The sequence below is a fragment of the Cornus florida genome, unplaced genomic scaffold (assembly GCF_030987335.1).
Source record: "Cornus florida cultivar Cherokee Brave unplaced genomic scaffold, ASM3098733v1 CherokeeBrave_3.0.0_Hap2_Chr10, whole genome shotgun sequence".
NCBI classification, from domain to species: domain Eukaryota; kingdom Viridiplantae; phylum Streptophyta; class Magnoliopsida; order Cornales; family Cornaceae; genus Cornus; species Cornus florida.
In genome coordinates, this window is record NW_026775580.1 from 116,232,951 (window position 1) to 116,295,476 (window position 62,526).

The 62,526-nt window shown below is 35.9% G+C and overlaps 4 protein-coding genes across 4 annotated transcripts; 3 read left to right on the top strand and 1 right to left on the bottom strand.

The window, feature by feature from the left end:
* Positions 1-7,615: 7,615 nt before the first annotated feature.
* On the top strand, positions 7,616-11,659 carry LOC132278135 (heptahelical transmembrane protein 3-like). Its single transcript, XM_059779951.1, has 4 exons — positions 7,616-8,291; positions 8,390-8,482; positions 8,655-8,736; positions 10,789-11,659. Exons 1-4 carry the CDS (start codon positions 8,038-8,040, stop codon positions 11,470-11,472), a joined length of 1,113 nt encoding a protein of 370 aa, XP_059635934.1. The 5' UTR covers positions 7,616-8,037; the 3' UTR covers positions 11,473-11,659.
* Positions 11,660-12,281: 622 nt separating this feature from the next.
* On the bottom strand, positions 12,282-29,869 carry LOC132278134 (protein REDUCED CHLOROPLAST COVERAGE 2). Its single transcript, XM_059779950.1, has 23 exons — positions 29,113-29,869; positions 28,784-28,845; positions 28,560-28,652; positions 27,320-27,392; positions 26,128-26,526; positions 25,794-25,858; positions 25,535-25,666; positions 25,344-25,385; positions 24,704-25,228; positions 24,429-24,586; positions 23,708-24,230; positions 23,451-23,513; positions 23,262-23,363; positions 21,921-22,241; positions 21,736-21,828; positions 21,542-21,643; positions 21,343-21,447; positions 20,077-20,210; positions 17,012-17,195; positions 15,967-16,098; positions 15,775-15,887; positions 15,110-15,191; positions 12,282-15,014 (listed from the first exon to the last, which is right to left on the bottom strand). Exons 1-23 carry the CDS (start codon positions 29,180-29,182, stop codon positions 12,774-12,776), a joined length of 5,814 nt encoding a protein of 1,937 aa, XP_059635933.1. The 5' UTR covers positions 29,183-29,869; the 3' UTR covers positions 12,282-12,773.
* A 21,912-nt stretch (positions 29,870-51,781) lies between these two features.
* On the top strand, positions 51,782-56,483 carry LOC132278162 (nuclear pore complex protein NUP43). Its single transcript, XM_059779973.1, has 5 exons — positions 51,782-52,623; positions 54,092-54,158; positions 55,511-55,739; positions 55,944-56,017; positions 56,195-56,483. The coding sequence occupies exons 1-5, from the start codon at positions 51,992-51,994 to the stop codon at positions 56,246-56,248; spliced, it is 1,056 nt and encodes a 351-aa protein (XP_059635956.1). The 5' UTR covers positions 51,782-51,991; the 3' UTR covers positions 56,249-56,483.
* A 731-nt stretch (positions 56,484-57,214) lies between these two features.
* LOC132278163 (large ribosomal subunit protein bL35c) lies at positions 57,215-60,653 on the top strand. The gene is made up of 3 exons (XM_059779974.1): positions 57,215-57,580; positions 57,703-57,819; positions 60,447-60,653. Exons 1-3 carry the CDS (start codon positions 57,317-57,319, stop codon positions 60,519-60,521), a joined length of 456 nt encoding a protein of 151 aa, XP_059635957.1. The 5' UTR covers positions 57,215-57,316; the 3' UTR covers positions 60,522-60,653.
* The last annotated feature ends 1,873 nt before the right edge of the window (positions 60,654-62,526 follow it).

Here is a 62,526-nt window from a genome sequence, read left to right on the forward strand (position 1 = left end):
GTCTATGTCGACCCAGAACCCACCGAAGCGGAGCGCATATTCGATGAGTGCCAGGACATTGCTTCCTCAAGGATCATCACAGCTCCTCCTACCGCTCTGCCTCTGACCGCTCCTCAATCGTCAACTGTGGTACCTTCCATAGCCACTGCTGACACTGAGCCCCAGCCGAACGATTCAGTCATTCATCTTGATTCCCCACCTCGTGAAGGTGAGACGGCTGATGGGGCCGAGGAGGCGGGTCGGCACAACCAGGATGCTGTTGGTACTGAGGCGTCTAGCTAGGGCTCCTTTGGACTCTTCCATTCCATATCTTTTTGTAACGATGGACATCTCACTTTTTGTAAACTCAATGCTTAATATCAATGAAATGACAGAACTCTTTTTCCCTTTGTGTTGTGCTCTGTTCAACCTATTTTCAATACATATATATCTTTTCTCTCTTTTCTTTTATATTAGCTTTGCCGTGTGTTTGTTTATGGCAAGTGCCTGGCGCTCGGCTAGAATGCCACTTGCCACTTGGCTTTAAATTTTTAGCAAGTGTCTGGCGTTCGGCTTATGGTACCAGCTGCCACTTATCTTGCTTAAGTGCCTGGCGCTCGGCTAGAATGCCACTTGTCACTTGGCTTAAAAAATTTTTAGCAAGTGTCTGGCGTTCGGCTTATGGTGCTAGCTGCCACTTATCTTGCTTAAGTGTCTGGCGCTCGGCTAGAATGCCACTTGCCACTTGGCTTAAAAATTTTTAGCAAGTGTCTGACGTTCGGCTTATGGTGCCAGCTGCCACTTATCTTGCTTAAGTGCCTGGCGCTCGGCTAGAATGCCACGTGCCACTTGGCTTTAAATTTTTAGCAAGTGTCTGGCGTTCGGCTTACAGTGCCAACTGCCACTTATCTTGCTTAAGTGCCTGGCGCTCGGCTAGAATGCCACTTGCCACTTGGCTTTAAATTTTTAGCAAGTGTCTGGCGTTCGGCTTATAGTGCCAGCTGCCACTTATCTTGCTTAAGTGCCTGGCGCTCGGCTAGAATGCCACTTGCCACTTGGCTTTAAATTTTTAGCAGGCCGTTGGAAAAAAAAGTTATTTTTTTGTAAATTTCAGTAACTTGCACATTCATACGTATTTGATTGACAACAAACAACATCCAATTAAAGCCGAAACTTAGCTTTTATTGGTAGTACCTCTTCAGAGACGTGGCGTTCCAGGGCTTGCTGACCAACCTTCCCGCCATGGTTTCCAACGTATATGCCCCCTTGCCTATGACTTCTGCAATTCTGTATGGGCCTTCCCAAGGTGGCATCATTTTTTTGACCATCCCCACCTTTCTTTTCAGAACCAGATCGCCAGGGGCAAAATCCCTGTGTTTTACTCTTTTGTTGTGACTATTCGCCAATACTTGCTGATACGATGCTAACCTTATAGCCGCTGTGTCCCTCCTTTCGTCTATCATATCGAGGTTCAATCTTAACATCTTATCGTTCTGATCTCGACTCCATGCTAAACTTCTGATAGTGGGGACCAAATGCTCAACCGGTATAACTGCCTCGGTACCATATGCCATTGCAAACGGGTTCTCCCCAGTCGGCCGCCTTGGGGTGGTTCTGTAAGCCCATAGAACGTTCGGGAGTTCGTCCAACCACTTCCCTTTATGATCTTCCAGCTTCTTCTTAATGCAGGCGAAAATGGTTCTGTTTGTGATTTCTGCTTGTCCGTTGGCCTGAGGATGACTTACTGCAGCCAACTTCTGGTTGATTCCATACTCCTCCAGCAGCTTTCTTACTTGCCTGCTGTCGAGGTTTGTGCCATTGTCCATGACTATTGATCTGGGAACGCCGAAACGGCAGATAATATTGTTCCAAATAAATCGTCTCACATGAGTCTGAGTCACGCTAGGATATGGTTCTGCTTCCACCCATTTAGTGAAGTAATCCGTGGCCAGTAACACATACTTGTTCTGAGCTCTTGCAGTTGGCAGAGGACCGACCACATCCATCCCCCATTGCGCGAAAGGCCATGGCGAGGCCATTACGTGCAATTCCTCAGGTGGTTGGTGGATCAATGGTCCATATCGTTGGCATTTATCGCACCTTCGAGAGAACTCCTCCGCATCTCTTGACATGTTTGGCCAGAAATACCCTTGTGTCATTGATTTATGCGCTAACGAACGCCCCCCAGAGTGATTGCCACACACACCCTCATGAATAGCTCGCAATACCTGCTGCGACTCCGCGGGGGTGACACACTTCAAGTATGGGCCAGAGTAGGACCTTCTGTACAGCTGGTTACGCACGATGGCGTACTTTGCAGCATTCTTTTTGAGTCTCCTAGCTTCATCCCTCTGCATAGGCAAAACGCCATCTCGAATATAGGTAATGATGGGGTCAATCCAACTCGGTTCATACGGTATGACGTTGACTTGCCAAGGGTCAGAGTCCAAGGGTTCTTCGAAAATAGATGGCTGGGTCAGTATTCCTACTGGAATCACCCTCGCCAATGTTTCACCGGAACTCGAAGCACTACATGCTAACCGGTCCGCATCTGCATTCTGTTCCCTCGGTAACTGTATGAATTCAATTTTTGCAAAGTCCTTGGCTTTATGCAGAACGGCAGAACGATATACCCCCATCGTGTCATCCTTGGTCACGTACTCACCATTTACCTGCCGAACAATCAACTGCGAGTCACTATACACAGTCAAACTTTTAATCTGTAGCTCTCTGGCCAACTTTAATCCATTTAGCAACGCCTCGTATTCCGCTTCATTATTGGTGGCTCGGAACTCAAGTCTGAGTGCTTGACTCAAGGAAGTACCCTCTGGGGTTTGCAGTTTGATCCCAATTCCAGCCCCCATCTGGTTAGAGGAGCCATCCACAAAAAGTTTCCAAGAGCCGCATCTAAGGTCTTCTTCCGTATCCTCGGCATCACATTCTAGCAGGAAATCGGCCACCGCTTGCCCTTTAACAGCTGTTCTCGGCTCATACGTTATGTCAAATGAACTCAACTCTATGGCCCACTTTGTCATTCTGCCCGAGAGCTCTGGCTTGTGCATAAGCGTTCTGATTGGAAAAGTTGTTAGAACAGCTATGGGGTGGGATTCGAAATAATGCCTTAACTTTCTTTTTACATTTACAAGTGCAAGTACCACCCGCTCGGCCTTTGAGTATCTTTGTTCTGCCTCTGTCAGTGTTTTGCTTACATAAAATACCGGGTATTGCACCCCTTCCTTGCAACGAATCAGAACGGCACTTGTCGCGACACCAGATACTCCAAGATATAGAAATAACTTTTCTTCCGGATCTGGGGCTGACAGGACTGGTGGATTCTGCATATATTCCTTCAAATGAGTCAATGCTTGTCGTTGCTCATCCCCCCAGACCTGCCTTCCATGGCTCCGAATCGTGTCAAAGAACGGCTTGCAGTGATCTGACAATTTTGAAATAAATCGACTTAATGCAGCTATTCGTCCTGTGAGGGCTTGCACCTCTCTGATCGTCTTTGGCTCGGCATTCTTAATCAGAGCCTCTGCTTGAGCGGGGCTAACTTCAATGCCTCTACGGTTGACCACGTGTCCCAGAAACTGTCCGGAACTCACACCGAACGAGCACTTGGTTGGATTGAGCCTCATCCCATATCGCTTCAGTACATCAAATACATCTTGCAGATGCTTCAGATGATCATCCCTCTTCCTACTCTTTACCACCATATCATCAATATAGGCTTCCACAATCTTTCCCATTTGATTCTTAAAAATCTTGCTAACAAGTCTTTGATAAGTTGCTCCCGCATTCTTTAGTCCGAAAGGCATAACTTTGTAGCAGTATGTTCCTCGCTCGGTGACAAAAGAAGTTTTTTCTTCATCTGCGGGGTCCATAGGGATCTGATTATAGCCTGAATAAGCGTCCAGAAAGGTTAAACGCTCATACCCGGTGGTGGCATCCACCATTTGATCAATCTTAGGCAGCGGGAAGCTGTCCTTCGGACAGGCTTTGTTCAAATTGGTGAAATCAATACATACTCGCCATTTCCCATTCTTCTTCTGCACGACAACGACGTTGGACAACCAATCAGGGTAGTGCGCTTCTCTGATAAATCCCGCATCAAGCAGCCTATCGACTTCTTCCGCTATGATTTGATTACGTTCTGGAGCAAATCTTCGCTGCTTCTGTTTCACTGGTTTGAAATTGGGATTGACATTCAGTGAATGACAGGATACGGAGGGACTAATTCCAGGCATGTCTAGGTGACTCCATGCAAATACGTCGGCATTGTGGGACAAGAAATCCACTAGCTCTTGCTGCTCTTCTCTGGTCAGTCTTATACCTACTCTGGTAGTTCGTTCTGGCCTGGACTGATCGATCTGCACATCCAGAAGGGGCTCCCCGGTCAAGTCGACTGAATCCTCTACCCTGTTCTGCTCGGGCGGAGGTTCCTGTAATTGCTATCTGGGGCTTGCCGAACGGACGGGCGCCTTCCCTTTCCCAGCATGCTTTAGTGTGACGGAATAACACTCTTTGGCTGCGACCTGATCCCCCCGAATGTCTATCACTTTATCTCCATCGGATCCGAGGCACCTCATGACCTGATGCAGAGTTGAGGATACACCTTGGACTCTGTGAATCCATCCTCTTCCCATCAAGAGATTATACGAGGGGTGAATTTCTACAACCACAAAAGTTTCCATAAGAGCTCGTTCTGCAGCTTGAACTTCCACTTCCACCATCCCGACGGGCTCCACCCTCTTCCCATCGAACCCTAACAAGGGATTTCCAGTGGGCTTGAGCCTCTCTAGTTTAATCTCGAGCCTATCAAATGTGTCCCTCGGCATGACATTCGCACTGCTCCCAGGATTGATCAGAACTCTGCGCACCAAGCAGTCCGCCACTGTTAAACTGACTACCAACGGGTCTTCATGGGGCAGTTGAACACGCTGCAGGTCTGTCCAGTCGAACTTTATCTGCATCGACGGGCTCTGCTGGTGTAGAGTATTCACACTGCCTACCCTTTTCTTCATCTGCGCCTGCCGCAGGCATGCCCGGAGTAGCTCATCTGACTCTTCACTAGGCTCGGGTCGACCATGGATAGCATTGATTATATGAACTGGTTGTGAATTGTGGGAGCTTTGTTTATGACTCCTTTTTATTTGTTCCACCGGTTGATTCTGCTCTATCGCCGAGCCTTGAACATAACTCGCGAACTCCCCTCTAGCTATCAACATCTCCACCTGCCTCCTCAGGTTCCTGCATTCGTTAGTCTGATGACCGAAATCGGAATGGAAAGCACAATGTTTAGTTTGATCCCTCTGTTCGAGGGGTTGCCTAATTGGCAGTGGTGGATGAAACTTATCTTTGTTCTCCTGATACAGCCTCGCCAGAATGACCTTCAGCGGAGTAATCAGCTCTTCCTCCCTGGACCTTTTTTCTGCCTTCCAAGAGGTCTGACGTTGCGGCTGAGCCTGCTTCTGCCTGATCTTTGCCTTGGACTTTTCCTCGGTCGACACGAGCGACGTTGTCCGAGCATTAGCTGCCTCCTCTTCTTCTAGGCGCACAAAGCCATCGGCTCTTTCATTGAGTTCATCCATAGTAGTCGGCGTGTTCACTACCAGACTGGTGTGAAACGGAGTTCCACGTGTCATGGCTAACTTGAAGGCTTGAACTGCTGTAGAAGGGTGGCATTCGATCACCATACTCTTAGTGAGATTAAACCCGGTAAGAAAAGCCTGGAGACGTTCATCTTTGTGCTGCCTCATCGTGAATAGGCTCGAGATGTCCTTCGACGGGCGCTTGTTCCCATAGTACTGGCTTATGAACCGATCGCACAGGTTTCTGAAGCTACCAATGGAGCTCCTAGGCAAGTTTTTGAACCAGCTGAGCGCCGGTCCGGCTAGGCTTGTAGGGAAACATTTGCACATTAAAGAGTCGTTTTCCGTATTCAGGGCCATTTTCAACTGGATATGGTACACATGATCGATCGGATCGGTTGTTCCGTCAAACAGAATAAAGACTGGCATAGCAAACTTCCTTGGATGCGGGGCATTCAAGATCTCGTCGGTGAATGGTGAATCAACCGTCCGAGCTGCGGATCGGAGAGCTTCATTCTCTCTCTGGAGTCCAGCGGTAGCTCTGTGAGTTACGGTTCTGCCCTCCGAACCGCGATGAGTGATAGTAGCCATGGAGGGCCGGTAAGACGGATCGAACGACCGTTCCTCTATGAACTCTCTTTGCCAAGGCGACGCTACTCGACGGCGATCAACCTCTATCACTTCCTCTCGGTCGAACCTTTCCCGATGCGGATCGAAGGTTATGGCTTCATTCCGTCTAATCTGCTCATGTCGCGGATCAACGTGAGTCGATCCTTCGTGATCCTCAACTCGACGAACATTTGGCGGCAAATTGTCCATCATCCTTTCATCACGGTGGTGAGCTGACTGATTGTTCTCGTCCTGTTCGCCTTGACGCGCGATATTAGATTGAACACCTCCTTCACCGACCGGAAGTGGATGCGAAACCGCAGGTATTTGCCGATGTTGCATTCCAGCTTTCAATTCTGCATTCTCTTTTTTGAGAGCTTCAATCAAGTTCATCAACTCCTCAAGCTTTGTTTGCTGGACAGCCTCCATCGGATTGGAGCTTTCACCTATCATTATTCCTGAACGGAGTAAAGGCATTAATCTCAAGTTCGCGAGTAGATCCGAGCTTCGTGAGTGGGAATTTTTTAGATCTGGTTTCGAATTCTCCGAATTATGCTCACCATTTACGAGATCTGAATTGTCTGAACTCTAAATCCGTCAGATCCCGCCACAATCGAACAACTCGTTGTTGCGTAGATCTGAAGCCACTTCTGCCAAAGCTTCAAGAATTGTAATTCCTCCAGAGTAGGTCACAATCGCTCAGATCTGGATCCAAATCCCAAAGATCGAGTCTCGATCAACCAAATTGGTCTGAATCCACTCGATATTCCTCATTGATCAACCAAACTTCCATGCGATTCCCACAGACGGCGCCAATTGAAGATGCAAGAAATTCATACCCACTTTCTCTCTCTAGAATTCTTACACTTCAACCAAAAGATCCTCCTCTTCTTTTCATTCCTTCCCTTATTTATAGATATTTACAAGATATTTACAAATATTGACGGATTGCTGGATCTGGGCCTGTTCCTCCATAAGTCCTGGTCACCTTTGATGGGCTTATTCGCGTTCGGCCCATATGGCAGTGTCTTTTTATAGGCCGACCCAGCTGTACGGACCGGATGTCGTACTTGCAAGTCAGATCCAAGTCAGATCCGGCCCATGTCGTCCTGGACCTCCTCAACTATATACCTAAATTAGACTAAAATTAGATTAGGAAAAACCTCTCTACTCGAAATGAAGGAATTGTAAGAAAATTTTTATTTCACACCCCTTGTCCATTTATGTCTCCACTAACTTTAGTCAACATTAATGTGTCCTTAACACTAGGCCCAGCCCTTAACCTTGCCCGATAAGCTGATGGACTGGCCTGTAGTTAAATGTGGAATCCTGTCCCAGTCTAACATTCTGGGCCCATTAGGAAGATTCTTTAATTTAATTGAGCTCACTTTTAGTCAACCTAACTACATTTTCATACGCATTTTCCCACTAAATTCATCACCTAAATTACGATTATAACCTTCCGCCAAACTTGAATGAAGATCAAACCAATAAAAATTGTATACACTAGTACAATTTATTTATAAAAAAAAAAAACTGAAATTATATGGCAATCCTTTAATGACTTTCCGTAATCAAGTAAAGCATATGTTTCCACGTGCGTGATTCAGGAATACTAACCGTATGAGCACAGCCTTCAGCCTTGTATACAAATTCACGTTATCTTGATGTGTAGCTTTTTCAAATTTGATCATGCTCTGTTCGCTGATTATAAATATACTTCTCATCCAAATTGAACCACCCCACTTTATAAGAGTTCCATATATATATACACACACACACACATAGCCGGAGAGACAAAGAGAGGTCGGAGTAGAGTGGCCGGAACCGGAAGAGAGAGACGGATCTTCCAGCTGAAATGGAACGGAGAGGCGCCAAGAGCGCGAAACTCGGTAATGGAGAAGATAGAAGGGACCGAGTTGACTTGGATCGGACGGTGGTGAAGAAGCAGAAGGAGGGGAGATTTGAGAGGCGATTGGTGAAGTACGAGGAGTTGCCGGAGTACTTGAAAGATAACGAGTTCATATTGGACTATTACAGGTGTGAATGGCCGTTGAAGGATAGTTTGAGTAGCGTCTTCGCTTGGCACAACGAAACCCTAAACATTTGGACGTGAGTCATCAATCAATCTATCTATCATTATTTAACAGACTCGTCTGAATTTCCATCTCAATTTGAGGTTCATTTTTTAAAATTTTAACTTTTTGTAGGCATTTGGGAGGCTTCTTGATATTTTTGGCGTTGACGGTGATTAGCTCAACGGAGTTGGCGACAATCGATGGTTTAATCTTCAGTTTCTTCAGGTTCGTTGACCGGAAAAACTCATCCCAAAGGAGTGGGTAGTTAAAAGAGCTCTCTTGTGCTGTGTGATTAGAATTGAAATAATTTTCAAATTTTTGATAATTTATATGAAGTCTATTTTTTTTAGAGCTAATTTTTTATTAAATAAGAATGTTTGATGTGGGACCGCACTAGACCTGGCGTTCCAAGAGCGTTGATGACGATGACGATGACGATGACGACGAAGGACTCCAACAGCTCAGACGCATTCTTTCCGGTGAGTGTTTCTCTTTCTCTCTGTCACTCTAAAAACGTCGTTTTATGAGAGAGAATAAAGGGCAATGATAAGACACCCACATTATCAGGCAGCGAGTGTAGGTCCCACTTTCCTAGCCCATTACTAATCATTCATCACCAGTACAAATGCTTTAGCTGACAGCTCGTTTCCTTTATCATTGCCCATATTGGTCACGTGACTTAGTACTTTCATGACCCCCCAGCTGTACCAATTAATTAAATGAAATCAATTAAGTTGGACAACTTTGAAAATGTCCGAAGTCCCACACACGTCTTTGAATCCTTTGTTGTTTTTTAACCCGCGTCTTTGAATGAAATGAAATCAATTAAAAGTAATTTCAAAACCGCCCATTTAATTAACCTCCCAACAAATTTGAATTTTAAATTTTTAACGTCAGAGTTGAAGCTATTATTCCCAGAACGGCTTAGCTCATGTCTTAAGTGATACGAGTACCTGTTTTTTCCTAACCAAACGCCAGATTGATTGTTTGAGTGAAGAAGATGACAAATGGGTGCCCACGTGTTATCAAAAATTAAAAATATTACTTCTATAAATTACATTTTCAAGGTGAAATACTTAAAAGTATTAACCAACGTGAATGGAGGACTTGACGACGTAAATATATCTCTTCGTCCTTCACTTGTCAGATTATTTAGTCGGTACAAACTTTGAACTTGTAATCATGTTTGAAAAAAAAAACGGTGTATTTGCTCCTTTTATAGGAACTATCAGCAATTGTATTGAAAATTATAAGCATATAATTAATGCAATTCAAGTAGATGAAGAGTTTTCTGACCGGTAGTTATGATCTCTACTATGTAGAATGTTTGGTGTGTTTCATCTTCCAACCATTTTGGTGAAATTAGTTGGTTTGATTAAATTCATCAATCTATTTTATTGTTTTTATTATTATAATTAAGAAGGAAAATAGAATTGGTTGCCCTACACTAGTGATTTGTGAAAGTAGTTTATCTGCCATGAAATTTCTGCCTTGTAAGGAATAGATGACCTTAGAATGAAGTTTGGTGACCAAACAAGAATTTCAAATTAAGCAATCCTTCAAGGGACTTTCATATCAAAACTGTGATGGTTGAAAGATGAAAATATATGTCTGAAAATGTCTACTGAACAACTTCAACAGGTGCTAACCTCTTAACCATTTTGATCACAATAACTCTCAATTGAAAAGCTGTAAGGATAGGTAAGCCGTGCAGTAGAAAATAGCAAATGCTATACCCTAGACGCCAAAATTTAAGGTGTGGAATTGTTGTGAATTACATTGGGATAGCAAAGGAGTAGGAAGCATAGGCTTGTAGGTTGAGCTTTACGTGTGTAACTCTCTCTAGAAAGATATTTGACATTTTCAGCTTGGTGTCATTAGTTAGACATTAAAATGTAGAAGCTGACAATTATAAGGTTATAAAAGGGGACGTGAGTGGTTCAAGTCTCACATGGAGCATTGTAGTATGTACTTGTGCTACTTACCTACCTGGGAAAAAAAGAAAAAAAAAATTAAGGTTTCTTATGTTGCTTTGGAGTATTAACACATTGATTAATTCATTTATCTGGTTAATTCATCTACGAGCTGCCTCATAGGCCAGTGAGTTTCTTGTTTGGACTTACTAACTTCAAACGGCCATAACTCACTCATTTCAAATCCAAATTAGGTCAAATTTGTGTTCAAATTGAAGGTTTTGAAGTCAAACTTTCCAATGGAATTGGTTTCACCCAAAAATTCAACTTACACAAAGAATTATGGCGGTTTAAGGGAGGCATGGTCACGAAATCTCCCAAACCAAAGCTACCCACTTGTTGGAAACATTACCCCAGCTACCAGAAGCTTAGGAAAGGTGTTAATAACCTAATAATGATCATTCCTCATTAGTTGCACCCTTGGGACATCTCTCCCTGTTTTTAAATTAATAAAGAAGAGCTTGTGTATATGGAGACTTTTTGAATTTAATTAGTATATACAAGTTTGAGTAGTAAATTTTGAATTATATTAGAACTCGTTTTGATGTTTGTTTGCAGGATTCACATCTACCACACATTCCTCAGCCTTCAGTTTTACATGGAAATGCACATGATGTAATTCCTAGGTGGCCTTGGTTTGTATTCTTAGCTGGGGCAATGGGCTGTTTGGTTTGCAGCTCCCTCTCCCACCTACTTGCCAGCCATTCCCGACGCTTTAATTTCTTCTTCTGGCGCCTAGATTATGCCGGCATCACCCTTATGATAGTCTGCTCCTTCTTTGCACCCATCTACTATGCTTTTTCCTGCCACCCATATTCGCGGCTCTTTTATCTTACCTCTATTTCATTGTTTGGTATCCTTGCCATAGCAACCCTCCTTGCGCCTGCTCTCTCCACTCCTCGTTTCCGAACCTTCAGGGCCTCTCTTTTTCTCAGCATGGGTTTCTCAGGAGTGATTCCAGCAGTGCATGCCCTAGTCCTATTTTGGGACCATTCACATATACTTGTTGCCCTTTGCTATGAGCTTGCTATGGCCATTTTATATGCTGTAGGAGCTGGGTTTTATATAAGTAGAGTGCCAGAAAGATGGAAGCCAGGTGCCTTTGACATTGCAGGGCACAGCCATCAGATTTTCCACGTGTTTGTCGTTGCAGGAGCACTTGCCCATTGTGCTGCCACCCTAGTTGTTATGGACTGGCTTCGGGGTAGACCAACCTGTGATGGTACTCTTAGCTGGACATGACAATGGTGAGAGTACTTCTTAGCAGAATCCATATATTGTGTCTACTTTTGTTGGCTTGTACGAACTTATGAAGGAAATTGTCCTGCAATTTTTATGGAAAGAGTAGTTCATTTTGTTGTATTTATGGCATTTTATCACTATTGTAGAAACATACATTCACTCAGTATACTATTAATTCTTGTTTGAACAGACAGTGTCTGCTTGGAGTTGAAATATAGGATGATGTGGTGATTAAGTGCCCATTAGGGAGTTTGAGGTTTTATTACTTTCCTGAATTTTAACGAGTATTAGAAGCATTTACTGTTGATCTTATGACGCATATTATTAGTGTTACCAGAAAAGAATGCTACAAGTCATTCAGAGAACAAGTTGAACAACAAGAATTACAAAATACTGTTTTTTCAAAATAACTAAATAAAGTTGGGCATTTTTTTTTTTAATAGCCTAATGCCTTATTTGTTTATCTCAACAAGGAGAAGAAAGTCATGACTTATTTGATGCTTTTATATTCCTATCTATATCCAAATACAGAATAGTGATTCATTTTTCTTTAAATTTTTTTTTTTTTTTTTTTTTTCCCCAAATAGGGTAACAATATTACAATTCGAATCAAGACCTTTCTTCTCCTTTTTCAAATTCCATTCCCAAAGGATTTGATTCTGACTGAAGTACAAGATGATGCACCTTATCTACTAGTATAACACAACCAGGACAGGAGCAATATGAATTCAAAGACCATCTAATTGGTTGCACTCTTTAACGAATTTATCAGGCTTACTCGTAATAGCCTATTTATTAGATTATCAAAATTGACAAAAATGTAAAATCTGGATATTATTACGTCAACATTATTTGGTTACAAACAAGAAGAAAAAAAAAATGAAAGTCGGGTAGTAGCAGACCTCCAGACCTTCCTATTTCCATTCACAAGCATCATCCAAGAGGTAATGCCTGAAAAGTAAAACCAACAAAACTCAAGCAGAGAGGGTCTAATTTACTAACGAACTACTCAGCAGCATCTTCTACTGTTATGTAGATTTCTTTCTTATACCAGCCTATTATCCTCAAGACTCTCTATGTTAATATTTTACATCCCTTGCTGCATCAAATTCAAACTATATTAGCCAGGATTCCCTACGGTCACTATGATAAACTTTGCAGTGAAAGGAATCCACCCCTCGTTAACTATTTCTCACAAGTTAAGCTTGCAACTTCCTTGTCTTTCTCGGTTAGTCCACAGGGATATAATACAAATCTTGTTTACCTCAAGAAACACAAAAATCTTCCTTCAAAATGTATACTCATTCCTCAACAATTTCAGCTTCACTGTCACTGTAATCTCCCCAACACTTGGTTGGCTTTTCCTCAACTGCTTTGCTGTTGCAGTTTTCACTAGCCACAACAATATCAATAGATGTTGCAACTGCGTCCGTAGGTTTCTCTTCGGTATCAGAATGAGACTTTTCTTTAGTATCAGAATGAGGTTTTTCATTTCCTCCAGTTTGATCTTTTATTGTTTTTTGCTCAATTGGTTCATTTACTTTTCCCACATTGGTTGGGGATTTCTCTGCACTCTCCTCCACCACAATTTCACATTGACCTTCAGGACCAACTTCAACAGTTATACTTGTAGGGGATTCTTCTGAACTGATTGGAGAGAGTGGAAACCCATTTTGAGATGCTGGATTAGCATTAGAGGATTGTTGAAAACCATTCGGTGACACTGGAATACCATTTGAGGTCAATGGATGACCATTTGGGATCACAGGAGGACCATTCAGGGAAGCCATATAACCATTTGGAGACACCGGATAGCCATTAGGAACCCAAGGTTGGCCAGGTACAAATTCAGCTGCATGTGGATTCATTATTCTTGGATTGCTGAACTGATTCCCATCCCCAATATGTTCACCATTGTGGAAAGCAGGCTTGTTACGAGGAACGCGATTTCCAGATCTGTAACCACCTGACAGCCGTGGACCATATGGAATCCTTGCTGTAGCTGAATGATGAGGAGACCTACGAACAGGGTTTACTGTAAGCATTGGCAGAATATTAACGGGTGGTGGTAATATTCCTCCATGCTCCTTAATTCCAGACAATGGAACAGAACCAAAAACTGGAATTATGGATGGATTGAAGGGAGGTGCAGCTGCAGAAAGTTTCTTGGTGTTTTCACTTCCAGTTTCTGCATCACCTTGCTTTTCTGCTTCCGTTGACAAAGGACTAGCACTTCCACTACCTTGTTTTTCAGCTTCAGTCAGCGAAGGACTTGCAATTCCATTACTACTAGGAACATCATGTGAACTTTCATCTTCCTTTGCTTTTTTCTCTTCCAAAATGGAGGCATCTTTTTCCAGCAAGAGAGTTGTATTTTCCATTGGAACAGCAAGAGGTTCCAAATCAGAGGAAGCTGCTGGGCATTTGTCAACTTCTGTTTCCAGAACTGCACTTTTAGAAGCAATAGACTTCAAATCCTTGGAAGAATCAATTTCTGCAACTCCCAAATCAACTACAGCTCCAGAGTTTGCTTCTGTGCCTTCAACAGCAACACTATTTACTTCTGCAACTGTCTCAGCTTCCACTTCTCTATCTTCAGCAGCTGCACTCAGCACTCCCTCTGAGGATTCCGTCAAAACAGACCCCACCACTTCTGTAACTTGTTTCTCATTGACAGTATTTTTCATTTCCTCATCAGAAACCGGAAATTGTTTTTTTTCAATTGATTTATGAAGTTTTTCTTGTTCCGCATCCTTCACTGCTGTCATCTGGTCAACTTGAGTTGCTTCTGCAACTACCTTCACCTTAGTAACCTGAGGACTTTGGTCATTGGGAGGGTTTTCCTTTGGCAACTGTTCCGCTACTGCCTTCACAATGGTACCAGGTGGAGCCAAAGCAACTTCTTTGTAGGAAAAAAGTTTTCCAGCTCCCTGAACGCTTACTGAACTTATAATTGGAGTAGACTTGGCACCTTGATCAGTTGAAGCGGGGCTAGCTGGGGCTGACTTTGGGTTGGCAGATTTCTCTGTCCCAATCGCTGGGCTGGTAGGGTTATTTAATTTTTGACTGAAGCTTGTACTCTTAATAAACTTTTTTGGAACAGGAGCAGACCCAGTTGAAGAAGCAGACTCATTTGAAATTGTTCTTGGGGATGTGAAATTACTGGGCTTACCTCGAGACCTTGATGATTGGGAGATATTCATAAAGTTGGTATTCAGTTTTGCGAGGCTTGGCCTCCTCGAACTAGAAGTCTTACGACCTGTAGGTGAGCGACCTTTGGGGAAAGCTTCTTGCCATCCTTCATTGGAGGTATCATCTCGTGCCAGATCATCATTTTGGTTCAATACCATCGCATCTGCTAGAAGCAAATCAGGTTTCTTTTCCATTGATTCTGCAAACTGTGATCCAGTTTTGTTCTCCAGTTCAGATTTGTTCTCTTTGTCACTAGAGTTTTCTGTAATAGGGTGGCTTGGTGATAGTATTTCATCCTTCTGGAATTCGTCTGTGACCATTTCCCAGCTTTGTCCTGGTTTGCCTTTAACCTATATGATTAGGGAGGAACTTTAATCAGGATATTTTAGTAATAAAATAAAGTGAGATGAGAGAATAAAACTGGGAACAGTCATGATTTTGTGACCTTTGCACGAGCTTGCTTCTTTTGGGCGTCTCTGGTTTTCATATCTGCATCTGGTGTTATGTAATCCAATAGATCTGAAACACTGGTCCAGGAAGGAAAAGAAAGTATTATAATTTATATATGACATGCAATTCAAATGAACTCAAGATAATATGCTATATATTTTTTTAAATATCCAATGTTAGTGGTATGGTAACTGCTGACCAAAATGAGGGGCAAATGTATCAAAACCACTTCAAAGGAAAGTCTATTTAATTTGGTTTTTATAAAGGTTCTTGTAGATATAACTTAGTAATCTACACCATATAATCCAGAATTTAGGGAACAAAATAAAAAATTCTGATATTAAAAGCATAAACATAACAACAAAAAGAAACCCACTAACAAGAAATTTGACATCACAATCATGTATTAAGATTGATTTTGTATCAGCATGCCCGTCATAGAGAAACCATGTACTGATAACTGTACTGGTGAAAGAACAAACTATCTAACTAGTAACTATATTCACTTACTCAAGAATTCAGGAATCCATCAAATAATAGTTTGACTACAAGCTATCTACACAGGACTTTTGGATTAAGTGCAAGCATATGCAAAGTAAGCATTATTTTTTACCAGTAAAAAGGGAAAAGAACACACAAATAACACAACAAATAAATTACCTTAAGTGACCTTTACTGGAGATAGAGGCATCTGGTTTTGGAGCACCATTGCGTGCAGCTTCCTGCTGTTCCAGAGCCTTGGACTCAAAGTACTCAAGCCATGCAGCGGCATCCTGCAAAAGTATACATATAAAGTTGAGGGATAAGGGCCAAATGTGAGGCTCAATTACTAAAGGTGGAACTTTATCTTACCTGTGTACGTAGATCATCTGATCCAAGCTTGGCCTGCAGTATCTGTAGAGTGGTTTGTTCATGCTGAACACTCAAGGAGTATGCTTCCATCAAAGAGAGAGCGATTGCTATAGCATGATAGCTGGCAGCAGTCTGAAGAAACCAGATATACAGGTTAAACATGACCATATGCAGGCTAAAATATACTGCTCCAACAATTTTACACAAGCATTTGGTGAGATTTCATATTCCAAGAGACATGCAAGTGGTAATATTCTCTATTGATCAGTGGGTGATATTGGCCAATTGGAAAGACATTTAAGAGTTAAAATATAGAGCTAGCAATATCTGATTTGAATCTTTAAACTCAACTTGTTTGATCATGTTTGGATTTGGCACCGAGGCCTAATTGAAATTCTTATCGTGGTATTTTAATATAATTTCATATTTAACAAAGGGAGAGCAGATTTCGAGAGTCTGGGAACCATTCAAACCTATGTAATTTGCCCCCATACAACAAACTTGCTTTTGGTCTCTTTGTATAGACTGTCATTCAACACGATGAAAGCAATTTATGTACATCAAAATTAGTTAGATTAGTTAGTATTTACACTCATATGATGAATGGTTTCTGATCAAAACTACGATGTACATTTAAAAACAAGGAAGTAATTCAATTTCCATGAATTATAAATTGACAAAGCATATCATTTAATCAATGTTCTGCTTCAGTCTAGTCAGAACCAGGAACTATTTCAATTTAATCAGGAAATTCAAGATCAAGTTCAAAACAGAAAAGATAAACATCTCATTTTTGCTTTATCCTTTTTGGAGTTTAAACATTTTCATTTTTGCAGCCCATTTTATTGTTAATAGCAACAGCTACAAAATTTACTTCCTTGATTAATAACACAAGCCGTATGTTATATTCCATCTTGTATGTATTATATAAGGTTGCAACCATACGCATCAAAATTACCTTTATTTGTAACATTAATCCTTATTAGATATAGCCTTGCTTGCAATACACGAGAGAGACGGGGGGAGGGGGAGAGAGAGAGATTACTTGTATATGATCAGCACCAAGTAGTCTTTGATTACACTTGAGAGCCTCATGAAGATATCTAAGGGCAACATGGACGTTCCCCAAACCTTCTTCCATCATTGCTACGTTAATATAGGTGGCAGCAGTATTTGGATGAGATGGTCCACATGTTAGGTGCAATAGATACAATGCACGATTTACATACCTGGGATAGAAAGAAACAAGTGTAAGCTATACATCTTTGATATAAGGACTTCACCTTGATGCCTATTGAGTCAAATATGTCAAACATCTTCTGGGCTTTTAGTGCAAAAATGCTAAATTTTCAAGAATAAAAAACCATTAGTTGCTTTCTTTTACCAGTACTGTTTGCTCAAGAGAAGCTTCTGTTTTTAGGAAGTTGTCATGGCACCTTCCTATACTCCACACTGAATAACTCTTTTGAGAATATGACTGCTTTTATTCACCTAGATGGGTAAAGATGAAAAGCCAATCCATCAAGAAATAAGGCTATGAAAGTACCCCAATTATATTGGGTTCTCTTTTGGGGCGCGGGGGGGTGGAGTTCAGCATTTCTTAAGGCCATCCATCTGCAATCACAAGTTAAACCATTTCTTGCCTAGAGCCAGACCATCACTTGACTTAGAAATATTTCAGCTTGAACTATGGCTCCCCTTTTTCACTACCAAAGGATATTTGAATAAACCAAACTCTACAATTGAGAAATTGTCACATTTCAATACCAAAAATGCTGTTAAAGCTAGTTGCTTGGATGAACAGATCCCTTTTCTTGTTTTTCATCTTTGCCCCAGATAGGCAATTGGCAGAAACTTCTCAAACTTAAAAACCTACTCAAAAGTATAATGCTTTACCAATTACCATGCGGTATGCCAAACTGAGAAATTACTCAGCAATTGATCGGCCTAACAGAGCACTCTGTTATTAAAGTTGATATTCTTAGTTAAAACTTTCGTGGTCAAAATAACTTTTAGTTAAACTGGTCGTGAAGAGCCTGCTAACATGAGAGGAGGCAAACTGACATTTTCACAAGGGGGCGCTTAGGAAATTGTGTGATCAAATTTCTAGCTGGTTAGGTATTATTTCATATTAATTTTAAGTTGACATGCTGCATAAATAGTTTTATTTATGTTTTCTTATATTTTAGGACATTACTTCTTTTTATTACAAAATAAACAATATCTATATTATCCTTTCAATATGAATACGACAAAAGGGGTGTTTGGGTAAATTCAAGAAATAAAGGACATGGACTGTACAGGTTTTTGTTTTCGGTAATGCAATCAAGTTAGAATGGTCCCATCTGCCAAACTTCCAGAATTTTCATTTTACAATGCATGTCTGATAGAAGTAGGAGAAATGTAACAGTGTACATGTATCAATGCAATAGAGTTGAATACTAATAATTTGAGAATTTTTTTAAAGGTTTGAGTAATTATGTGACGTAACCTTAACCCTATGAGGTGAGATTCTAGAAGATTCACTTCTCCTTCTGTTTTCTCTACAATTCAATTCACATTTCTTGTTACAAACAGCTCTTTATCTTTTGGTTTTTCATCCCAAAAATCAAATTCTATAATACTAACCTTTCAGATAACCTTTTAGCTTCTATCCAGCACACAGAACCCTAAAATATCTAATCCAAAATCCTAACCACTAATTTTCTAGGAATCCAGCAATGATAAACCTCAAAACCAAGAAAATTTCAATCCTTTGCGATCCACATCGCCTACAACTTTCTCTACCTTCGAAATCACTAAACCAACAAACTTCTAATAACCTCTGCCCAACCATACAATAGGCAGCATTATTCTAAGATTCTTCTAGCATTATTTTCCGTCGGCTGGACTTCTGTTATCTAGTAATAACCCAACTATAATTTTAAAGCCTCACAAATTGAGAGTTCATGCAGAACAGAAAACTTGAAATCATTTTAGTGATACTAAATGGAAAAGGCAAGAAACAGTTTATTAGGGCCCGTTTGGCGTTGTTGTTAGAATGTTAAAAGTGCTCGTCTGTAGAGCTGCCAAAATATTACGATTAGTAAAAAGTATGTTAGGTGTTTGGTGATACATTATATAAAGTACTCTTCACAATTAAATTACTTTTTAATCTGTTTGGTAACAATAATTTTTAAAGCACTTCTATCGCTAATTTTACAATAATGTCCTTAAATAGAATGTTTATTATATGTGATAATAACAACTTTCTAAAAGAAGCCGCACAATTGTCTTTAAAAAAACTAAAAAAGAATAAAATTGTCCAAGGAAAAACAGTTACCTAAAATATAGATACTCTACCCAGAATGCAGTTTTAAAAGCTAGAAATTTTAGCTACATTCAAAAGCTCTACTAAGCTAAAATTGGTAACAAACACATCTAAACGCAATTTCTTAAAATAAAAGCGGTTTTAAGCGGTTGAAAAACAATACCAAACGGGCTCTTAATAAATAGTTATTTGAATCAGTTATTCTTTCAAGTGGTTATGATATTATTTTTCTGACAGACAGTTTTTTTTCGATAATTAACTTACAGACAAACTTGTTTGAACAAATAGATCAATTTCATAATTCACTGTAAAACATCTTTGAATCCCGCATTGCTGTTGAACGAATAGAATTTCAGTGAATACCAAATTTTTATACCACCTCCGCACACGGTTCCAAATTTGTATACTACCTCCGTTGTAATCGGCACTTATAAAATTCCTTTGCTTCCCACTGAGACCTAATAGTAACTTATAAGAATTGATGGAGACTCAGAGTGAATCTAATGTCAGGTTCATATTCCTAAATGTATTGTTTGAGAGATATATGAAGCAAAGACTCACCAGAAGAAAAAAAAAAAAAAAAAGAAGATAAATGAAGCAAGTATAATTTACGCCAAAAAATAAATAAAACATGGATAAGCTTTAACCGCATCACACAAATATAAATATCTGCATGAAAGAAAGCAATGCAATGTGCTAGCCCTTTTTATTATAGAAAGCAATGCCAAACCAAAAGGAAAACAACTACCATGCAAAAGCTGCGGAGAACATTTTTCAATTCAGAATACTAGATAACATACTTCAAGGCCAACTCAGTGTGTTGGAGTCGATAGTAGAAAACAGCTAGATCCCCATAACTTTTCATTGTATCAGGATGATCAAGTCCGAGCTCTCTCTCATTGATATCCAATGCTTTTTGCTGATATATAGTAGCCTGATCAAGTAATTAACAACAGTGTGATCATGCTAAATCACATGTAAAACAGCAATCATCTGGTCACAGATGTCTTATATATTTATTTTTAAGATGACACTTGAAATTGAGTAAAAATGAAGTTGATTTAGAATGAGAATGCTCGATTTTTTAAATAAAAAATAAAAATAAAAAAACACCTTAACGTTAACTCATAATTGTTAATTAAAGATTTAGGCTTCTGACTTTAAATGCTTTAGCCTCTAATGTCTTTGTCCAATTTGTGCACTTCTGATTTATTTGTCTTCCACAAAATATCAAACACAAATTATAAGCATTGCAAATTAGTCTAATTCATATCATACATGTAAATGCATATTAGCACAATATAATACAATAGACAGAAGAAGTGGCCATGGAGGTGCATAAGGAATTCTTTGCATTTCTGAGTGTTCATGTATTTGCAATATGCAATCAGTAAACAAACTCATGTTTACTCACATCCCATGCTTATAAGTGTGGCATGAAAAAACAAGTCAAAAAAATACATATTCTATTCCTCTCATCTACAAAAAAAATATTTTATTCCTCTAATATATAATTAAATTATATGGTTGTTCTTATATTCCAGCCCTAAATTCCTTGTGTTGCTGCTCTAGGTGTGAACTAGGTCACAAACTGGGGAGATGGATCAAGCCAGGCATGGTGGGATAGGCAACGGCATTAGTCAAAGAATCAATTTTTCCAACAACTAACAAGAAATTTTAGTAAGGCAAAAGAAGAAAACAAACTATGTGCTACAATATCTTTTAGAAGTTCTGAACCCTCATATTTTTATAATTATTTTTATTTTTTAACTTATATGATCTTCTAAATGTCAATGACTGTCAACAATCATTTGACTATGCTTATAAAACTAACCAGACACCTTCCAATCTTTATATACACTTGTTCACCTTCAAGACTGCTTTGGCTGCACTGTGGTCAGCCCATCACCATTTGGATGCACATAGCATGAATTAGGAAGTCAAAAATATGACAATTATCAATGGAAAGTACTTGATTTTTTTAGACAAAACCGGCACCACATAGAAGCATAGCACCAGTCCCGTGATATATGAAAAGGAGTATCCAGGTATTATAAAGCACATACCTGATTAAAATCCCCCGTGTGGTAGAGTACTACAGCCAAAAGACTATATGCCCCCGCTGTCATTCGATGATAAGGGCCACAGACTGACACTAGTTTTGAGAGTGCCTTCAAAATTCAATAGGGAATATGGGTCCAAATAATTATTGGATTCATTAGAAAACCATCAAATAACTTCAAAAGAGAAGATACTACTTTCTACCTTAGTGCCATAATTAACAGCATCCTCCAATTTGCCTTTATCCAGGGAAGTCTTCGATGATTCCAGCAATGTACGCCCATCAGCAGATGAACATGCAACATGCTGTATGAAAAATTGAATACGTCAAGGCTATAAAGAAATCCTGATAAACTTTCAACGCACATTTCCTGACATGAATTGTCTGTGTATTTTACCTTATATACAGGGACCATGCTTACAATATCTGACTTCTTGAAAGGATATGCAGAGTCCATATCATAGTCTCTGGGAACAAGCTCTAGTCCAACCTAGCGAAAGATGATTCCTTTTAAAATACTGGCAAAATGAAGAATAGGTGTGAGGTAAGACCTCCAATTAAACCAAGAGCAAATCATTATACCTTGTGGCAAAGCCCGCGGAGAACAGCAAATTTTCTTAGATCCTGGAAGCTTTCGGATTTCCATCGCCACCCAAACCTCTTCAGAAGGAAAGTTTCCACCCACTTCCATTTCAATGTATCATCATTAGTAACGTCTGCATCAGCGTTTTCTGTAGACAGTGTTCCTAGCAATATATTTAAACATGATGCCACAGCCCCGGCCAATTCAGCAACATTATCAACTGCTGCTACAACAGCTTGCAATACATGTTTGTAGGCTCGAACTACCATCTCATGTATACAGAGTGATTGCACATGAGGGAGCTTGTCTGAAAGTTCTACCTGACATGTACAGAGGAAAGCAAGATAAAATAAGCTTCAAAATCACAAGCCATCCAGCCATATATAAGTAGAAGTAGTGTTATTGATAATTTAATTCAGATGTACAAGTAACCAGAAAATGAGAGGGGAAAAAATCACATTGAAAAGCAAATTTATTATAATAAGAAAACTTATTTAGGTAGAGGATGAACTCAATCTAGCTATAGAGCTCAAAAAGGATGAAACCTGAAATCTTGAGTGGTTTGTGATTTCAGGTACCTGCAAGCCAGTACAGTGAGTTCCTGCCAAGTGCCTTCTCTGACACAATTTGTCATTAATTTAAATGGCTTAATAGTGCATTGTGCACCTCAGATTTTAATTAGGCAGATTTAGTCCACCTAGAAGCTTAGTGTTTATTGGTCCATTTCAAAAGTACACAACATCGCACATGGTATCAACATATTAACTTAATAAAGAACTAACACAATTTTTCCCCCAAACTTGAGCTCTTATATTCTCTGTACTCTTTAACCATACATCTCCACTCACTTGAGGGACTCTTTCTTCTATCAAGATCTCCACAACTGTTATAACCAACAAACCCATTTTTAATCTTAACCATTCCAGCAGAAGCAAAGCAATTGTGAGGCGTTCATATGACACATGCCTATATGTTGAATCGCAAATAATAACTCGCATAAAGTTCATCATAATTTTAAATAACATTTCATCCTCAAAACAGTACTACTGTTATGTAGTTGATCACGTTCAAATGGCATTCCTTTCTCCATTAGAAATTAATTCAATTCATGACTAGTGCATTCGACTACCATCTCCTTCATTCAGTTCATAACTGGTGCACTTGACTACCATCTCCATCTAGTTTTTTCCCACTTCTTTCTTTTTCTTTTATTAAAGTATTGAGGAGCATAAACTACTAAAGAAAGGAAAGTACTGAAGACTTAATAATGCAGTGGCAGCAGTAGAAGCACTAAGGAAGCAGAAGAATATGAAATAAAGGGAAAGATATATAGCATTTACCACGCGCCCCAAGGAACACATTTGCAAACCCCTGGTATGCATAAAATCTGTCAATGTCCTTCCATCAACTGGTGAAAGTTCAAGGGACCCAAAATCTGCCACCTAATAAAAGTCGAAGTTGTAGTAATCCAACATAGTCTTAAAAAACCTCAGGGGAAATGAAAATGTTGATACTATTAAGGAACTAACCAGTTTTGGAAGTGCAGTATCAGCATAGTATTTGTGTGCCATCTCGATCAACTCATCAGGCGACTGCCATGGGACCATACTATATATGTATCAAAATTCAAGAAGGCTACATAGGATCAATCAAAAAGAAGTTCATTTTCTATAACCTTGTATAGGTGAGACTACTCAAGACTCAAATGTCAAAATCTACATAGTTCTGAAAAGAAAGCAGAATAATATAGCAAATATATATCCCGTTACAGAAGCAGGTAGCAAACCTTAAGGTGAAGACCAGTTTCTGATTCTTTAAGGCGCAAATATACTGCTTCAGGAAGCAGCGTTCTCCACATTATTTCCTTTTCCTCATCTTGTTTCTCTAATTGTTTCTGATTAATGGTATCTAATTTCTTGTTCATGTCAAGACTGTTACTGACAGTAACTTCCTTTCCCAGCTCTACTTTGCTGCTCCTATCATCTGTTTTCCTCTTTATCTCCTTTAGTAATCCACCTTGCTTTCCAAGACCCTTTACAGCTGGCTCAACCTTAGCTTCTTCAGTTTTCTTAGAATCAGTTTTTCCTGAAGCCTGATTTTGCAAATGTTGCACCCAACATGCTCCCAACTCCCATCTGATAGAACTTGTTTGTGTAGTGGCTTCTTCCTGCAACTTCAGCAAACTTTCCCTCAGGACTTCCCTTACCAAAGACCTAGCAGAACGCATATCTTCAAAATCTGTGCTCTGTATTCTTTGTACTGCACTAGATGATTGAGGCGTGGGTGGCTTGTGCAATAGCATTCTCAAGCTGAAAAGGAATTAGCAAAGTAAGTAATAAACTATAGTTGTTTGATGAAGCAAAACCATTGCATGCCGTCCAAGAAAGTAGCTGTTCAATCAGTAGGCATACACAATACAGCCTTTAGTGGTACAAGATAAATAAAATATATGCACACAATTTAGGTCCATAACAAATAACAAGTCAATCCAATCTTATCGCCCTCACCTATTCACATTCAGTGCATTAGCACCTCCTTCAGGCTGGTCCTCAATGTCAATGTCCTGAGGTATGGAATTGCCCTCCCAATTTACTTCAGCCACAACCTTCACAACAGCTGTATAACCACAGTGTCTAACGACCACAACACCTAAAGTAGATGTATCCTGCAATAGCATGATGTAAACTAAGCATTTTTTATACCCACTTCAAAAAATAATGAAAAAGAATCTATAGCAATGGAATTAAAATCAAGAAAATTTATACATAAATATTTTACTGACATGAACAGTTGCACTCTCGTCTACTGTTATGCCTTTAAGTAAGTTTCTCTTGGCAAGCTCCTCCTTTGACATCCCAAGAACCTGAGTTCCATCATTTTTACCGTCCAACTTAGTGCTTGCATCAGGCGCATCTCTAGTCACCCTGATAAGTAAATCTCCAACTGATTCCTCATGCAAAATTGAAGCAGTGGGAATATTTGGAGGGCATTGATTAGTGTCAATGAGATGTTTAATGGCTGCAACTGCTTTAAATACTGAAACATCGACAAATAGACTGTGCAGTAGAAATGCTTTCCTGTCTCGAATTTGCCTCTCTTCTGCTGTTTTACAAGGCATTGCTGCCAGAATTGAGAACTCTTTTGCCCACTGCCTGTAATCATGTTTACTGTCTCTTCCTTGTCCACCCCCATTTCCTCCCCAGTTTTCATCTTCTACAGGAAGTGGTGGGAAAAGAGATGGGTTGTTAGCCACAACTGGAGGGACAACCCATGTGTTTGCTCGAAAACCATAAGGGAGGTTCCCAAACTGAAAAATAAAAATAATAATAAATAATAAATAATTAAAAAATAAATTAAATTATATGTAACTGCATTCATCTCTGAGAACATTATCTGGGTGGAAGATTGTGAAATTTTCTTACCTTATTGTGCTCAGTGAAAGCTTTCATGAGAGCTTTGTAAGCCTGCATACATAAACCAACTTCAAACAATGATAAATATACATAAACTGCAGCGGGAAAGTGCACAAACATGTGGAAATGCTGCAAGAGAAACAGAGGCACGAAACAAAACAACTTCAATGAAAATACATGGGAAATCAGATTTTACTCACAGAATCAAAGACCCGGCTGATCTCCTGCAGCAGACCAACCAAACAGTGACTCAAAAGAATATGTTTTCCAGCAGGATAGAACCCTTGTCGCGAAACAACAATTGTCATTGGCTTCCCACTGCAAACCCGAACCTGTATATACATTTACACGTTCAACCCAACCCAATTGACATAAGATTTACTTCGAAGATAGGAGGGTTAAACATAATATTTTCATATATATATAGAAACTAAAAAGGATTAAAAAGGGGAAGCATACATCAATTTGAAAAAAATCGTCTTTGGTTTTATCCTCAAGAAATGGACGTGTGGATCTCCTAATGTCTGCAAAACCAAAATACAAGTGAATTACAAGTGAAGTGAACCAACCAAAAAGAACTCTCTGAAATTAAACAATTTAACCGAATTTGGATGTATTAAGTCCCAACCCCTCAAATAAGAAACAAACCACAATCAATAGTGATCACAATTTCACAAATGACAATGAAAACGCGACCATGGCCTTATTTTCCGAACTTTTCAAAGTTTCCTTGACAACGGAATTTTAGTTCTATCTCTACAAAAGCGCACACATTTTAAGTAGTAAAACTTACATTGTATTGGTGGCGTAAGGTGAGAGAACGAGAAGAAATCATAGAACTGCCCGAGCCTCGGGGGAGGACACATTGCCGCCGCCACGTCACCTTTCTCCCCCGACTCGCCGCCAACATCGTTGCCGAAAACCTCCGTCTTCGGCGACTTGACGCCATGTCTCCCTCTCTGGCCCCCACCAGTGGGCGAACTCGGTTTCTTCTCACCTCCTCTCGCCTTCGAAGCGGCTTCACATCCCGCATTGTCTGGACCGGCCTCGCCATCTTTCGGACCGGGTTCTTTGGGGCTCGTTCGACCGGTGCCTTTGGGAGAAGAAGATGAAACGCCAAAGAAGGTGGTGCAGGCGACGATGTCCAGTAGCCGCCTGATGTGTGCGACAGCTAGCTCTTCCCTGTAGTCCTCTGTAATTTCAATTTTTTTTAAATAAATAAAAAATCAGTACATCCAAGTTTATTATAATTGCATAAATTTACCATATTATCTTCAGAAATTTCAAATTTTTTACATATGGATTAAAAAAAGATCAAGTTCTACTTTCCTTGGAAGGAAGTTCCTTTCTTTTTTCTTCTTCTTCTTCTTTTTTTTTTTGGTTGAGAATTTTTTTTATTCAAGTTCCGTTTGTTTCAATATAAAGTATTTTTTTCAGAAAATATTTTTATTATTTAGGTAAAATATTTTTTTTATTTACACTTTTTGAGTTTGGTCTACGTCAAGGTTAAGGTATTCTTCCGACGGAACGTATAAAATAACTTGCAAAAAATTGATAAATAAATTATTTTTGTAAAATTATAATATATTTTTCCTTAAGTAAATATTTTACCACAATCAAACACTAAAAAATTTTTAAAATATATTTTATATCCAAACAAACGAACCTTAAGTCCTGAGTCTTACTCTTTCTAAATATAATAAGAGTTCAACCCTTAAAATGTTGATGCCATGAATGCTTTCACAATTAAGATACTGATTTGTGCTATTTGGCAGCAGCATTAAAGAAGGGTGATAAATTTCCTTTTATTTCCATGGAATTCTGGTGGGTTTTTTCTTTACATCCTATCCAAACATCCAAGAACTTTAAAAATAAAAATAATAAAATAAAATAAAAATCATAGATTAGGACAAAAATAATGCTGATCTAGTGAAAAAAAGTCTTTATATAATAGAAAACATAATTGAAATATTGAATTGTCTCACCTTCCACAATGCTGAGGTGACAAGGTTTGAGAGAGATAATTTCTACTGAATCTTTCAATTTTGATCCTCGCACCTGTTACACCGGTCACAAGTAAGAAAATAGAGTTAAGTTTTATATGATAATTATTGTAATTTTGATGTATCAATTATATATGTAGAATTATTCATCCAAAAAAACAGTATATGTATAATTAACACAAATGAAGTAAAAAAAAAAAAAAGTAAAAGGCAAAATATAAAATACAATTTTTTTTAAAATGTATCCAACTAAAATTTATAATTGTGGGAACTTTGGGCTTGATTGACACCATTTATGATTCCAAGTGCAGAATCATCCGATGCATAGTAGGAGAGGTTCAGAATTGTTATCTTCGCAAAGGGCATATTTATTTTGTCCGTCCGCAACTTTTTATTTTAAAAAAGCAAAAGAATTCCTGAATTAAAATTTTTGATAAAAAAGATATAAATAGTATAAAAAATTATGTGAATACGACGTTGACTCAATTCATATGCGATGATATATCCTCCAAAATAGTGTGAATGGACGCTAATGGTTATCACCATAATTCAGCCAGAGAATTAATAGTGCACCTGTATTATAGCCAGACACTGTGAATGGACACGGGACTTGAACGTCTTCCAATAAATGTAATGTCAATTTAAACCATACATTGCACAGATTCATATAAAATATATATATATTCATAATGAGGTCTGAAAAGGGTATTACAAAACATTATCTACTGGAGCTTGGATGTGGAGGATCCGGTTGTTTTAAAGAATGCCTCAAAAGATAAAGATCCCATTGTTGCTCTTTTCATACAACTCCTATTAAAGATAACATTAATCGAATCATGATGATTATGGACTATGCAATATGAATGAATAAATTTATGCTGGAATAAAATGTAATCGGACACTATTTTTTTCTAAATAATAAGAATCACACTCTCATTAGAACTTAAACCATTCACCCAACAAACATTTGGGGGTAAAGGAGAGTGAAAAGAGTGCCCATTGCCCAAATACCTCGTGGTACAGTTACATGCCATAATAAAAAATGGTCATAATTCTGTAGCTTGAAATAGTAAAATAAAATTTGCAATGGTCAAAATGGCAAATACAACCCCAAAAGAAGGGGACAATCAAGATGGGCCACCAGCGCACATAAGCTAGGCATATAAAAAGTACATTGCAATAAAGCACACTATATATATATATATATATATATATATAGTACCTCGTGTGAGAAGGAGTAGTTGGTCAAGTGACATGTCTCGATATGGACCGCCAAAAGCTTTCTCACATCTAAGATCCTGTCCGTAGATATTCCCTGCAATCAGCCGAAAAACAACAGCGACGAAATGTTACATACACAACACCCCCTTATCGTACGCTCACACACAGCCAAGTACGCACGCACACCAGATACATAGAGCGAGCGTGTCAAAAACTAATGCTAACCTTAAGCGTCACTTGTGACTCATCTGGCGTTTCTACCGTTATTTCCACTACAGTAGGCAAAACTGTACAAAGAGGGTAGAAAAATCAGAATATCAAGTGTATATATAAAATACACAAAGTTACAATAGTAAAATTCTGTTTGGTTACTGAGAAACTAGAGATGTGAAAATTAAGGAGGAAGAAAGAAAGTTGAAGATTTACACATTGATCAGTTGTCTAATAAGAGAAATTAATGAGGCAGCAGTGAAAACATAAAATTTTGGCGGAGAAGCAAACAGAAAATAGAAGAAAAAATGATCAAGTTGACGGGTTGCGTGGAAAATACCGACCTTTCTCTTCCTTTTTCTTCTTGTCTCCTTTGGGTTTGTGAAGTTTCGCCTTTCCTGTTTTAGGAGCCATTTTGCATCTAAACGTACTATTGGATTGAACAAAACTAGCGACTAGCTTCAAACCAAACTTGGACGGCAATAACAATGCTGTGAATAGGATTTATCGAATTCTATACATACAGTCGAACGAATCTCTGTCCCAAACTAAACAATGACTGCCCAATATTCAATCTTTCTATTCAAACTCTCACACTATTAGAATCAATACAAATTAAATAAATAGTATTCCCAAACTAAGACAACTTGTTTACCATTACAAATTGATTAAGCAGAGTAACCGAATTCAACAATGCAAATGCTAACTTCTGATAGATTGGAGGGGGTGGAAATTGAGATGGTATGGAAAAAGATTGAATTAATTCTTTTTTTTCTTCTTCTTTTTTTTTATGGCTGATGCATGTATATAATAATATATAAATACTGTAAGGACAGAGTGGAAAATGCTGAGAGAACTGATGTAGGTGGTCGTCTTCTTCAACTATCTCTAGTTGAGCTTATTAAAGGCGGTGAAGTGGAAGTAGAAGGGGCCAGGCCAGAAGAAGTTGAGAGAGAGAGGGAGAGAGAGACAATGTGTGCGTTTGAGAGGATATAGCTATAGCCAGAGTGGTGTGGATATGGGATAAGGCAACCCGTTCCCTACACGCTGAGGAGAACGTGAGGCTAGCGATTTTGGGCCTCTCATTTTTCTCCCTATTTTCTTAAAAGATCATCTCCCTGTGTATATATATATATATATAACACATAGCAAGGAGTATAATATATGTGTGGGACAGTGTAATTGTAATCTTGTCATTGGGGACTAGAACCAGCTTATTTGGCTACTACTTCTGTGGTTTAGGAAGCACTTGGATAGTATTATGCCACGTCTCAACTTGCACAAGTAGATAGAGTGCTCCTCTTTTATGTTCGCAAAAAAACATACAGTATATTATATAGAACATATATTTGGCCGAGTTTTTAGTTCTGGACTTCTTTTAAACCTTTATACATGTTTCCTGGAAACAAATAATATTTTCTTTTAATTGGTATTTTTAATTAGAAAACAAAAAATAAATAGTAAAAAGTTAGATTGAATTGTTCTCATTAACTTTGTTTTGTAAAAATAATCTTTATAGTTGTTAAACGAAACAACTTTTCAATGTATTTTTTATACGTATTTATGTTTTTATTAACTAAATATATATAACAATTATATTCAACCATCAACATGCTTAGTGCAAATAAATTTCTTATTCACTATATATATATCAAAATTATACCACAACTTTTTCAATCCCAAAATAATTTAAATCACTTTATCCATGTTATGTTACAAAACATAAGGTATATGAAAGATTTTTAATGTACTGAAATATTTTTTAATTGGTATTTTTAATTAGAAAACAAAAATATATAGTAAAAAGTAAGATTAAATTCTTCCCATTAACTTTTGCTTCCCATTAACTTTTCCCATTAGAAAACAAAATTATGTAGTAAAAAGTAAACATTAAATTGTTCTCATTAACTTTTGCTTTGTAAAAAATAATCTTTAAAGTTGTTGAATGAAATGACTTTTCAATGTGTTGACCCTAAAATCGGCTACCTAAAGTCGATTCAGAAATTGTATAATGCGAACGTGCCAGAACCAACAGTGTGGTTCGAGTGTGTGTTGTCAACTATAGTCTTTTTGAGAATATTAACTTTCAGGTAATTGTAGGAGAAAGAGAACGTAGAACTCCTTCGTAGGTTCAAATTGCCTTATTTAAAAGGAATTTAGTAAGGTGAACAAAATAGTAACAGTTGTAATTGTAAGAATAGAAATGGGATGAGAAATAGATATAGAAGTAGATAGAGAGAAAGAGATAAAGAGAAGGAGATTAAGAGATAGAGAGAATGAGGAGATTAAGAGATAGAGAAAAGGAGATTGAGAGAAAGAGATAGACAAATATAGTAATATTGTTATATGAAGGAAGTAGAATTAGACAGGGAGAGCTTGAGAAAACAATAACATTAAAATAAAGATTCTAGAGTGCTAGACCCCTTACAAAACATGCCTCTATAATTATTTATAGAATATTAATACGTAAACCAACTCCTACCCTTAAGCATTCTACTAACATCAAAACTCTATAACACAACTATATGTAAATTCAAATTAAACGATTCTAAAGATATCCATTAGTATTTAACTGAAATCAATTAAAAGATGGGCAAATTTCTCAAAACTCCCACTACTTTCAAAAAATGATCATTAAACTTCAACCTGTTTCCAAAAATCCCAACCCTATTATAAAGTTATCACATTACCCTAATATCCGACCCGTTAACTGGGCTGTGAAATGACAAATTTGACCTTATCATTTAATGTTAAATTAAAAATAGAAAATTATTATTTTTTAAATTACAAAAATACCCTCTTTCTTTTTTATTACTGTGTTTGCAATAACCAGACACTCATTTCTGTATTAGAACTCCACGGCTGTTCATAGAACAATTGCCTACATGTTGGATATGATGAGTGTGACACATGGTCACTATGATTGCATTTAGGTAGGACTCTAGCCTTCTCTCCTTCACCAAATTCTCCAAGGCAAATTGGGCAATATGTTGCCGGAATGTTGACTCCGGAATTATACACCACCACCAGAATCTGACCAACCGCATCCTTCTTCAGCCCCGTCGAGGCTAATCGCGCACCAACCTGATCTGGAGTCTCAAACCCAAACCTTGGGCTACACCGTGGAGCACAACGCACAATTGAGCACAACACACAATTGAGTTCAATTCGGTCACTTTTCCTGGTCGTTGTGGGTCACTTCGGTGGAAATTTTGAGTCACAAACAACGACCCAAGGCTTAAGAGAAAGACGGGGAGTCCCCGCCCATGGAGAATCCAGATCGCTATCGTCGCTACCGGCGACCCGTTTTGGGTCAATTCATGGTTCCTAGTGGTTGATTCATGGTTCAGGGTGGTCAATTCATGGTTCCAGGTCGCTTCCTTATGCAAAAGAATATTTTTTATTCAGTCCGGTGACTTATAATACCCCTAATTCTCAAAAAGATATAACTGGAATTTATTTATTTATTTTATGTGCATTTTAATTGATTAATTGATTATTTGATTTATGTACATTTAAATATGATTATCTTGCTATGTGTTTAATGGTTTTATTTGCTTAATTGATAATTGTGTCTGTTTAAATTAATTGTAATTGTTTTTAATTTAATTATTGGTTAATTAAATTAAAAACAATTACAATAAATTTAAACAGACACAATTACCAATTAAGCAAATAAAATCATTAAACACATTAATTAAATTATTTGATTAGTAGTGACTTAATTGACATGTATTTTTGGTAGCTTATATAATTTATGTGTGTTGTATTTATAGTTTAGATTTAAGGTTTTATTTTCATGTAGTCGCTGACTTAAATTAGATTTTAATTAAACCTTATAAATATACGCACATACTGTGGTCATGTGTATCTAGACCTAGGAACAACACCTCTGTCCAGCTATCCATCTTAGGCAATATACGCACCCTAACCATGGTCCTGAGACTCAAGCTCATACCATGGCACATATAATAAATATATAAAGTCCGTGTCCTCCTATTACAAAATATCAACCATCTGAAAAGTGGTTTGATAAATGTAAAGCAAATCCATCCTGAAACCATATTAAGTCATTCAATTATTTGATTGATATGACACAAGTAGGTGATGGACTTAACTCAAAGGGTTAATCCATACCTTAATCCAAATTAGGTAGGATTTAGTGTTTGACTAATCCATACCTAGTATGTCACCGTCCCATACCGGTACATACAAATTCTCCATATATCATAGTTATTAAAACAACACTATATAATCAACAACCATCCTCCAGTATATGCATTGGTATAAATTCATACATATATCAATATTAGGTATTCACTACAGAACCTAAATATCATGCTCCAATCATTTAAACAGCTAGAATAAGACATAGCATTTGAATCCTCCAAAACAGCCAATAAATTGATACATATTAAACAAGTTAAATGTCAATTTAAATCCAACTAAGTATAGATAAATATAATTAATTTACCATACTTATAACACTGTAACAATATAGGGTTATATATAATTGAATTATATATAAAACTTTGCCAAGTTCCAGTTATATAAACCTAGTAAAAACAGTGCAACGTATAGCCATTATTTGATCTGTTCATTGCTCCTACCCTTAAACCATTATGGTATTAAATGTTTTAAACATTTATTTAAGTCTCTAAAATTTAATTACATCTCACAGTAGCTTTTAAACGGCTTCAGAAAACACTGCACAGCCAAACAACCCCTTAAAACCAAATATGTGCGCAATAAAAGAGAGCAGGCTCAAATTAAACATTGAGCCTGCTCAATTTTCCACTTGGAGCCGGCTCCATTAGCATTGAGCCGGCTCCAAACAAAGATAGAGCCGGCTCCTTTGCCTTTGAGCCGGCTCTAAGGCTTTTTAGAGCCTGCTCAATCCCCTTCAGTAGCCTTTTGCCCATTCTAGCTTCATCTTCTCCAGCTCCGGTGATTACAGAGCCTCTGAGGTGTTTCTAAAACTTTGTTCTAAGTTCAAGCTCAGTCCTAGGCACATATTAAACCACTGATGTTCAACTAAAACATGCATGGAACACAAGCTTTAAAGCTACGATTACAAAACCTCTGTTGTCCAATTTTAAGCAAGTTCCAACAGAAATTTATTTCAGTTTAATTTAGTGCAACTAAATCATGTTCTAAGAATTTGTTCTAGAGTTCAAACTCAGTCCCAGATTAGTTACAAGGCATCAAGTTGCATCCCTAATCTCAACCATCAAAGCTTAATCGTAACCCATAGAAGGAAACAAAAACAGAATAGTAAGATCATGCAAAACAATTAATTCACGAGATTAAACATAAATTCCTATATGCACAAAACATGTTATTATGTTTATTTACAACCGTTTTAGCATTTATTAAATCCCTGGAGTCCAACTAGTCATGCACAGAACACGAATTAACGGGAGAGAGAAGAACAGAACTTGCCTTTGAATTTCAGATTTGAAATTCTAATTTACCGTCTCTGTAAGCTATGTTCATGTCCTATACTGCAAGTCTGCTCCTCCAATGCCTTGGTTCAACCCCAAAAACACCTCTCCTTCCTCCTTCCTCCTTCTTGGTCCAACCTTGGTCTAAACCTCCTCTCTTTTCTCTCTGTATCTCACTATTCTTTGTAGAACTCTGTTACGTAAATAGGTTTTATTGAATTTTCTAAAACCCTAAACCCACATGCGATTATATTTATAGACTTAAACATTTACCCTAATCCATAAATAACTTGGCCCATTGAATATTCTAGGTTTAAAACAGTGTCGGCTAAACTAGAAACATAAAACCCTAAATTCAGATAAATAAAATACAATAATTAAATTAAAGCAAATAAATAATTAAATGCCCTAAAACAATTTAAAACAATTAAACCACACCAAAGAAATAAACAAATGCAATTTAACCAATTGATTACATAAAATACAATTTAAACAATTAATTAAATAAAAATACTATTTAAACAATTTATTAAATTCCAGGACTGTCCCTTTTAAAATTAGGGGTATTACAGTTAGGACTTAAATTGAACCTTAAATATCTTTAACAAAAGTGGGACAGAGGACTGAAACTTTGCCGGAAGCGTAGAAGGCAAACAGAAGAAGCGGAAAAGGAAAAACGGAGGCTGGGTGTGTGGAGGCGGCTCCACCCTTCAATGGAGGCGGCTCCATTGAAGTGGAGCCGACTCCACAAGGTGTTGAGGCGGCTCCAATGTGGGTGGAGCCGGCTCAACTTAAAATTGGATCGGCTCTACTTTTTGTAATTTCCCAGAAATTATTTTCGGGTAATTTTCTGAGTCCAGGGGCTTAAATGGAATTTCTGAAAAATGTTGTGGGGTTTTAAATATTAAAAATTAACTTGTTAAAGCCTTAAAATAGTTGGTTTATATTGGGGTGCTAATCCTAAGGGGCGTCATAAAACATAAACAAATAATAGACATTTTGTCAAAGAAGGAAGAAGGAAGGTGTAAATCGCTAGTTTGTTTTAGTAACTTAAACGGACTGGTGTTAAATTATTTCTGGGATGTTATATAAATGATATATATAATTTAATGAGGGCCAGATAGATTGGTTTAGGATATGGTTATAGACATCATGTGCTTTAGATATTAAGTTACACGTTGTCAGGACTTGAGGAAGTTTTACTCGCTGGTTGTGTTTTAACCAATTTAAATGGATTAGTATGAAACTACTATTGGGAATTCATATAGTGTACTCTGCCTAGTCTTCTGAGTGTCATTATGTCAGGAGTGGGATTTATGCATTGAGAATTAAAGGGACGTCATGGGATTAACTACAAATTTGCATGCCGTCGAGGATTGCGGAGGATTTCATTACTAGTCTTTATTTTAGTGATTTAAATGAACTAGTATGAGAGTATGGTTTGGGATTTCTCATATAATGTGCTCGGTTTATAATTCTGAAAATCATTATATCATGTTTTGGATGTTAATTGCTGAACTAATATAATTCATGTTCTGTCAATTATATGGGGAATGGATAATTTAAATTGTTTATCATTACTATAGCAATTTGAATGAATGTTTCGTGATTTTAATCATGTACTGTATGCATAATAGAATCTTGTTTATATCTGATTACTATTATGTCGGTCTCTGGATGTATTTGATGTTCTAATGAATGTACATCATTTATGAATTATTTGCATTATATGTACCGGTATGGGACAGTAACATATCAGGGATGGAATAGATCAAAAAGTTAAGTCCTACCCCTTCATACATACGGAATGAATTAACTAAAACAGTTAACTCTTACATGGATGCATGTCTTGTCAACTAAAACAGTTGAACGACATAACGGATGGTTGCTTTATTCTGCATTAGGAAGGAATTTATATATATACTTCTGGTACCGTGATACGAGCTTGAGTCTCCTGATCACGGTTAGAGTGCGTATATCGCCTAGGATTGATAACCAGGCCTGATGATGTTTCCCTGGTTGTTCTACTCGGGTTGAGAGGCTGGTGAACGTCCTATAGTGTGTACTTATATCTATATGGACTACTTTAGCTTTTGTTGAGCTATTTAGGATGTATCTGCGTATCGGGTTTATGCATGGATTGTAGTAGTATAAAACTTGCATGTGGGCCTAACCCACCCTTATTTTTTAGGTGTTCGACAATACCAGGCTTAGAGCTTATTCGTGGTGATGCAGATATAGTCACTCACTCTTCCAACTAAATATGATTTTCTTTCTGATTTTAGTTTTGGATTTTAATTCTGTAAAGTTTTATCATTTGAAATTATTAGAGGTCCACTAGATGGATTCCCGAGTTGTATGGATTGGAAGGATTTAAATGATATTTATTTACTATTTAAAGTTTGAGGATTTTTATTTTAGGTTTCTATCAGTGGATTATTATTTTATTCTTAATTCAGTTTTTATTCTTGCTTGTTTACATATTGATTGTTTGGTATCCTTTGGATCTGTTCTCGGACTTGATCACCCGTGGCTCTAGAATCGAGGGGTATCACATGACTCCACGCCGACAACAAGGTTAGGTAAGGAAGAAGAACAGTTGAAAAAAAAAAAAAAAAAGGCATTTTTGTAATTTAAAAAATAACAATTTTTAGTTTTTAATTTAACATTAAATAGTAAGGTCAAATTTGTCATTTCACAGCCCGCTTAATTGGTCGAACTTGGATATTGGGGTAATGTGATAACTTTATAATAGTGTTGGGATTTTTAGAAACAGGTTGGGATTTAATGATCATTTTTTGAAAGTAGTACGAGTTTGGGAAATTTGCCCTTAAAAAATAAATATTAGCACTATGATCCATATTCATCATTTAATTCAAATGCTTCTGTCTCTTCCACCTTTGCACGCATGCAGCCAATTTTAATCAGCGTCAAATATTGCCTTACTGTATTGCCTTACCCGCGATTCACATTATACCCAAATTGGTTGTCACGTCATCAATACCAGATTTGCTAAAATGGGTGTCAATATGAAAGATTTTTAATGTATTTAAATATTTTTTAATTGGTATTTTTAATTAGAAAACAAAAATATATAGTAAAAAGTAAGATTAAATTGTTCCCATTAACTTTTCTCATTAGAAAACAAAAATATATAGTAAAAAGTAAGATTAAATTGTTCCCATCAACTTTTGCTTCATAAAAATAATCTTTAAAGTTGTTAAATGAAATGACTTTTCAAAGTATTTATGTTTTCATTAACTACATATATATATATATATATAACTATCATATTCAACCGTTAACATGTTTTATGTTTAGTGCGAATAAATGTTTTGCTCATCCGTGGATAAGAGTTCAAAAAATAAATAATAAAAAGTAAGATTGAAATGTTCTCATTAATTTTGCTTGGTAAAAATAATTTTAAAGTTGTTAAATGGAACAACTTTTTGATGTATTTATGTTTTTATTAACTAAATATATAACTATTATATCAACCGTCAACATGTTTAGTGCGAATAATTTCTTGCTCATTAATGGATAGGAGTTCATTTATACATATACATACACACACACACACACATATATATATGTATCAAAATTATACCACAACGTTTTCAATTTTAAAATGATGTCGAAAACAAAAAATTCCCAAAATGATTTAAATCAATTATACCACAACGTTTTTAATCTTAAAAGGCAAAAGTGCAAATAAAATAAATAAAAAATAAAAAAAACCCTGAAGTTTCACCAAGCAAACACAATACCCGGCCCCCTGCGATATAAAAATGAGTAACTCAGTCCCTGTAGTTTCAAAAGTGAGCAACTTAGCCCCATTATATTTCACCTCCATCCACTTTCAGTCAATTTTGTGATGCACATTATTGATATTTTTGTATTAATCCTGAAATTACTCTCAAATATAACTATTATACCCCATATTCCTGTGAGTTGCACAACGTGGAATGGTTGTGGAATATAATATAGATTAGCAACCTAAAGGGGGCGAATAGGTTTAACTTGTTCTTTTATCCGATTTTTGTTTAAATTAAATTTACCAAAATAAAAGTAAATTAATTAAATCACAAAACAAAAATAAATGCAAGTAAAGTTAGAGTGACACCGGATTTTAGCGAGGAAACCAATTGAAAAACCTCTAAGTTTTGTGCGCTATCCCAAGCATAAAAATATCCACTATGTATGAAACAAAGTACACCGAACTTTGACTCGGGCTCACACCCATTTACTCTACCAAAACCCAACTTGTTGAACACCCCTGGCTTTGCTTTCGACTTCAGACTTACTCCCTGATCCTTGTAGAAGGATTATTGGTAGATTAACAAAGATTTGCAAAGCACCTTGACCCCTTCAAAGTGTGATCTAAACACCTTTCTTCTTCAAATCTGACTTTGTTAGAGAATGAAAGAATTATGCTTTCTCTGATCAATATTGATGATATCTTCAAACTCGTACTTCGATCATAATAAAAACAACACCTAATCACTCGTATGTATAATGTGTATGCTCTTATTGAAAAATACTGAAAAATCTTACAAAGATGGTTCTCAATTAAATCAGAATTTTGTATGCAAAAAACTATGAAACACTAAGTGAGAAAACATGTTTTTATAAACTTTTGAAAACCTAATTTAACTTGGAAAACAAGTCAATTTCGTGCATAATTAATATAATAAAAGTCTATACAAAACAGGAAGCCAAAACAGATCAGGAAACTAAGTTACCAAAACTGTCTACAGACCTTGAACCGGTTCAGAGTGGTTGAACCAGTTCAAATTGGTTAGTGAGTTTTCGAAAAAAACAATTTTTCACACTTGAACCGGTTCAGGGTGGTTGAACTGGTTCAAATTGGCGAAACTTGAAAAACACCGACTTTGAACCTCCAAAGTGTCCTCACACACTATCTTACCTTTTTAAAACATTGTTCTCATCATCCCGGAGTGTATCGAAGTATGAACACTTGAATTTCTTCAATTCCGCTTCCGATCTTGATTCTTGACAAATCAAACTGAAAATTTACAACTCGATCGAACTCGTTTAGACAACGAAATATGCCAATTATAAATTTATATCTCACATTTCCTATAAAAAGGCTTTTGCATTTCTTTGTTGGGATTTGTATGCCCTGGCATAGCGAATTCCTATTTGGATTATAGTGATATATGCTCCTAACATATCTGAAATATTTATACTTTATACAATTGGTGAATTCAATGTATTATGTTTCGATTCATTATAGAATTGATAATGTCCATTTGATTACAAGAGATATTTATACGTATGTGATAACGATCAATAAATGAACATAAATAGTAATCATAAATGGTTCATAGTCGATAATTATGGATGGACTCTTAATTAACTAAGACTTGAACCGGATCCGCCTTAGGTTGAGACATATTACGAGAGCTGTCGTATGCAATTGCACCCTATCACTGTCATGACATTTGTAACGACCTACTCCATCACATGGTATGATATTATCCGATTTGGGCCTGATCTCGCATGGTTTTACTCTTGGGCTTTACCCCAAAAGGCCTCATACCAATTAGAATGACACACCTACATATAACCATTTCACATTTCCCTTACCCAGACGATGTGGGATTGTGCACCCATGGCTCACCAATGTGGTAACCTGCCAGTATCTCTCACCCGCCCACATCACACCCGCCCACAAAGTCATCACAATCTATCCCCCTTGGAGGCCCAACGTCCCCGTCTGCACACTTCCAGCTGGGTCAGGCTCTGATATCATGTGTAATGGTCCACTCCACCATATGGTATGATATTGTCCGCTTTGGGCCTGAGCCCACACGATTTTACTCTTGGACTTTTACCCCAAAAGGCCCTATACCAATTGGAGTTACACTACCACATATAAGCACTTCACATTTCCCTAATGTAATACCCCGATAATTTTAAAAGATTTATTAATTAGGATTAATTATTTTATTTTATTTTTCAATGATTTATTTTATTTTATTGAGTGCTAGATTAATTATCTTATTTTAATTAAGTTATATTTCGTGATTATGTATGATGATTGATTGTTTGTGTGGTTGATTATTGATTGAATTATTGGTGTGTTGATTTTGTTGATATTATATGACTTAGTTGTAAATTCTTGTTTGTTTATGTGCTTCATGTAATTAGTTATTTTAATTTCTGTATTTAATTAATTATCTTATTTATTTAAATTAATTGGATTGGGCTTAAGGAAAGTTGGACCAAAAGATGTGGTCTTGGGCTTGTATGAAACCTTATTGGGTTAATTAATGAAGGTCCGTGGTTATTTAATTATTTAAATGATCACTTTTGTATCAATTATATTTATATATATATATATATATAATTATATATAAATATAATTAATTAATAATTGTTATGGAAAGATATATATAAGTATATATGATTTAATTAATTAATGAGTTAATTATGGAAGGAATATATATTTATATATAATATATGTTTATAGATATAAATTATTTAAAGGTTATTTCTTTAATTCATAATACTAGTTGGAATAGGATTTATAAGTATATATGATTTAATTAACTAATGAGTTAATTATGGAAGGAATATATATTTATATATAATATATGTTTATAGATATAAATTATTTAAAGGTTATTATTTTAATTCATAATACTAGTTGGAATAGGATTTGGAATTTAAGGTGTATAAAAATACACATAAGGCTTTAGGGTTAAAGGTTTTACACGTTAGAAAAATAAAACAGACAGAGAGAGAGGAAGAAGAAGGGCTGACAAGGAGGAGGTCGGATCTGAAAAGGAGGACGTCGGAATTGGAAGAGATAATTAAAGCTTAAAGTGTCGGTTTCGTTTCGAAACCTTCAGGCGAGTTTTCTCTAACTTTCCTCTCAGAACTCATAAGGATTTCACCTTGAGTATCAAGGCTTTAATTAAATTTATTTGTAAAAATTATGGTTAGATCGGAATAATTAAAAAGTATAAACTATTATATTTGATTTTTAGATTATTGGATTTTAATTGATATATATAGGTGTTATGTATATTTTAAAATCAATCTATAGGTGGATTTGTGACCCAAGAGAGTTAATTATGGTTTCTTTATTTTCTGTAATTTTCTGGAATTTTTCTGATATTTTTAGGAATTTATTAGGATTTATTTTCCTATTATTTGTTAGGAAAATAATTATATATATATATATATATATATATATATATATATATATATATATACTAGGTAACTGATCCAGTGCGGCGCGGTGTAGGATAATAGGGTGTATACGCCAATTAGGGCCATTTGATTAATTAAACTTATGTGAATTGATATGGTGCATCGCGGCGCATAAAACTTTGGTGCGCATGTGAATCTGGACCATGGATTAAGTTTGGTCAACAGAAGATTTATCTGGTGTGGGTGCATACATGTGAGCTCAAGTGAGCTAATCTGGTGTGGGTGCGTTTGTGTGAGCTCAAGTGAGCTAATTAAGTGTGGGCGCGCTCACAGTAGTGTTTGAGCTTAGCCAATTATTTTGTCTGTTTGTGACATAAAATTAAAACGGTCATAACTTAGTCATCTTAAATCGAAATTGGGTCATTCTTGAGCTCAAATTCAAGGATTTTTCGTCCTCTTTCCAATGGTACCAATTTCATTATCAGGTTCTTATCCTAATAAGAGATATTTACGTTTTAGTGAGACGGTGTCGGAAAACTATTTAAACCGGTATGGAGTATTTAAAGGAAACTATTTCTGACATATTTAGTTGCACTAATTTGGGTAAATATAATAAATTAATAATTTGTTATGGAAGGAAGTGTATATATATATATATATATATATATATATATATATATAAAATTATTTATATATGGGTATATATAGTTTAATTTGTCTATGAGTTGTATGGAATGATGAATATATATATATATGTATGTATGTATGTATATTGATTTTAAATAATCAAGGATTATTAAAGAAGGTGTTAAACACATATATACATTAAATAACATATGTGTAGGTATATATATATATAAATCATTTAAGATGATTAATATTATCATTCTTATTTGGCATATCTTAATAGGCTGGTTGTTAAATTAATGATATGCGTATAATATGCATGTGATGGCTATGTATGATTTAGCGTATTGTTAATTTTAAAGTTAATTCATGGTTAAAGTGTGGGCATGGATGAATTGTCAAATGATTAAATATATTATCTAAATATTTGTATGAATAGAATACATATATGGAAAGCATGGATGAATTGCTAATTAAATGTATGAATAAATATACCTGTGGAGGCATGGTTGAATTGCTAATGTATAAATATACATACACGGAGGCATGGTTGAATTGCCAATGTATAAATAAATATACTTATGGAGGCATGGTTGAATTGCCAATATATAAATAAAAATATTTACAATGGCATGGTTGATTTGCCAAAGCATAATTACGTTGTTATGTGTTAGATGATTAAAATATCATCTATGGTTGTTGTATGTATGGATTGGATTAGGGTTAGATATTCTTAAATGAGAATAGTTTAGTACTTACTGGTTAGTGTATTATTTTACATTAATAAAATGATATTGGGGAAGACGTGGATGATTTGCCAAAACTTGGATTTTGGATATGTGATTTAAACAATTAAAATCATTATCGGGTTAGGATTAAATAGAGTATTTCTTTTATTATAATTTGTTGTTTAAATGATTAAACAACTGACTAGGATGTGATTAAGGTCAAAGGAGTTTTTATAAAATGAAATGGTAGATTGGTCTAGGTATGAATATTATTTTAATAATTATTTAATAGGTATGAAAATTTAATAAACCTATTAATGGATGCGATTAGTATAGTATATATAATTATATATAGACATGTATATCGTGCTTTATTAAAGTTAAAACTTTATTAGGTTTGGTTTTGATCAGAGATGATTTGCTTATTGGTTTTCAGAGGCCTGGTAGAGTGAACTTGCTCGTAGGGTTTAACCCACGATTTATTTTTCAGGTTATTAGAGGTTCCAGTCTCGAGGTTGAGGATCCGCAGCTGGGAGACTGTCATTCGTCTATTCATCTTGTGTACTTTTAAATAGTATTGGATTATTGGATAATGTTTTAAGGGGTCCTTGAGTTATGGGATTTCCGAATTGTAATTGTTAGAGAATCATTAAGTAATATTTATTTATTAGTTTTCTTCAGCGGTTTATTTATTCTTTATTATTCATCTTTGTATTCTGTGCTTGTTAAATACTTAAATTGTTTTGATATCCCTTGATTTTGTGCGCGGACTTGATCAACTCGTGTTCCGAAATTAGGGGGTATTACACCTAACCTAGGTAATGTGGGATTATGCACTCGTAGCTCGCTAGTGTGGTAACCTACAAGTGTCTCGCACCCGCCACGCACACTAACCCATAGGGTCATCACAATCCACCCCCTTAGAGACCCGACATCCTTGTCGGCACACTTCCGGTTGGGTCAGGCTCTGATACCATGTGTAATGACCCACTCCACCACATAGTATGATATCGTCTGCTTTAGGCCTGAGTCTGCGTAGTTTTACTCTTGGGCTTTACCCCAAAAGGCCTCATACTAATTGGATTGACAAACCTACATATAAGCACTTCACCTTTCCCTTACCCAGACGATGTGGAATTGTGCACCCATAACTCACCAATATGGTAGTCTGTCAGTGTCTCGCACCCGCCCACGGCACACCTGCCCATAGCACGACGTCCCCGTCGGCACACTTCCGACTGGGTCAAGCTCTGACACCAACTATGATACCCCCTGATTTCGGAATATGGGTTAATCAAATCGGCGCACAAAATCAGGGGATATCAAAATAATTAAGTATTTCAAATAAGCACAGATTAGAAAAAGAAATAAAAGTAATAAATAACTCACTAAAGAATAATCTATTAAATAATACTTTCATTAATACTTCTCCAAAATTACAACTCGAAAATTCCATAATTTAATAGCCCCTAAAAACATTATCCAATAATCCAATCAACAATGAAATAAATGTATCATCTAATAATGAATAAATATCCTATTTTAAATAGAAAGAAAGAATAGATAAGTCCTCCAGCTGCGGATCCTCAATCTTGAGACTTGAACCTTTAATAACCTGAAAGATAAAAATAAGTGGGTCAAACCCACGAGCAAATTCTCTCTACTAGGCATCCAAAAGCCACTAAACAGACCATCTCTGATCAAAACTAAACCTAATAAAGTTTTTTTTATCTTTAATATACAATGATATACATATATATAAATAATTATATATACTAGACTAATCACACCCATTAATAGATTCATTAAATTTCCAAACCCATTAAATAATGAGTAAAATAATAATCATACCGTGACCAATCCACTATTTCTTTTGAAAAGAAACTTCTTTAACCTTAATCTCATCCTAATCATTTATTTAATCATTTAATCCAAAATATAATTAAAATAATATTATATTTACTCCAAAACCCAATAATGATTTTTATTATTTAAATCACATAGCTAATATATAGGCTTTGACAAATCATCCATAACTCCACCAATATTATTTTATTAATATATATAAAATAATACATTAACCTGTCAGTATTATATTATTCTAATTTAAGAATATCAAATCCAAATCCAACCTATACATGCAATAATCACGGATGAAATTTTTATCATCTAACACATATCAATTTAATTATGCATTGGCAATTCAACTATACCATTATAAATATATTTATTTATATATTGACAACTCAACCATGCCTCCTTAAGTATATATTTATACTTTTAAATTAACAACTCATCCATACTTCCTATGTATGTATTTTATTCACACGATTATTTAGGCCATATATTTAATATGTATGTATTTTATTTATACAATTATTTAGGCCATATATTAAGCCTTTGGCAATTCATCCGTGCCTACAATTCAACCATGTACCAAATTTAAACTTGACAATGAGCTAAATCACAAATAGATATCTCATGCATATTATTAGCGTAACATTAATTTAACAACCAGTCCATTATGATTTAATCAATCATACTATCTATCAACCATGATATACCAAAGAAGAATAATATTATTAATTATCTTAAATGATATATACATATACATATATACTATATATCAAATGATATATAGTATATATGTATATACTATATATCATTTGATATATAGTATATATGTATATGTATATATCATTTAAGATAATTAATAATATTATTCTTCTTTGGTATACATATATATATATATATATATATATATATATATATGTATAACACCTTCCATAATAGTCCTTGATTATTTAAATAATATATATATCAATAAATATATATATATACACATCATTCCACACAAATCATAAATTAATTAGCCCATATATACACATATATATATATATAAGTATAGGTATATATACTTCATTCCATAACCAATTGTTAATTAATTATATTTACGCTAATTAAATGCTACTAAATATTATAGTAACATTCCACGGCTCTCAAAATCCTAAGAATACATCTTCTAATGGTTGATTTCAGCCCCAAGAAGCTTAAAATCAAATCTGGGACTTCACTGGACCTCGCACGCATCTCCACGCGTCTTCACACACACCCAAGCCTTCTGTATGCCCAAGCCTTCCATTGGGGTCGTCATTAGTTAGATGATAAGGTGGTATATTCGTTATAGCAAGTATATGCAGCAAAAAAGAGTCTTAGATAATATGAACAATTGAGTCTTTATTCAAATTGTCTCCCATAAGGGGACTAATGACAACCACAATGGAAGGCTTAGGTGTGCAGAAGGCTTGGGCATGTGTGGAGACGCGTGAGGGCGCGTGGAGATGCATGCGAGGTCTAAGAAAGTTCCTGTGGGGTCCGGTGAAGTCCCATATTTGATTTTAAGCTTCTTAGGGTTGAAATCAACTATCAGAAGATGTATTCTTAGAATTTTGAGAGCCGTAGAGTGTTACTATAATATTTAGTAGTATTTAATTAACATAAATATAATTAATTAACAATTGGTTATGGAATGAAGTATATATACCTATATATATGTGTATATGTGTGTGTGTATGGGTTAATTAATTTATGATTTGTGTGGAATGATGTGTATATATATATTTATTGATATATATATTATTTAAATAATTAAGGACTATTATGGAAGATGTTATACATATGTATATATTAAATAACATATATGTATATGTATATATCATTTAAGATAATTAATATTATTATTCTTATTTGGTATATCATAATTGATAGATAGTATGATTGATTAAATCATAATAGGCTAGTTATTAAATTAATGTTACGCTAATAATATGTATGAGATGTCTATGTGTGATTTAGCTCATCATTAAGTTTAAATTTGGGACATGGTTGAATTGTAGGTATGGATGAATTGTCAAAGGCTTAAATATATGGCTTAAATAATTATATGAATAAAATACATACATAGGAAGTATGGATGAGTTGTTAACTTAAAAGTATAAATATATACTTAATGAGGCATGGTTGAGTTGCCAATATATAAATAAATATATTTATAATGGCATGGTTGAATTGCCAATGCATAATTAAATTGCTATGTATTAGATGATTAAAATTTCATCTATGGTTATTGTATGTATAGGTTGGATTAGAATTAGATATTCTTAAATAAGAATAATCTAGTACTTACAAGTTAATGTATTATTTTATATATATTAATAAAATAATGTTGGTAGAGACATGAATGATTTGTCAAAACTTAGATATTGACTGTATGATTTAAATTATAAAAATCATTATTGGGTTTTGGAGTAAATATAATATTCTTTTAATTATATTTTGGATTAAATGATTAAATAAATAATTATGATGAGATTAAGGTTAAATGAGTTTCTTTTCAAAAAAAATAGTGGATTGGTCACGGTATGATTATTATTTTACTTATTATTTAATGGGTTTGAAAAATTAATGAACCTATTAATGGGTGTGATTAGTGTAGTATATATAATTATTTATATATATGTGTATCATTGTATATTAAAGATAAAAAAAACTTTATTAGGTTTAGTTTTGATCAGAGATGATATGTTTATTAGTTTTTAAAGGCCTGGTGGAGAGAACTTGCTCGTGGGTTTGACCCACTTAATTTTATCTTCCAGGTTATTAAATGTTTAAGTCTCAAGATTGAGGATCTACAGCTGGAAGGCTTATCTATTCCTTTTTCTTATTTCAAATAGGATATTTATTCATTGTTAGATGATAGATTTACTTCATTGTTGATTAGATTATTGGATAATATTTTTAGAGGTCGTTGAATTACGGGATTTCCGAGTTGTAATTTTAGAGAAGTATTAATGAAAGTATTATTTAATAGATTCTTCTTCAGCGAATTATTTATTATTTTTATTTCTTTTTGTAATCTGTGTTTGTTTAAAATACTTTAATTGTTTTGATATCCCCTGATTTTGTGCGCGGATTTGATCAACCCGTGTTCCGAAATTATGGGGTATCACAATATTTGACTCTTAAGTATGAGATAAATATAGACTCTTTTATTAATTAGTAATTACTTTAATTTGTTCGACGAATTCTTCGAAACCCAAAGACCGACACTTTTGGCAATTATGTAATTAACAATCAAAGGGTTACATTTTCAATATTTGCATCATTGTTACTTATATTTATTTTGTATTAATTATGATTGATTACAAAATAAATTCAAAGGCCTTCGTGCGTTTTAGACAAAATGATTTTCTATATATTTATTTATTTAAATTATTATTTTTGTTTAACAATTTTTTATTGCGATCAAGTCAGAAATAATCAAATGTACCAAAATAAATATATTATTTTAGTAGTCGGATTGATGGTTTTATTTATCCGATAACTAATTATATATGCATAGAGGAGTCAAAATGCAACATTGACTTAGAAATTATTTATTATTTAATTGGAGTTCAATTAATTTTTTTTAGTGGAGTAGAAATTGATTTATGAATTAATTAAATTGTGTCCATGGTATAATGGACCAGGCCAATTATTAATTCATTGTAGCAAAAAAAAATTATAAGCCCAAATGATTCTCACTCATAACCCAACTTGATATTGGAAGCCTATTAGATTTGAGATATCACATGAATTTTAGAAATTGAGAAAAATATATTGTCATTAATTTATATTTTTATTTTGCCTATATATACATAGGGTCCATTTATATTTGAGGTCACGCCTTTGTGCATTAATTTTGGAAGACAAAAAATATTTTTTCTCTCTATGATTTTAGGGTTAGTGTTCTCATTTAATGGAGGCTCCCACAAGCTTAGCTCCAAGGTCATTCATGGAGGTTTGTTGGTGATTCCTAAAGGCAAGATCACTACCAAGAAGATGACAGACTAAGGAAGAGGCATATAGCTAAGGGATTTACAATAAGTGAGAACATTCATTTTAGAGGAGATATTTAAGATTTACTCAAACTTTAATGTAAGTTTTCTATATCTAATTGAATGGATCATTATATTCTTCATGCATAAAACTTGTCTCTACACATGAATCAAGATCTTTATTTGAAAATTCCTCTACAAGTTTTAAAAACTTCTGTTTCTCAACAATGGTATTAGAGCTTGATTTGATTCATGTTTAGAGATCATAATTTTTTTTTTAAGAAAATCATCATTCATGGATCTAAATTTATATATGCATATGTATATATTAATATATGATGATTATGTATTTATATTTGTGATTTAATAATGCTGATGTATACTTGGCCAATGGATGAAGCTTATAGGTTAATCAAATGTAATTTTATCTTTGGATGAATGTAATTAAGGCTTTGATTTAGCCATTTGAAAGTTCAATGATATACTTTTTTTTTTTTTTTTTTTTTTTTCCATTGTATTTCAATTATAAAATTTATTTAAAACCATGTAATCTTCATCAAGGGATGCTATGAAGCTTCAAGAGGGTTAAATTTGGCTTCAGGAATTTTCTAAAATGTTTAAGATTTTTTTCTGAAATTTTTTGGGCCAAATAAAGGATTTTGGAAATTCCGGCGAGGTTCTAGTGGCCGGAGCGCTATCAGTGGTGAAGGCGGCGCCTGAGGAAGGACGCCAGATCCGGTGTGGCACGATGCACCAGCTTACCGTGTGTTCTGATTAGTGGCCATTGGATCAAGATCAGCGGCTGAGATGATCCGGTGCGGCGCACCTACGGTGCACACCATGCGCACCCAATGAGTTAGGTGCGTGAGGACCACTATTTCGCCCGGCTGATGCAAGCCTGTCAGTCGATCGATGTAGCCCAGTCCTTATAATACTTTTGTAACTCTTTTCATTCAATGATATTACTACGCACTGTAGAACATAAAATGAAGTATAAATTATGTATTGACATTAGAAATGACCTTAATGCCCTTAGATGATATCGGGTTCAGGTAAGGACCCGGATAATGATTCGGACCCCTGGGTTCGGGTCGTTATAGTATTAGAGTTGTATAACAGAATCGGGCTTTTTTCTAAAAACAAAAAGAGAAGTCATTGCCTATTTTCGAGAGACTTCAAGGAATCTCCTGCTCCATGTGTCTATTTTGGGATAAGGATAAAGAAATTTTTAAGGAAAAGAATCGCAATAGACTAAACACGTGGTTGATTGTTTATTATTGGTAGATATAATTTTACAGAAAATATAAAAAACAATGGTTGGAGCTAAAAATAATTGGTCCAATTTTTTTTTGTGTAAATCTACAATATATATATATATATATATATATGTACACACACAACCAAAAGTTCAAAAATTGACATACGGAAATTTAAGTGTTATTTTTGGGAGATTTGATAAAAAAAAAAAAAAAATGTTTTTACAAGTAAAATATTGTTTTGGTATTGATATTCAACTAAACTAAGGGTGCACTTAGGTTGGGCAACCCGAACCAGCCTGAGTCTAACCTGATTTTTTATGGGTTTGAGCAATCATTTTTATAATTAGAGTCAGTCTTGGGTTGAAAATTTTAAACCCGAACTTAATTAGATATAATTTTACACAAAATATAAAAAAACAATGGTTGGAGCTAACAATAATTAGTCCAATTTTTTTTTTTTTTTTTTTTTTTTTGTGTAAATCTACAATATATATATACACACACACACACAACCAAAAGTTCAAAAATTGACATACTCAAATTTCAGTGTTATTTTTGGGAGATTTGATAATAAAAAAAAAAAATTGTTTTTTACAAGTAAAATATTGTTTTGGTATTGATATTCAACTAAACTAGGGGTGCACTTAGGTTGGGTAACCTGAACCAGCTTGAGTCTGGCTTGATTTTTGATGGGTTTGAGCAATCATTTTTATAATTAGAGTCGGTTTTGGGTTGAAAAATTTTAACCCGAACTTAATTAGGGTTGGGCTTGAGCAATCATTTTTATAATTATGATCACCTTTTTGTTTCCAACTTTCTTTATTAAATCTTAATTTATTATATATTAGCATTTAGTATAATTATTTTAATAAGCATTTGTTAGTAATTTATTAAAAAGTTGCAAAAAGTTTTTATTTATTTATTTTTGTTTAAGCTATGTTTGGTTGGAGGGAAGGATTGACGAGGGATGGATAAACCAATTTTTTTGTGTTTGGTTGGAGGGAAGGGTAAAGAAGGAGGGATGAAGCATCCTCATTTCTTTGTATTTTTTTATCCTCCCAAAATTAGAAGGAAGATGAGACAAAAAAAAGTAATAACTAACACAAATATGAAATTTTCATTTATAACCTTCTTAAAATTTTGGGATAAATATAGAATTTTTAAATAATGAGGACATATTAGTAAAAAAAATATAAAAACCATCTTTCTCTTCCTTCCAACCAAATAAGAAAATTTGGGATAGATATAGATTTTTTATTGTATTTTATAAATTTCAGCGAATTTCGTTTTTATGATATAGCGGATTCTACATATATAGATTTGAATGAAGAATGAAAAATAAGGTTATCAATCAGTACAAATTTTACTTTCTTCCAGGTATTGTAGGAAATAGAAAAAACAAAATTTGTTTAAATCACATAATAATCATATATCATATATATATATATACATATATATATATATATATATATATTTTAATATTCATTTCATTCAACTAAATAAAAAGTGAGAGAGACGCATTTTTTTTCCCCTCATCTATCCCTTTCATTTCCATTCCTTCAACCAAACAAGATATAAGAAGAGTAATTTAATTCAATTGCCACTTTTGAATTCAAAATCTCTTTTTTATTATAAGGTAAGAAGGGTTAGAAGTTAGATTAGTAGGTGCAAACAGTCCAGGTACTCCCAAAATTCACCGGAGGCACTATCTACGGGGCTATCAAGGCATCTGCTTGAACTCAAAATCTAATTGAGTTTAAAGGTAAGAGGTAGGATTAGAACTAAATTTGGGTTAAACATTTTATACGTCAGCCGCCCCTCAAGCTAAATCTCGAAATTCGAGTTTAAAATTAGAAGGTAATATTAGAATTGAACTAGGTTAAACATTTTATATGTCCAGCTGCCTCAAGCTAAATCTCCGGTGCCAAAAAAAAAATATTCCATTGTGGATTGGGGTTCGACGAACTTCGAATTATTAACGTTTGGTTGAATCTGGGTTGACCCAAGCCGGCCGTTGCACTTCCAAATAGATTCGTCTCCCACCTTGTCTTGCCTTTTCAAAACAACAGCCACTATTATCTTTCCCAAACCCTCTAAAACCCTAACAATGGCGGTGTCTGGAGCCGAGCAGACCCTCAAGGTCCACAGACTCCCACAATCCAAGTACATCGACGCTCTCCGCTGGCTTCCGCCGATATCCGCCTTTGATCGCTTCGTCGTGCTAGCCGTGTTTGACTCCGATTCCGACGCTTCCTCGGTCGATATTCATGCTCTAAATCGATCAAACCCCCCAAATTTGACCCTCCAATCTTCATGGTCCTCACCCTCAAGAATTTCATCGCTCAGAGTCTCTCACGGCCTCCACAAACCCCTTCTTGCCGCGTCAACCTTTGCGGGTTCGCTTCACGTGCTGTTCACCGATTCGGTGGATGCGTCGCTTGAATTGGAGATATCAGCGCCCGAGAAATCGTTGCACGTTGGACCCATTTCGTGTATCGATTTGCAGCAGAGTGGTTCTGAGTGTGTTACTGTTGGGGAAGATGGGAGGGTGAATTTGGTTAGTATTGGTGGTTCGGGTTTGAATTATCGTCGGGTTTCTGATAGTAAAGGGTTGGTGTCGTATACAGCAGCGAAGTGGGCGTCTCCGACAGAGTTTGTGACGGGTGGATTGGGGTTTAGTCTCCAGTGGTGGGATCAGAGGAAGCCTGGAGGACCAGTTTCTCAGTTCAAGGGTGACTGGTAAGAGAATGGGTTTTATTTTCTTCTTATTTTGTACTACTATCGGACAGTATATATGTGTATCTCTCTATGAATATGTATGTACACTTAAATGCGTGGCTACGTGCATATATATATGTGTGTGTTTCATTTATATAAGAGAAAAATGCATCTTATTTGAATTGTGATGTGGAGTTTTTGGACCTTGAATAATACCATAATAAGTATTACTACAGATACCAAAGTGAGAAAACAAGAGAGACTTCAATAAATACTTTTTTTTTTTTTTTTTGCATGAATGAAAGATAACAATTTGTATACTTTGTAAAACATAAATGTGTTTGTGTGTAAGGTTAGCGAATGTGTAAAAAGGAGTGAGAGCAGCATTTGGTGAATGGATGTGTATATGGGGAAGGACTTGTGTGTCTCTTTGGTAAAGAGCTACTACATCTTGGTGATAGACTGAGTTATTTACTGCTCCATTTTAGGATATCTAGTGGAGTAACACAGTTTTTCTTTTAATAAAGTTATTTTGGTATGGTAGGAAGCAGTTAGAGGGAGACAAAGAGAAGTAGTAGATTGAGACTGATTTTGGGACTTTTTTAAGGTGCTTTAGTCCCTGGTTTGAATTGGATTACAGTCATTCAGGTTGCCTGGCATGGTAGCTTGTTATTTAGTAATGTGCCAGAGATTAACACATTTCTTTTGCCTGTTATCCCTGCTCTAGTATGGAATAATTTAGTTCTTGAAAGAATTACTCTGGGATTTCATCACTTAAACTGGTTTCTCGGATCTAATGAACAAAGCTTTTATCATCAAACAGCTATCAGTTAAGAAGATGGTTTTGGAAAGAAGATTGATGTTTCTAGGGATGTTGAAAGTTTAAAGATGGTGGCAGTTGGGAGATGAATGTTGTTGTAGATGTAGTTTATAGAGATGGAAGATCACGGCCTCATCATACCACCACTACAATATTGTTTCACTTCCCACATCCAGTGATGACCATTTTATGGAAATCCACAGCCACCGCTAGGTCCGCTACAGTTATTCTTTTACCTTCTTTAGACCTAGTTATCATATCCACAGCCACCCATCACCACTATCATCAATCTGCATGAACACCTTCTGAGTTTAAGAAGGGCTAAAAATCTATTGATATCTTAAAAGTTCACTTTTAGTTGCTAATATTTACTAGTTAAGCCCAGGCATTATCATCACTTGGATTGAATCTTTGATTTCTTAAAGAGATCTAGGTGTTAATGACTGAGCTACATGTTAATCAGGCCCAGCCAAGGCCCGTTATATAATCATGCTAGCCTGGCTTGGTGATTGTAAGTTCTTCAACTTTTATTTTTTGTTTACTGTCATTAACTGTATGTTCTTAAGGTTGGTGATAAGATACCTGTTCATTCAACTACAGACTGTTTCATCTTCAATGTTCCCTTAAGTTGTGACATGTCAATTAATTTTTACATCAATACTGTTGCAGGTCTCAAGGAACTACTGGGATTGTGCACAGCATTGATATTCATCCATCAAGAAAGCACACTTGTTTGGTAAGATGACTACTTTACCTTTCTTCATTACTCAGAATGAAAAAGAAAGCCAATTTGCCTCAATTCTTTTTTGTGTGTGGATGCCAGATATCAGTTTGATAAGAACCAAAAACATCAAAACTTTAAATGCTGAAATATTAGGACAGTCATGCAGAAATTGTCGGGTTTGGCTTTTGCCATCTCTAATCTCTTCCCCCGCCCCACATTCCCTTTCTCTGCTCTTTACTCTTTATGTTCCTATTATGTTGAGGGGACAAAAGATCTCTTCCTATTGTTTCGTAATGAATCCTATTGTTTTCATAATGAATTCCTTCGTTAAATGTTCTTAGCTGGTAAAATATGCAGTGATGGTTAGAGTGGATCTACTGAAGATCAGAAATGGGACCAGGGACGGAGCTACATACAAGTTGATTTTTTTTTTTAGTAATATACCCTTATAATTTGTTCATTTTCAGTAATATACTCATAAAAAATTCATTTTTGCCCCCCCTTACCTTACATCCTGGCTACGTCCCTGAATGGGACAGGTTCCAAAGTTTATGAAGAAGTTACCCTATCAATTTTTTTTGTTTATTTATAATCTTTAGTTAATCTAGAAGTTATTGGAAATGTATTGTATCATCCGGATCACTTTTTTATATCAACCTGATGGCATTGCATGTAAATACTGTCCTGTTGGTAGGTCAATGCTGGATTAGGTTTAGTGATTAACTTGATTCTCTAATTATCTGCTGGTTAACCAGTTGGAACTTGGAATAGCTCAAAACGTGTTGGCTGCTGCTGACATGTTCAAGGACGATTGACATTCTATGCAGGAACCCTCAAGTTTAAACAAGCTGGTGCTGGTACTAGCATACCACCACCTTTCTTTCTATTGCATGATTTTTTGTGTCCTAAAATTTATTCATCATTTCCTGATACTTAGCATAAAAATGTATAAGCTTGTTGAATTCTTCATGGTTGCTTATTAGTCCGTAATTTTTTTTTTTCCCTTATTTATTTGGTAACACTGGCAAAGAACTCCCGTATTTCTTATTTGATTGGCTAACAAGAGAGGAAATTGTGCATGTGAACACATATGACTTGGTCATTATTCGTCAAACCGAATCAGTCTAATTGATTTAACTGCAAGCAAAACATCTTCTCGTGTAAAATATATTAGCTAATTATAATAAAAATTATTAAATTGGCTATGTAGGCTAGGTGATGATTTGGAGGGTTGTTTCTGATTTCTGGAATTCTTCAACTTTCACTATTGAAGTCTTGCATGACTATTGAATATTGAATGTGCTTACTGTGATTTAACACAAGGGAGTTTGGGCTCTTTAAATATTCTGCTGTTCTGTTTGAAGGCAGGAGGTTCTTCTGGTACTGTATTTGCATGGGATATTCGGTGGCAACAGCAGCCGATAATTCTTTCTGGGGTTGCAGCTGGTGGCGCAATGGCCAATTCACTCGCTGAAAGTGAAGTGTGGGAAGTACAGTATACACACTCTGCAAATGTTGGAAACATCTCATCCTCCCGGATCTTACCTGTTATGATCTGCTCAGAAGATGGGATCCTCGCTGTTGTTGAACAAGGTATAGAATTAATTGCCGCAGCAGTAGTTTGGTTTTTTCAAATTTTATAGATAAAAATTGTTGGACCATTTAATTTTTTAAAATAGATAATGGGTGTTTCTATATTTTGGAAAAAAGGGTGATGCTTCAGACAATTCAGTTAATTCACAACCTGTCTTTGTGAGAATCCCAGGCTGATTTAGTTTGCATCATGTGATTGCATAGGTGAGGAACCCATTGAGCTCTTGGCTGAACCCTGTGCCATCAACAGCTTTGACATTGACCAACAAAACCCCTCGGTAAGTTGAAGTGCTTGAACTTGTTTGAATTTTCTTAGCGTATTTCCTTGTGCTGCTGGTTTTTTTTTTTGGGTTCTCTCTTTTACTCTCTTTCTTCCTTGGAATAAGCTACCTTGCTGTGGTATAATGATGTGTAGTGAAACTGTAGATTTGATGATTTGAAACTTTGCCATACAGGATGTGATATGCAGTTTGGAATGGGAGTCTATAGCTATCCTGACGAGGCCATAACTTCTGGAATGGATGTGAAGAACTCGGGCATCAATAGGAATGCTGGCTGTATCTTTTTCGTTGTCCCAACTCAAGTAGAATGATATGGAGTCATTGAAGGTGTCATGGCTTCTGGGAATGGGCAGATAATTTGTAGTGATATTGTACAAGAAAATGCTTGCGATAAAGCTTGTAGACAAACTCTTGTTCGAAGCACATATGGTGTTTATAAAAACTATGTAGGTCAAACTGAATTCATGTTGGGGCAAAACTGCTCGATCAAACCTTGGGACATTGATAGAAAGAGTGGAAAACTTGAATTCAATTCAATCCATAAGTCATTGGGTCTGTCTTTCCTAAACCAACCTTATCATACTTAGGTTGCTGGGTTTAGCATCTAAAATCAAGTTGACATGATGATCTTGGAGTCGACTCATTTATTTTGGTGACTCTTGGAGCTTGTAGGTTGTATGTCTCCAACCATATTGTGTTTGCACGGTTGACTTTATTATCATTAATATTGATAGGAGATTCTAAAGTTTGTTATTCAATTAACGTATTTAATATATATATTCATATGACGAGCTAAAAGCTTTTTTTAGCTTATTAGAAAAATATATATAGGTTGATGTTCATCTTTTTCAGATTTATAAGGTCAATACATGGACTCCCAAATGCACTCATTCAAATACTTTTTTTTTTTTTTTTGGTTACGCTAATATATAACATTACGCTTATTCTTTTATTTTACCAAACAACTCCTGAGCACAAAAAGACCGGAAAAACAAAATTGGAACTTCACTGTGCCCCCAGAGCCCACCATTGGGATTTTGGAGAGATAGTTCTGGGCTTCTAGCAAATAATTCTGGAGGGCCAAATCTACATATCGAAACACGGCCCAAGGCCACGTCCCGCTCTTGCGAGTCCAGGTAAACTCCATGAGGACGCCCTAAATCGTCGTGATCAGGAAATAACAGATAATTCTGAGGCCCCAAAAATTCATTGATTTTCGTCCCTTTATCCATCCACATCACTTGGAGGTGGAGCATCAATAGCTTCTTCTCCATAGCCATCGCAGAGAAGAAAAGCATGACAACAACAACAATGGCGTCCCCGACAACGATGTTCTCTTTGGGTTCTATACTTTCTCCGTCCTCTATTCTTAGCTCTCGTCGCATCGTTCGTCTCTCGGCATTTACAAAGAAAACCTCATTGAACCTCAGTTCGTCACATAACATATCTGGGTTTGCACCAATTCTTCCCAACAAGCTCTTCACTGTAACACCTCTTCCTCGAAACCCTCAGTCTTTCACTGTTTTCGCTGCCAAAGGCTACAAAATGAAAACCCACAAGGTCTCTCTCTCTATCTTATATATATATATATATATATATATATTTGACTGTCTGGTTGGTGCTGAATTGGGTTTTTTGCAAGGACCATTTTTAAGTTTACTTTGTTTTCTCGAGCTTTTTAGGCTTCCGCGAAGCGGTTTCGGGTAACGGGTAGTGGGAAGATCATGAGAAGGAGAGCTGGAAAACAGCATTTGCTTGGAAAGAAGAATACCAAGAGGAAATTACGACTCTCCAAGATGGTCAGGCCTCTCTTAATTTCACCATCTTCTTTATATATAATTTTATTTGATTTGTGTGCAATTCTTTGAGCCTTTACCTAGTTTGAAAGGAAATCAATATTAGAATAGGGGAAAGTAATAGGTTCTATTATTTTGACTTGTAGTCTTTAGTTCTTGGTTACGATTATCTAGGCTTGAAAGTTTATTTAGTCATTATTTGATCTTATCTTGTTAGGAAGTTCTAAACTATATCCCTTAGGACCCATTTTTAGTACTTTAAAGGATACAATATAGGATTCATCTTTTAAGATTTCAACTTTGGAGTTTATAATTCAGGCTTTTTCCAGGGGACCCGGATAATTAATACTGGGTAGAAGAGTCTGTTTTTGGTTAATTAATACTGGGTAGAAGGGTCTGTTTTTGGTTTTCCTATTTGGAGTCTCATTTTGTACATGCATGATCATGAATTAACAAGTGTGAGAGAAAATTAATAAGATTAATGCCAGTTTCAGACATATGCTTTTTAAAGGGGAGTTTTTTCACAGAATATCCATTTATTTGTGCATCATTCCATTTTAGTGAGCTTTGAAATTATCTTTAATAGATTCACCTACTTGGCATAGAGCTAGACTTTGAGTTATGTGGGAATTCGCAAAGATAAATTTTCAAATATCGGGTTATTTTGGGATAAAGCTAGACTTTGGTTTCACTTTAGGCTTTGGTTTCTAGAGAGTTCAATGACATGCCATCAATGTTGATTCTTAGAAATTGGAGAGTGACTTTGTTCTACAGAGGGATAAGAAGACAGCCTTACTGATGTAGAAGCTTCCTATCTCACCGATGAAGCTTTATTTGGATGGGTGTTCTCATAAAAGTTCCATCCAAATTGCATTAGTAGGCATGTTGCTAGATCGTGAAGGAAAGAACAAGTATTTTCTTATCTAAGCCAAAGGTTAGATCTATATATAATGTATCCCTCTTAACACCCTTGATTATCAAGGCCCACATTTGCAATGACCCTTGGCCCTTGTCTAAGCTGAAGGCCTTAAGCCAGCAGAAATAATTAGCGTGGTTGAAGGACTTAACCAAGCTGATTTCTTTTGGCGTAAGGAATCTTTTGGTGGAACTTGGAAGATAAACTTTAAACTCGCTTTATGGTGGGCTTGTGGAAACAAAGAGGATTCATGGATTTTATTCATTGTATAGGACAAGTTCAAGATGTAGCATCTTATATTAAGACTCCTCATTTTCCTTTCTACCTTTTTGGTTCTCTTTTACCTTTTCTTGTCTGATAAAATAATTTGGGAAATTGCGGGCACCATTTTATTTTCTTTATTTTTCTAGTTAGGTAAGTACTCACACACGCATATCACAAATTGCCCATTACAGGACTAGAACCCCACACACATTTCACAAATTGCGGGCACCATGGCTTAGGAATTGGTGATAAAGAGGATTTAGAAACAATGCAAGATGAATTTGTGCTGAATCTATTGGATCTAAATCTAGAACACATAAGAGCTACCGTAATCAGTATGATGAATTTTAGTGGAGGCCAAGTATGTTAAAGCATGTTTATGAGAGTAAATAAATGTTTCAAGTACCTGAGTGTGGATACCATTGTTATGAGTTTGCAAATTTAACTCAGCAACGATTGGCTGCTTGATATCCTAGGATGTTAATTGTGACTGGTTATCTACCTACCTTCCATGCTTCGGTCCAAACAGTGTGAAAGATAAGAGAAAAAGTTAACTGAACCTTTTACAACTGCCTCATGGGGTTCCCTAATCTTGTGGGGCTGGCTGACTGGAAAACATGAGATGTTTTGAAACCCTCTTGGGAGGGAGGTTATACAGCACCAAAATTTTAGCTTTACTTTTTCCACTGAGAGGATGGGGTCTTGTTTTTCAGCCTTCACTCATTATTCCTTTTGGTAAGACCTTTGGTGTTGAAGTGGCTTTGGAGATGTCACTATTTTTGAAGATATGGATTGCAGTGTCATGAGCAGATCACAATGGAAAAAGTATCAGTGACAAACCAGAGCAGAGACTATTACTTGCGGTGATTGAATTAAAAATCAAATGGTTATTATTGGAAACAGCCACAAGATAAGAGAACCTAAATTAAGAAAATAAAAATCTCCAGCTGAATCCAATAAATAAATCAAATCACCGTACCAATTTGCGTCAAATCAATTTAAAATAAAGTAAGCAAGAAGAGTATATGATCAAGACGAAGTAGGGGAGGGAGGCAGAAATCAGCAGACTGATAAAACCTGAAGAAAGCCTCACAAAATAAAGTATTGCAAACATTCATGACTTTATAGACAAATTAGTACCATAAAATGTATTTGTCAAGGCGGACTACTAGGTAGGCAAAGGACTACTGATGGATCTTGTACAACCAAATGAATCTCCTGCATGCTATGAAAAGCATTATGTTACATGCAATGTAAAACAAAAAAATTAAATTAAAAAAAAAAATGTCAAATGTCTCGGTATAGATGAAGAACTGATCCCAGTTTCTGATGGATTGAGGATAAATTTCTTGTTTTTTTTTGAGAAATAAATATTTTGCTTATTTATCCTAGCGACTCTCTCTCTCTCTCACACACACACACACACATTTCAATGGTTTATCTTGTGCAGCTACAAGTTGACCGGAGTGACTATGACAATGTGATTGGTGCATTACCTTATCTGAAGGTAAACCGGGCAAAGTAGAGGCGATGTCTCCATTATGCATGGAGGATCTGATTGTTTTGTTTCTTACTGCTTTCTCAGTTTCATGTAAAGGACAGAAGCTCTTCAATGTTCAAATCTCCTAATCAAGTTGTGTATTTGAATTTGCTGGCATCCGAGTTTTCATGCTGCAGCTTTCTAACACTTGAATTTACTCATATTCGAGTCTTGGATGTGAGTGAATCTCTCGACTTATCAGCAAATGTGTTCTATAACCCTAAAATGATTCCCATGAGTGGATGGAGCCATTCACGACTGAATTCTTCCACCAATGAACACTAATTTGGATAGAAAATGCTATTACCCTTTGCTGGCAATTTGCCATCACACTTGGCCAGTGCGGCTATGAAGACTGCATGTACATGATCTAGAATTTTAGATAGAAATATTGCAATATTTTCATAATTTTCCGTGTTTAGGCGTTACAAGGCAACAATTGCTTGAACATAAAAGTGGAACATGGGCGAGTACTTCTTTTAGGAAAAATGAAAATGCCTATACGTACAGTTGGGCAAGCCAAGTAAGAAACAAGAAGTCTGGCACCACAAGGCTCAGTTTATTACTTGGCCTAAGCTGATGGTTTTGCAAAACATTTGGATGCACATAGTAATTGTCATTAAGAGCATCAATGGGTATATATGGAACAAAATTGGCTAAACAATTGGGGGAAACTTTGATCTTCATTAGTGTAGGAAATGTCCTTCATATTGAGAACATGTAAAATTTCTAGCATAGCACAGGAAACCCACGGTGAATTGTACTATTACTTCATTTCAAAAATTCATTATAGAAGTTCCAAATATAATCAATTGGGAATGAAATAATAATAATAATAATCATATCTTTGGCTGTTGCAAGCTATTTGACAATTCAAATGCAACCAAGTGCTTATATGCTTCAAGTTAAACCTTATACCCCTTTCTCTATAAGATATACCGAGTAATATTTAGGACAATACTTGGATTTAGGAGGTTAAAGTTCATTATTCCAAGTGAGGTGGACCAATGTAGTTAGAACACCTGTTTAAAAACTTTAAAATACTTAAAGATGACCAATGTAGTTAGAACACCTGTTTAAAAACTTTAAAATACTTAAAGATGAGTATTACCCATTTTTTACGTGTTAAATCATGACTTTTTTTTTTCCCCCTCCATTTTCTTCTAAATCACAGCTCACATCTAACACATTCGTCTCTCCATACTCCACAATACCTTTTTTTCATCCCTACTTCCATTCGCAAAATCCTAATTTTCATTCTTCTCTTCTGCTAACCCTGCAATGCTCTGCTGGTAGCAAGGATTGTTCATATTCCTAAAGAAGGTATGTTCAAATTTTATATTTGCACGTCTGTAAATTTTTTTTTTTCAGCAAGACTCAAATCGATTAAGTTTTCATTTTGGAGTAGTATGTTATTTTTGTTTGTGTGTTTGTTTGTTTTTCTCTTTCTTATTTAGTTTTTTTTTTTACCTAAATATCAAAATTCGTTGTTTTGATTTATGCCAAATGAGGGCAGAGACAATGTCCAGATTTGCCTCAAAGCAAACCAATTTTTTGTTTGCACAATCTCATTCCATTCTTTTGATATTATCCTTATGTTGCCCCAAGAATTGATGTATTCAAATCCTCCTCATATTCAGAAATTGATCCACTGCAGCAACTTGAATAATACTCCACTCAAGCCAGTCTCCATGCTAAAAGTATAAGCATTCCTTGCTCTCCATTGGTACCAACAAACATTGGAATTTAAACCTTACAAAATTACCAGCAAATAGTTCTTCTATTGAGAATGATGTGCCCCCAGCCATGTTGTCTTCAATCCTTAAAAAAAAAAACAAAATCTAAATGGAAATGTCGCCCATTTGGAATAAAATTAGTGGGTCCATTATGATTTAATGGTTCATTATGCAAAGGAAAGGAAATTTTAACACTCTTCACATAGCCACTTAGCCAGTAAATTAGAAAGTAGAAAATTACTCGAACAACTTCA

Coding starts and splice junctions, on each gene's coding strand:
- LOC132278135 (XM_059779951.1), top strand. CDS start 8,038: ATGGAACGGAGAGGCGCCAAGAGCGCGAAACTCGGTAATGGAGAAGAT. Junction 8,292..8,389: donor GAAACCCTAAACATTTGGAC/GTGAGTCATCAA, acceptor AACTTTTTGTAG/GCATTTGGGAGGCTTCTTGA. Junction 8,737..10,788: donor GCTCAGACGCATTCTTTCCG/GTGAGTGTTTCT, acceptor GTTTGTTTGCAG/GATTCACATCTACCACACAT.
- LOC132278162 (XM_059779973.1), top strand. CDS start 51,992: ATGGCGGTGTCTGGAGCCGAGCAGACCCTCAAGGTCCACAGACTCCCA. Junction 52,624..54,091: donor TCTCAGTTCAAGGGTGACTG/GTAAGAGAATGG, acceptor ATACTGTTGCAG/GTCTCAAGGAACTACTGGGA. Junction 54,159..55,510: donor CAAGAAAGCACACTTGTTTG/GTAAGATGACTA, acceptor TTCTGTTTGAAG/GCAGGAGGTTCTTCTGGTAC.
- LOC132278163 (XM_059779974.1), top strand. CDS start 57,317: ATGACAACAACAACAATGGCGTCCCCGACAACGATGTTCTCTTTGGGT. Junction 57,581..57,702: donor ACAAAATGAAAACCCACAAG/GTCTCTCTCTCT, acceptor CGAGCTTTTTAG/GCTTCCGCGAAGCGGTTTCG. Junction 57,820..60,446: donor AATTACGACTCTCCAAGATG/GTCAGGCCTCTC, acceptor TATCTTGTGCAG/CTACAAGTTGACCGGAGTGA.
- LOC132278134 (XM_059779950.1), bottom strand. CDS start 29,182: ATGGCTCCTAAAACAGGAAAGGCGAAACTTCACAAACCCAAAGGAGAC. Junction 24,587..24,703: donor ACGAGAGTGCAACTGTTCAT/GTCAGTAAAATA, acceptor ATGCTATTGCAG/GATACATCTACTTTAGGTGT. Junction 15,888..15,966: donor CAGATGATCTACGTACACAG/GTAAGATAAAGT, acceptor ATACTTTTGCAG/GATGCCGCTGCATGGCTTGA.